This window comes from Aegilops tauschii, chromosome 7, assembly GCF_002575655.3.
Source record: "Aegilops tauschii subsp. strangulata cultivar AL8/78 chromosome 7, Aet v6.0, whole genome shotgun sequence".
Taxonomy (NCBI): domain Eukaryota; kingdom Viridiplantae; phylum Streptophyta; class Magnoliopsida; order Poales; family Poaceae; genus Aegilops; species Aegilops tauschii.
In genome coordinates this window covers 109,204,573-109,274,464 of record NC_053041.3, presented here as the reverse complement: position 1 = coordinate 109,274,464, position 69,892 = coordinate 109,204,573, and the positions used below count along the sequence as shown (strand labels likewise).

The following is a 69,892-nucleotide window of genomic DNA, read 5'->3' as shown; positions in this document are numbered from 1 at the left end:
GCCAGCCGCAGCATCAGAATTAGAAGTAGCAACCGGCAGGATGAGCCCCTGGTTCCCTCGGATTGCCGCGTCGAACATGCTGCCGTTAGCATGCACCAGAGCCGGCGATGGAGTAGACATCCCCACTCGGTGCTCGAGCACATGGCCCTCCTAGCCGTGCTTAGCACCAATGGAAGAGCCCCCCCCCCCCCCCCCGCCTCCTTTCCCTGGCCCGCCTGGCCAGAGAGAGCAGAGGGCCTCGGAAGAGTTTGCTGGTCCTCCTGACCAGAACCAGCGCCTGGGTGGAGCGGCGTTGGAGCCCCATACACCCGGCCCTCCTGGCCGAGCGTGACGCCCTCCTGGGTTGGCCCACCAAACGCCACAGCGGCAAGCGCCGTTGTCGTCGTAGTGAGCATATCCGTGACCGTGAGGTTAGCCACGGCTTTGGTCACCTTGACCACACTCTTTTCCGCAGCTCTAGAGTAGTTGTTGCTGTTGGAGCCGGTGAACAAAAGTGTTCTTTTACTTGCCCCTGTTCCCTTCCAATATGCCTCTACACTAAGATTCTTTGGAAAAGAAACAACCCTTTTATCCTTAGGTATACTACAATAGCGCTCTAAGGTATGTCCTATAATCCCACAGCACTCACAGTACAAAGGAAGTTTCTCATATCTAACATCATACTTAACACTCTCATAACTACCCAAAGGAGTGAATTCTACTCTTGTCTTAAGAGGTTCATGCAGAGGGATTTCCATCCTTATACGCAGATATTTCTCTACAATTAAGTGATCTCTATGGGAAACAGCAATCACATCCCCAATTTGTTCTCTTAAAGTCCAGCCCATGCGCTCAGTTTTGAGTTCAAAATCTAGATCACGAACCTGCACCCATATTGGCATTACGCCAAGGTCAACCTCTGCTGGGTTTCCCTTGCCGTCGAACTCGGCGAAGATGACTCCATCACGCTTATGGTGCCATGGCTGGGCCTTCAAAATGAACCGCCGGTCCTCCTCGGCGGAAAAGTTCAGGACGAACCTCCCGTCCTTGCTGGCCACATAACTATTAACTAACATGTGCTACATGCTTATAATTTCTTATATTCCAACATGTTAAACCCGTTGCGATTTTTCCTACTGCTTGACCAATTAAACTTTTTTGTTTCAGGTTGGTTGGTGGCCCTACGGACTTCTGCAAGTTATTAGGACTAATAGTATTGCATTGGTATGTTCTTGGCTATTGGCGCCGGACTTCTGCAAGTTATTAGGTAGTGTACTGGAGCTATGTGCTCAACGACTGATTTATAAAGGTGTAGGTTTTCCATCACTGTTAATGATGTGTCTATTTTGTAACTGTGTGTTGGAGTGAGGCATTATTTCAAGTGACTGAATCAGATTGATGCTTTACTTAAATCTATTCTAGGCAAAGGTTTCAATTACTGGAATGTGCTATGTGAAGTGTAGGTGTTCTTGAACTGGGCAATGATTTTGGTCATTGATTTGGGCAATGGTTGTAGCTATTCTACTGTACGTTTGTGTTCTACTTAAATTTGCAAGGAACTGGGCATACTTCAATATTTTGGGCAGAATTCTGTTGGACATGGTTCTAATTATACTAGCACATGATTTACAAATTTCTGTCTTAGTTCAGTTTTTGTTGTGGTCTGTCGAATGGAGCTAGCTGTGACATGGGGCCCATACCTGATAAGCACAGCCGCAGCCAACACAAATACATGGGGACATGTGACGAGGAAGTTAGTTGTAATACTTGTAAACATTAGGGGGTTGTGTGTAGAATAGCATTGCTTGGAGTGGGTGTTTTTCTGCAAAACTGCATGCAGCAGTTATGGATGAATCTAGTCCATACATATAAAATCCAACAGCCTGTGCTAAAGTTTCCATGCTTTCACTGAATATGGGGTTTTCACCTGATATTGTCTCTATCCTATTTGGCGGGGGTCATCCTCCTTTTCTAAAAAATGCACTATATTTGGCTGTATAAGCGCCAAATAGGATAGAGACAATATCAAGTGAAAACCCCATATTCAGTGAAAGCATGGAAACTTTAGCACAGGCTGTTGGATCTTGTATGTATGGACTAGATTCATCCATACAGCCACTTTATTAATTATTCTCACAAGACCTTACAAAGTCATACAACAGTAAGACTAAAACCGCCGTCTAAGCAACAAAAGTCGCTACACCTATCCAGTTGATGAAGCGGCGCAGATAGCCTGGGCCTAATACCAAACAGACATCGCAGCCAAGCCTAACATCTAAGACCTGAGACCCCAACCTAGCCACTTGCCGGGTCTGGGGCACACACTGGTCCGACGTGCTCTCAAAGGCCGCCGCCGCCAACTGCCACCGCTCCATCTTCAGAACTGTATTGATGCATCAACCTTGCTCGGTCTAGCTATCGTCGACGCCACCACGGCGTCCAACGGCACCTCCTCCCTGCGCGCAAACAGCTGAGCACGTCGCGGTCGCCACTGATACACCTCAGCGCCATGCTGCCAAGTACCATCAGCCGACACAGCTTGAAGTCCTTGAAAGATTTGTCGTGCATAACACCTGCCGACCAGGCATGACAAAGCGTAGCACCTGTCGGTAAGGTATGACTTGACATCTCCATCGAAGCTCCGTGCAATACGGAGCCGCTCCACCTCCTGCCTCTGACTAGCAGCGCTGCTCCACAAACGATGCTCCCATGAGAGGAACAACACCACAGTGCCGCCATCGTCCGATCTGGAACACCAGATCCTAGGGTTTCCCCCGGACCAGCACGAGTGGGTCGACAGTAGTTACACGACGATGCCTTCATCAAGGTAACGGCGTAGAACGCCGCCATCGCCTGCCGTCGGCTCGGTTTTCACCGGCAACCATGTCTCCCCAACTCGCAGCCGGGACTAGATGATGGATCTCGAGATCCGATCACCAAGCTTCTGGCCGGCCACCGCCGACGAAGAAGATGACCACCACCACTGGCTACACCGGCCAGAACAGATCTGCCATGGGTGCCGCCAAGCAGTCCACCAGGCCCTCGACGGCGCCACCGATCTAAAGCCAGATGACATGTCGCCGAAGACCGTATCGCGCCGCCGCCCGATCCAGGCCAACCGCCGCCCGTGGCCTGAGGCAGGGCCGACCGCCGCCGCCGTCAAAGCCAACGCCGTCGCTTCTAGATCGGCCGCACCTCCACGCATGTTGGGGCCCCGCCACCCCTAAGACGCGGGAGGGAGGAAGAGCCCCCGCCACCGCCGTCGGCCTCCGGGCGCAAGCCGGCGGCGGTGGGAGGAGGGGAGGAGGATGGGCTAGGCCGGGCGGCGGCTAGGGTTGGGGAGCCCCCGAGTCGCCCGAGCGGGGGGGCGACGCGGGGGGGAGCGGGCACCATCCAGTTGCTTCTTCAAAAAATATAGTGCATGAATTGATAAAATCTCAAAGACAAGTATTGTGGGTAGTCTAGTCGTTTCAAACCTTGGTATGTGTGCAAGACAAAGTATTGCGCAGTTTTTGATTGAATGGGTTCTTTTTTCGTAGTTTGCCACTAGCATTTTGGACGTTTCTGATTATTTTACGGTAACAAATTTAATCTTTGCATCATGGTAGCGCTTGACCCTAGCTAGTCATGATATACTCAGGTTTCAAGTTTGTTTGCACATGAGGCCTAGTGTACTCTTCTAAAAAAAGGGGCCTAGTGTACCCGAAGGGATGAACGATGCATGTGGCAGACTGGTAGTTTCTTGTCCGCTTCTTCTTAATTTGAATGACCAGTTGCTAAACCGAGGTCAAGTCCTCTAAGTTCAAGAAGAGATATTTAGAGTTGAGCAAGCAGCCCAAGTGGAGGCTTAATCAAAGTGTTTTCTACGTCGATCGGGGCCTATACAAAGTTGGTAAGCCGTGCCTGTTAGCTCGATCGATATCAAAGCTCGAGGAAGACCTCAGTTAATCTGCAAAGACACAATCACACAGGTCAGTCAGTTACAATAGTGTGTCTGGCGACCTGGGGTAGGGTCATCATGGCAACACAGAAGCTAGCCATCGCCATGGCCATCTCCGCCGCGGGCCTGGCCGCCGTGCTCGCCCAGAACTCCCCGGAGGACTACGTCAGGCTCCACAACGCCGCTCGCGGGGCGGCCGGCGCAAGACCGGTGGCGTGGGACGACGAGGTGGCGCGGGAAGCGGGGAAGCGCACTGAGCGCGGCTGTGGGCTACGTAGCCCGGACGGCTCCGGCTACGACGACGGACCCCGCCACCACAGGTATGGCGAGAATCTGTTCCGTGGCCCGCCCGAGAAGGCGTGGAACGCGGGCGACGCGTTGGATGCGTGGACGGCACCGGCGGCGAGAGAGTACGTTCAGGTCGTGTGGCCGGAGTCGACAAAGATCGGCTGCGCCCGTGCCGTCTGCAACGACGGTCGCGGCGTCTTCATAAGTTGCAACTACGAGCCCGCTGGTAATGAACTAATCCGTGCAGAAATTGTCTACACATACTAGCTTTTCTTTTGTGTGGATGCATGTCGACGACAATCGTAAAGTGAGCCTCAGCAACACGTTGCTCATTTGAGTTTAGTCACTTTGCGTATCATTTGAAGACATATGCTTCCATGTAAACCAGTTTTTCTTTTGTGAAAATTTCATGTAAACTTGTTACTCCCTCGGACTAAAGTTGTACTAAAGCTGCAACAAAGTAATATGGATCGGGGAGAGTATAAAAAGTAAAGACAAAAAATGCAAAATGGCTTTTGGATAAAGGAAATTAACGTCTAGTTTTTTGTTTGTTTGAGAAAACCTCACCACTAGGGCAGAGGGTCCTGTAGTTCATTAATAAGAAGAACGCAGATGGTTCAGTTTATAAGAAAAACCAGATAAAAAACCCTAACATTCTTAATTAATCAGGAAAAACCAAATGAAAACCATAACATTAATGTCTAGCTTTAACAATACATGTTTTAGTAAGATTTTTTTGGAAACCCAGTTTTTGATAGTAATTCTGTTAGAGATAAAGTACGCACATACTCTTGTTTAGATGAGGAAACTGGTAAAACATGTTTGACCGATGCGTAAGAAATACGCTAAGCCTTTTCTATAGAAAAAAAAAATCTAATCGGCGTTTTTCCAGAAGCTCCATTGTTTCAATTTTAGAAAAACTAATTTTTATTTAAGTTTTTTTCAATTGCCATGGCAGCTTTATTTTTACTCAAATAATGATACAACATCCAAAATAAGGCTATTGTCAAATTTTTAGTTAGTTACAACCTTAAATGTGTTTAGGAAAACTGATTTTAAACTTTGTATCCAAATAACCCCATTGTATAGAAGAAATCACACCAATCCATGTGTTTAGGCTGTTGTGACAAAAAAAACATATGTAACTGTGTGTGTGTGTGTTGGGGAGGGGGGGGGGGGGGGGGGGGGGGTGGGAGGGGGTCAACTGATAGCCCCTGGTCTAGGGTAGGTTGTAACCAAAACAACTGGAAAATTATCTGATTAATCATTTGAAACGAAATTGACACACATGCATGTCCCACATGCCCATTCATTGTAATGTGATAGTTTGAGCAATGTATCAAGTCCTCAAAAAGGATCATAGCAGTATGAATTAAATGGCATAACTCATGCATAACATACCCTATTACTAACTTGTGGCCCATATCAGTTAGCTCATGATATCATTTTCAAGTTGCTCCACCCAGAAACTAAAGTATCCCACATGCACGTTGCAGACATTTCTCAGAATTTTCAAGTTCAAGAAGCACATAAAAAATAAATATTGTGAATCCAAGTCCAAATTTCACATGAGTTGTGCGTTTTCTTGGCATGTTGGCAATGTGGCAATTGTGCTAACCAATTCCCTTATTGCTCTTTTGATACAGTGAATGAGAACTTGAGAAGGGCGGTCCTTCCTGCCATGTGTAGGTTCAACATCAGCCGTTGCTTCAACTGTACCATATGCTAGCTATTGCTGAATGTGTATTTGTATCACCGGCGCCGGCCAATGTACACTGAGAACCTATAATTTTCTTGTGCTGGTCTGTTTTCACCATCAATCCTCTGATTGACATTTGTGCTACAAGAATAGCTAAAGGTTTGTTGCTTCAATTCACGCAAAAAGTGAAAGATCTTTGTTTTAAGTTAAGTTCATGCTCAAGTGGTTACCTGGATCGATTGATGTAATAGCCGTTAGAATAAAAATATGTGCAAAATTGTTTCTCCCCGTGCTTCTTCCTCTCCAGCTGTCACGGCCGGTCTTTCAATAAAATATTTATTGAGAGACCAATCCCTTTTACGGACCAGTAAAGAAGAATTCCTTCTCACTGACAGACAATATCTTGGTCACAAAAGACAAATATCAGGAGTACTGAATATAATACAAGTTGAGCGGAGACTGCTCAACAGTTTATTACATGCACGCCGATAAAACATAACGGCGGATATGGTGGCATTACTACTAACTCACGATAACAACGGTGGTGGAAATATCACAGCGGAGCGGGTGATATGACTCCTGAAGACTACAGCCCTTCGAGCGTCGGAGTGAAGCTCGAGGAGATTTATTGCGAGTGGCGGAAGCGTATATAATACAAGTGACCAAAATCCAAGATCGCACGGGGCTGACTGGGACTACTCTAGGCGTCGGACTCACTAGCAAACTCCTCATCCAAGAGATCGCCTTCGTCAACATCTGGCCAAAACAACAAGCCAGGTGAGTACTATGAAAGTACTCGCAAGACAGTTCGGACATAAGATATAACAAATGTAAGCATGATGCATATGCACAGGTCAACAAGTGCGCTCAGGCATAGAGATAAAACTGTACGGGGAATAAAAGAGAAGTCGGGCGGTAGTCCTCCCGAAATCCCAAAATAATATACTGGGTGCCAAACGAGGGTCTGAATGACTCCTCGAGAGGAAAATGCAAGAAATACAATGCCGCAGTCGGGCGTCAAGGCGACACCACATAAAGGGCTTATAACAGGAAATAAAATACAAACATGCCACAGTCGGACGTCTGAGCGACATCACATAAAGGGCTTATAACAGAAAATAAAAGACAAACATGCCACAGTCGGACGTCTGAGCGACATCACATAAAGGGCTTATAACAGAAAATAAAAGACAAACATGCCACAGTCGGACGTCTGAGCGACATCACATAAAGGGCTTATAACAGAAAATAAAAGACAAACATGCCACAGTCGGACATCTGAGCGACATCACAAAAAGGGCTTATAACAGAAAATAAAAGACAAACATGCCACAGTCGGACGTCTGAGCGACATCACATAAAGGGCTTATAACAGAAAATAAAAGACAAACATGCCACAGTCGGACGTCTGAGCGACATCACTTAAAGGGCTTATAACAGAAAATAAAAGACAAACATGCCACAGTCGGACGTCTGAGCGACATCACATAAAGGGCTTATACCATAACTCAATAATTCAATCGCTCGAAAATTATTACAAGTACGAGACAAAATATAAGGTTAGTCCATCCACAGGAATAACAATTAAATTTGGTTTACCACTTGAGTTTGTTCACCGGGGATAAATTTCTACGAGGATAGATATGGATATACTGACCACTCTACTAGATCATGGATACGATGATTTGGAAAGATTTTGACTCTGCAGAGTTTGTACCTTAACCACAGCCAACGGATTTCAGTAGTCACCGGGACAAGTTCCGTTTACGGTGTTTTGGAAGGAACACGTCTAACCAGTACACACCCATTCAACATTCCGAAGCCAGGGATCACCCTCGGCAACGTTCAAGAAAAATCTTGAGACGGGGAGGCTACAACCTCGCGTAGCATGGGATCAAATTTCTATACGCGCGCTCTAAGGGGTGCCCCCCTCTCGGTCCCAACCGGAAACACCCATGCCCCCTGACCGGATGACTGGCTTTAATCCAGGGCCATGGAACCATCATCCCGGCCCCTCTGTTTGGTGTGTACACGGAAAGAGGTTACCAACTTACTAAACCGCATTCTGACAGAAAACATGTGGTAGCACGAAAGGGGAAAGAACGATAACGTGACTCCGTCCACGTTAACGTCGAAAATTAAACGGAAGACGTAAGGCTGGCATGCTACAACAGTACCACCTCACTGCCCTTCATGTCACCACATGACTAGGCCATCTCTCATCAGAGAATCTTAGAAACTTTAGAACACACGGGTAGTTGCCTCACATGCAACGAGATACCCACCGATGCTCATATGCCATGCACAACCTTTCACGCAACCATGCAAAACACCTATCATATCAAAGGTTCAAACATGCTTGCCTGGTTCGGAGAAGTCGGAGTCTAGCTCGGCGAAGTTCGCGGCTCCGTCACCTCTCCCGGAACCTACGGTATAGAGAAAATGCATACTAACATGAAAATCAACGCGTGCACAAAAGTTGTTCCAAGCTTTTTTCAAATAAATCCCATAAAAAACTAGACAAAATTTTAAGACTGTCAGAAAAAGAATCACTCAAAAATCACTTTTTATTAAAAAGTTATAAGGGTTTCTGTCCAGGGACTCATCTGTAATGAAACAGAAAAGTTTCAGGGGTTTAACTGAGAAAACAGAAAACGGTTCGAATAGAAACGCGCAAGCCCACAGAGAAAACGTACTCTGCCCGAAGGCGCCAACAGAAAACGGTTCGCGGGGAAAGAAAGAGAGGCTGGCGTGGGGGGTCCACATGTCAGGTTTGAAAGACCTCGCCGGCGCCCGAAGGCTGCGGTGGTCGCCGGCGTCGAACCACGGCGAGTCAGGGCGATCGGAGTGTACCAAGAGTATCAGCGTGTCCTTCCGCGTCGGTGGGTGGTGGACTTGGGCGTCGGAGAGCACCACGTCGACGACGACACTTTCTCCGGCGGACGGCGGCTCGGGCGATGGTGGGGAACTCCGGTGGCGTGCTGCAAACTTTGAATTGAAGCGCGGGTCAGAAGGAGGGATGCACTAGAGAGCTTCTGGCAAGAGATGGGAGGTAGAGGTGCACGTACGGGAGTGAATCGAGCTGGATCCCGTGGCGGGTCGCGGCGGCCGGAGTTGAGGAAGGCGACTTCCTCGGGGCTCTCCCAGTGGCTAGGCAGGGTCTTGGTGGGGTGTAGAGGTGGTGTGAGTACTAGCTGGAGCTCGGGGCCTCTATTTATAGGCGGCTCGAGGGGGTGGCCGTGAACGGGGTTGCTCCGGCGAGCAATTACAGCGAGGCAGCGGCTTGGCAAGGAGTTTAGGTGGCCAGGCAGCATCAGTGAGGTGTACTGGTGTCGTTCCCCCGCTAATCCCGGCCGGTCTTGGCGTAACGGCGCCGGTCCACGGTGGGGTGGCCGCACGGGCACAACGGCGGCAGAGAGCGCGCTCCGCGCCCAGCGGTTCGCGACGAAGATGGCAGCGCGCACTGGGGAGTGGAAGACCACGCGGCGCTCTCCGGTGGCTTGGGCGGCGCTGGGTGGCGCCGTCTGCGCTGCGCCTCTCTCTGGCGGCCGCAAAGCCACCGCTGGTGTCGGTCACGGGGCGGCGCACCTCCTCCAGCTCGTCGCCGACGCCCGCAAGCATCCAGGCGCTCGTGCGGTGCAGAGGACAAGGGGGAGGGGACAGGGAACACGGCGACACCGGGCACTAGCGAGATCGGCAACAGACACTGAAGAAAACGACAGTGATCCAGCCACTGTTAACTGAATTTGACTGAACCTGAAATTGACAGTGCTCTGAAGGTGTTCGATGAAATGATTTGGTGTGAAGAAAATTTTTCCTGCAGCTGGGGCTTGGTGAGGTGACCACTCAATGCACCCAGAGGCTGCCTGATTTTACTCAGAATTTTTGGAGAATAATTTGAATGAATTTCATCAAATTTGACAAATCTGGTCCAAACTTACAGCAAGTATAGTTTGAAAATTTTGAACTGAAGACCAGTGGATCTTCATGGATCTTGGTTGAGGGTTTAAAGGACTAGGAGGGGAAAAAGGTTTGGGAGTAAAAATCAAAGTAGAAAGTGTGGTTCCTTTGTAAACCTCCAAGGGTCAAGATATGAGGCAGAAATTGTTTTTAATAATAAATAAGTGGAAAATAAATATATGGAGAGGTCCAACTTGCTGGATTTGAAGTAGATCATGATCCAAGGGTGAGGAGAGGTCTATGGGAGTGGATTTGCACTAGGTCATGGCAAGAGAGGTTTGTTGAAAGTGGCAAAGAATCATTTCAAAGGCCATAGTGCATTTTTCAAAGAAATTTTCAAAAGCCACTTTTCCCAAGTGAAAAGCATTTTGGTTTGAGTCCAAATCACAGAAAGAACCTCCAAGACCAAAAATCAAGTCTTGGGTGAATCCAAATAAAATCCTTGCCCAAAAGAATATTTTGAAGGGGAGGGTTCTTTTCAAAAAAAAATTAAAATACTCCCCCCCTCAAGTCCAATAAATTTTTTGAAAAAGGCCAAATAAAATTTTGGGTGTCACAACACCTACCCCCTTAGGAAAAATCTCGTCCTCGAGATTTCAGCTGATCCTCGAATAGATATGGATATTCTGCCTGGAGAAAATCTTCCCTTTCCCATGTAGCTTCATCCTCAGTGTGGTTGCTCCACTGAACCCTGAAAAATTTTGTTGTCTTCTGACGGGTCCTCCTTTCAGACTCTTCCAAAATCTTTACTGGCCTCTCTCTGTAGGTGAGGTCTGGTTGTATATCAATGCTTTCATGAGGTACATGCTTCTCCGGGTTACTTACACATTTTCTCAATTGTGAGACATGGAACACGTCATGGACGTCTGACAGCTCCTTGGGTAGATCTAGTTGGTAGGCTACCGTGCCTCTTCGTGCAATTATACAGAATGGTCCAATAAATCTTGGAGCTAGCTTCCCCTTAATTTTGAACCGTTGCAGGCCCCTCATAGGAGATACTCGTAGGTATACGGAATCACCGGGTTCAAAGCTAACCTCGCGTGTTTTTGATCGTAGTAGCTCTTTTGTCGGCTCTGTGCTGTCTTGAGTCGGTCCCTGATCTGTTTACCTTTCTCCTCGGCCTCCTTAAGCATGTCTGGGCCGAAGATACGACCGTCGCCTGTTTCTGACCAATTCAGTGGGGTACGACACCTCCGTCCGTACAGTGCTTCAAAAGGTGCCATCTGTAAGCTGGCTTGGTAACTGTTGTTGTAAGCAAACTCGGCATACGGCAAACTCTCTTCCCAACTGGATCCATATGTGAGTACACAGGCTCTCAGCATATCCTCTAGGATTTGGTTCACACGTTCCGTTTGTCCATCAGTCTGAGGGTGGTACGCTGTACTGAAAGCTAGTTGTGTGCCTAGAGCTTGTTGCAGTTGATCCCAAAATTTAGAGACAAATTGAGTGCCTCGGTCGGATATTATAGTCCTTGGGACTCCATGCAAACAAACTATACGAGAGAGATAGAGCTTTGCTAGCCTTTGAGTGGAGTAGGTTGTCTTCACAGGAATGAAATGGGCTACCTTGGTTAGCCTATCTGTGATGACCCAAATGGCATCATTTCCGTGTTGCGATCTAGGTAGTCCGACAATGAAGTCCATCCCAATCTCATCCCACTTCCATTCAGGTATCCTGTTTGGCTGGAGTAGCCCTACTGGCTTTTGATGTTCGGCCTTGATGCGTTGACATGAATCGCAACAAGCAATGAATGCGGCTATATCTCTTTTCATACCGTGCCACCAAAATCTTTCCTGAAGGTCTTTGTACATTTTGGTCCCTCCAGGGTGGATCGAGTATGGAGCGGTGTGGCTTTCGGTTAGGATTTGTTGCTTGAGTTCCCCAATGTTAGGTACGCAAAGTCTGTCTCCGTACCATAATATCCCTTCGTTGTCTGTGACGAACTCTGAAGCCTTACCAAGGTTCATTTTCCTTTTTATACCTTCGATGCTGGGATGTCCCTGTTGAGCCTTCTTAATTTGTTCCATAAGGGTGGGATGTATCTCCAGATTTGATAAGGTGCCTTCAGCGGCTAACACCATGTTGAGTCTAGTGAACTCTTGCTGAAACTCAGGCCTCAGATGTTTTGTACTGTCGTCATCCGGGCTAGGGTTCCGACTAAGGGCATCAGCCACTACATTTGCCTTCCCTGGATGATAGTGAATGCCGACATCATAGTCCTTGACCAATTCCAACCAGCGTCGTTGGCGTAAATTTATTTCTGGCTGTGTGAAAATATATTTGAGGCTCTTATGGTCCATATATATTTCACAACGATTTTCCAACAGAAAGTGCCTCCACTCCTTGAGTGCATGTATGACTCTTGCGAGCTCCAAGTCATGTGTTGGGTAATTTTCCTCATGTTTCCACAGTTGCCTGGAGGCATATGCGACAACTTTGCCATCCTGCATCAGCACACATCCGAGACCCTTCCGGGATGCGTCACAATATACTTCGAAACTCTTGTGTATGTCTGGCACGGTTAATACCGGTGCGGTTGTTAGCTTCCTCTTGAGTTCTTGGAAGCTTTTCTCGCATGCTTCCGTCCATACAAACTTCTTATCTTTCTTGAGCAACTGGGTTATTGGTTTTGCCACAGTGGAGAATCCTTTAATAAATCTCCGGTAATATCCAGCCATTCCTAGGAAACTCCGAACGTCGGTCACGTTGGCTGGTGGCTTCCAGTCAAGTATGGCTTTGACCTTTTCTGGGTCTACGGCTATGCCTTCTTGGTTCAATATATGGCCCAGGAAACCAACTTGTCTTAGCCAAAATTCGCACTTGCTAAATTTGGCGTACAATTGGTGTTTCCTTAATTCTCCCAAAACGATTCTGAGGTGCTCAGCATGCTCCTCTGGTGTTCTTGAATATACCAGAATGTCGTCAATGAACACCACAACAAATTTGTCCATAAACTTCATAAACACTTTGTTCATGAGGTGGACGAAATAAGCGGGGGCGTTTGTCAATCCAAAAGGCATCACTGTGAACTCATATAATCCGTATCGGGAGGTGAATGCTGTTTTAGGGATATCTTCTGTCCGTACTTTCAATTGATGATATCCTGATCTCAAATCAATTTTTGAGAACACCTTGGCTTGCGCGAGTTGGTCAAACAAATCATTTATCCGTGGCATCGGATATTTGTTTTTGATGGTAACCATATTGAGAGCTCGATAGTCTATACACAATCTTAGTGTCCCATCCTTTTTCTTGGCGGATAAAACTGGCGAACCCCAAGGTGAGGAGCTGGCTCGAATAAATCCTTTGTCCAATAATTCCTTTATCTGCTTCTTTAACTCTACCAATTCTGAGGGTGCCATCCTGTAAGGTTTCTTAAGGTTTCTTATAGATGGGAGTGGTGCCGGGTGCTAGTTCAATGCTGAACTCAATCTCTCGGTCTGGTGGCATGCCTGGTAGTTCTTCAGGAAATACGTCTGGAAACTCGCATACCACTGGAACCTTTCTCAATTCCGAAATGTCCATTTTGTTCAAATTTGGTTGCTGTGACCGTGGTCTTTCCTGAGCTGTAACCTTTATTGTCTTGCCGTGATGATGAGTGAGGATCACAGTCCGATTGAAACAGTCAATAAATCCTTTGTTGGTGGTCAACCAGTCCATCCCTAAAATGACATCCAGTCCTTTATTTTCCAACACGATGAGGTTTGCTTGGAACGGTAGTCCTTCGAACTCAATGATCACTCCTTGGCAGTGACTCTGAGCGATTTGTTTATTTCCGGGGGACTTGATGATCATAGATTTTTCCAAGGGAAGTATCGGAAAACCATGTTGCAAAACAAAATTCTTCGAAACGAACGAATGGGAAGCTCCAGAATCAAACAAAATCGTGGCAGGTACTATGTTGACAGGGAACGTACCGAGCACGATGTCTGGGGCATTCTGCGCTTCTTCCTTGGTCACATGGTTCAGGTGACCCTTCCTGTGGTTGTTGTTGGGATTGAAATTGTTGCGCTTGGGGGCTGGATTATTCCCACCATTGTTTGGCTTGGGGGCCGAGTTCCTTGGTTTTGGACATTGTTTGGCATAGTGTCCTTCTTCACCACAAGCATAGCATGTGACCCCTGGACGGTACGTGAACTCCTTGTCTCTGGCATGAAACTGTCTGGCGGGCCTTGGATCAGCAGTCGGGAGTTTCCTTGCTTCTGTCCTTGGAACCTCAATCCTGCTTCTGTTGTTGCGAGCAAGAGTCGTCTTGTCCCTCTTTCGCTTACGGATATCTTCCATACTACGGCGCTCATTCTCCAAGGTAATGGCCTTGTCAACCAGAGTTTTAAAATCCGGGAAGGTGTGTACAACCAGTTGGCATCTTAGTGTCGGTGCCAGGCCGTCCAGGAATTTTTCCATCTTTTTGTCCTCTGTCATGTGCTCGTCGTAGGCATAACGAGATAGCTGGGTAAACTGGCAGTTGTATTCTGTCACTGACATGCCTCTTTGCTTGAGGTCATCAAATTCTCTTTTCTTGATTTTTATGATGCTCCTGGGGATGTGCGCCCCACGAAAGCCTTCCTTGAACTTTTCCCAGGTGATGTTGTCTTCACTGGGATGCATGTGTAGGAAGTTTTCCCACCATGCAGCTGCTGCTCCAGTAAGGTAGTGTGGTGCATAAAGCACCTTCTCATGATCTGAACACTGAGCAATAATTAGTTTTCTTTCGATGTCACGAAGCCAATCATCGGCTTCAAGTGGCCTATCGGTGTGAGCAAACGTTGAAGGGCGAGTCTTCTGTAACTCAGATAACTTGGAGTGTGGCTGGTACGGCTCCCGGTGGTTTCCCATATTGATGACGTGGTTCATCATCTCTTGGTGTTGCTGTTGGCTTTGTTCAAACAGGCGGCATACTTGAGATAAGGCGGCCTCACTGTCTTGTTGACTAGACTGTCCCTGAGTGAAGTTGTTGCTGGTCTGAGTCCCAAATACTTCTTCTGGCTGATTGGGCATGGAACGAGTCCATGGACGAGACATTTTCCACTCTGGGGTATTATTTGCGAAAATCATGAGAAGGACTGCGAGGTGCAAGTAAAATCTTGCAAAGACAAAAATTTAAAAGATCTCAAGATTTTCAAGAAAACAGAAACAACTCTGCATGGAGGAGAGACGCTTAACACAAATCTTACACGCGAAACGCAAACCTACGATACAACACTCAGGATGTGTGTACACATTCCTGACATGTTATTAGCACACTCTCGGGGGTGCAGCGAGCACAACTACTACAAACTAGCGTACAGATAAAACACATCATACAGGTAGACACAACGCGCGACTACACGACGCTCTCAATCGGAGATGGTGACGATGTCCTTTCCCTTGCCGAGAGCAAGGCTCAGCGGTGCAGGAGATTCCACCTCCTCCTCCTCTCTAGTAGGCTCCTGGCGCGAAGCACTGCGCTGCGGTGTTGGTGCGGGGGCGACCGGTGGCAGTGTGGGTGTGGCAGGCGGTGCAGCCCTGACTTGAGTAGGAGCGATGACTCGGTCGAACTCCTCAGTGGTAGGCAGACGGCGAGCAGTGGCTAAAATGGCCGGTGCATAAGAGGCTGAAGATGAGACGAATGTCAGAGGCGGTGCTGTGTGAAGAAGTTCCTTCCTGCAGGTAGGACCGCCCCGAACTAAGTCCATCCTGGCAGCCACAAGATCGTCCACGAGGTTGTCGAAAGACTCCTCCAGAGCCTTGAGATACTCCACAACCATCTCGATGGCTTCATCTCGCTCTCCCCGATGGCAGGCAAAAGCATAGTGACCGGTATATGGCACATGGCATGGGAGGTAGCGGTAGCGACGAGTCTTCATCATAGGAAGGATGTCCCGAAGACGAGCTATCGCCTCACGGGCCGCCATCTGCATGGCATGCCTCTCCGTAGGCATGGCCCTTCCCACAAAACGGAAGTGGCGTGATGCAGAACGTCCTCCCTTGAATTGCACCACAGCTTGGTGCATAGAAACGTCGTCACTGAGCTTGTGCTGGTAAAGTGTGAACTCCGGGCGAGTCGCTGGCCCGATCGCGAGCTTGGTGATGGAAACGAGGAGCTTGACAAACCCCTCGGGCACGTTCGTGAACACTCGAGTCTCGCAGATGCTGCCAGCCATCTACAAAAGTAGGCAAAAATTCTGAGTAGTCAAGTCATAAATTTTATGATGACCAACAGAAAATAGCTACAATTGCAAAGTGCTGAAAAAGTACAAAAGATGCTAATAACCGATTAGCGATCGCACCTAGTGGCTTCCTACAGTCAGCCTGGCTCTGATACCAAGCTTGTCACGACCGGTCTTTCAATAAAATATTTATTGAGAGACCAATCCCTTTTACGGACCAGTAAAGAAGAATTCCTTCTCACTGACAGACAATATCTTGGTCACAGAAGACAAATACCAGGAGTACTGAATATAATACAGGTTGAGCGGAGACTGCTCAACAGTTTATTACATGCACGCCGATAAAACATAACGGCGGATATGGTGGCATTACTACTAACTCACGATAACAACGGTGGTGGAAATATCACAGCGGAGCGGGTGATATGACTCCTGAAGACTACAGCCCTTCGAGCGTCGGAGTGAAGCTCGAGGAGATTTATTGCGAGTGGCGGAAGCGTATATAATACAAGTGACCAAAATCCAAGATCGCACGGGGCTGACTGGGACTCCTCTAGGAGTCGGACTCACTAGCAAACTCCTCATCCAAGAGATCGCCTTTGTCAACATCTGGCCAAAACAACAAGCCAGGTGAGTACTATGAAAGTACTCGCAAGGCAGTTCGGACATAAGATATAATAAATGTAAGCATGATGCATATGCACAGGCCAACAAGTGCGCTCAGGCATAGAGATAAAACTGTACGGGGAATAAAAGAGAAGTCGGGCGGTAGTCCTCCCGAAATCCCAAAATAATATACTGGGTGCCAAACGAGGGTCTGAATGACTCCTCGAGAGGAAAATGCAAGAAATACAATGCCGCAGTCGGGCGTCAAGGCGACACCACATAAAGGGCTTATAACAGAAAATAAAAGACAAACATGCCACAGTCGGACGTCTGAGCGACATCACATAAAGGGCTTATAACAGAAAATAAAAGACAAACATGCCACAGTCGGACGTCTGAGCGACATCACAAAAAGGGCTTATAACAGAAAATAAAAGACAAACATGCCACAGTCGGACGTCTGAGCGACATCACATAAAGGGCTTATAACAGAAAATAAAAGACAAACATGCCACAGTCGGACGTCTGAGCGATATCACTTAAAGGGCTTATAACAGAAAATAAAAGACAAACATGCCACAGTCGGACGTCTGAGCGACATCACATAAAGGGCTTATACCATAACTCAATAATTCAATCGCTTGAAAATTATTACAAGTACGAGACAAAATATAAGGTTAGTCCATCCACAGGAATAACAATTAAATTTGGTTTACCACTTGAGTTTGTTCACCGGGGATAAATTTCCACGAGGATAGATATGGATATACTGACCACTCTACTAGATCATGGATACGATGATTTGGAAAGATTTGACTCTGCAGAGTTTGTACCTTAACCACAGCCAACGGATTTCAGTAGTCACCGGGACTAGTTCCGTTTACGGTGTTTTGGAAGGAACACGTCTAACCAGTACACACCCATTCAACATTCCGAAGCCAGGGATCACCCTCGGCAACGTTCAAGAAAAATCTTGAGACGGGGAGGCTACAACCTCGCGTAGCATGGGATCAAATTTCTATACGCGCGCTCTAAGGGGTGCCCCCCTCTCGGTCCCAACCGGAAACACCCATGCCCCCTGACCGGATGACTGGCTTTAATCCAGGGCCATGGAACCATCATCCCGGCCCCTCTGTTTGGTGTGTACACGGAAAGAGGTTACCAACTTACTAAACCGCATTCTGACAGAAAACATGTGGTAGCACGAAAGGGGAAAGAACGATAACGTGACTCCGTCCACGTTGACGTCGGAAATTAAACGGAAGATGTAAGGCTGGCATGCTACAACAGTACCACCTCACTGCCCTTCATGTCACCACATGACTAGGCCATCTCTCATCAGAGAATCTTAGCAACTTTGGAACACACGGGTAGTTTCCTCACATGCAACGAGATACCCACCGATGCTCATATGCCATGCACAACCTTTCACGCAACCATGCAAAACACCTATCATATCAAAGGTTCAAACATGCTTGCCTGGTTCGGAGAAGTCGGAGTCTAGCTCGGCGAAGTTCACGGCTCCGTCACCTCTCCCGGAACCTACGGTATAGAGAAAATGCATACTAACGTGAAAATCAACGCGTGCACAAAAGTTGTTTCAAATTTTTTTCAAATAAATCCCATAAAAAACTAGACAAAATTTTAAGACTGTCAGAAAAAGAATCACTCAAAAATCACTTTTTATTAAAAAGTTATAAGGGTTTCTGTCCAGGGACTCATTTGTAATGAAACAGAAAAGTTCCAGGGGTTTAACTGAGAAAACAGAAAACGGTTCGAATAGAAACGCGCAAGCCCACAGAGAAAACGTACTCTGCCCGAAGGCGCCAACAGAAAACGGTTCGCGGGGAAAGAAAGAGAGGCTGACGTGGCGGGTCCACATGTCAGGTTTGAAAGACCTCGCCGGCGCCCGAAGGCTGCGGTGGTCGCCGGCGTCGAACCACGGCGAGTCAGGGCGATCGGAGTGTACCAAGAGTATCAGCGTGTCCTTCCGCGTCGGTGGGTGGTGGACTTGGGCGTCGGAGAGCACCACGTCGACGGCGACACTTTCTCCGGCGGACGGCGGCTCGGGCGATGGTGGGGAACTCTGGTGACGTGCTGCAAACTTCGAATTGAAGCGCGGGTCAGAAGGAGGGATGCACTAGAGAGCTTCTGGCAAGAGAAGGGAGGTAGAGGTGCACGTACGGGAGTGAATCGAGCTGGATCCCGTGGCGGGTTGCGGCGGCCGGAGTTGAGGAAGGCGACTTCCTCGGGGCTCTCCCAGTGGCTAGGCAGGGTCTTGGTGGGGTGTAGAGGTGGTGTGAGTACTAGCTGGAGCTCGGGGCCTCTATTTATAGGCGGCTCGAGGGGGTGGCCGTGAACGGGGTTGCTCCGGCGAGCAATTACGGCGAGGCAGCGGCTTGGCAAGGAGTTTAGGTGGCCAGGCAGCATCAGTGAGGTGTACTGGTGTCGTTCCCCCGCTAATCCCGGCCGGTCTTGGCGTAACGGCGCCGGTCCACGGTGGGGTGGCCGCACGGGCACAACGGCGGCAGAGAGCGCGCTCCGCGCCCAGCGGTTCGCGACGAAGATGGCAGCGCGCACTGGGGAGTGGAAGACCACGCGGCGCTCTCCAGTGGCTTGGGCGGCGCTGGGTGGCGCCGTCTGCGCTGCGCCTCTCTCTGGTGGCCGCAAAGCCGCCGCTGGCGTCGGTCACGGGGCGGCGCACCTCCTCCAGCTCGTCGCCGACGCCCGCAAGCATCCAGGCGCTCGTGCGGTGCAGAGGACAAGGGGGAGGGGACAGGGAACACGGCGACACCGGGCACTAGCGAGATCGGCAACAGACACTGAAGAAAACGACAGTGATCCAGCCACTGTTAACTGAATTTGACTGAACCTGAAATTGACAGTGCTCTGAAGGTGTTCGATGAAATGATTTGGTGTGAAGAAAATTTTTCCTGCAGCTGGGGCTTGGTGAGGTGACCACTCAATGCACCCAGAGGCTGCCTGATTTTACTCAGAATTTTTGGAGAAGAATTTGAATGAATTTCATCAAATTTGACAAATCTGGTCCAAACTTGCAGCAAGTATAGTTTGAAAATTTTGAACTGAAGACCAGTGGATCTTCATGGATCTTGGTTGAGGGTTTAAAGGACTAGGAGGGGAAAAAGGTTTGGGAGTAAAAATCAAAGTAGAAAGTGTGGTTCCTTTGTAAACCTCCAAGGGTCAAGATATGAGGCAGAAATTGTTTTTAATAATAAATAAGTGGAAAATAAATATATGGAGAGGTCCAACTTGCTGGATTTGAAGTAGATCATGATCCAAGGGTGAGGAGAGGTCTATGGGAGTGGATTTGCACTAGGTCATGGCAAGAGAGGTTTGTTGAAAGTGGCAAAGAATCATTTCAAAGGCCATAGTGCATTTTTCAAAGAAATTTTCAAAAGCCACTTTTCCCAAGTGAAAAGCATTTTGGTTTGAGTCCAAATCACAGAAAGAACCTCCAAGACCAAAAATCAAGTCTTGGGTGAATCCAAATAAAATCCTTGCCCAAAAGAATATTTTGAAGGGGAGGGTTCTTTTCAAAAAAAAATTAAAATACTCCCCCCCTCAAGTCCAATAAATTTTTTGAAAAAGGCCAAATAAAATTTTGGGTGTCACAACACCTACCCCCTTAGGAAAAATCTCGTCCTCGAGATTTCAGCTGATCCTCGAATAGATATGGATATTCTGCCTGGAGAAAATCTTCCCTTTCCCATGTAGCTTCATCCTCAGTGTGGTTGCTCCACTGAACCCTGAAAAATTTTGTTGTCTTCTGACGGGTCCTCCTTTCAGACTCTTCCAAAATCTTTACTGGCCTCTCTCTGTAGGTGAGGTCTGGTTGTATATCAATGCTTTCATGAGGTACATGCTTCTCCGGGTTACTTACACATTTTCTCAATTGTGAGACATGGAACACGTCATGGACGTCTGACAGCTCCTTGGGTAGATCTAGTTGGTAGGCTACCGTGCCTCTTCGTGCAATTATACAGAATGGTCCAATAAATCTTGGAGCTAGCTTCCCCTTAATTTTGAACCGTTGCAGGCCCCTCATAGGAGATACTCGTAGGTATACGGAATCACCGGGTTCAAAGCTAACCTCGCGTGTTTTTGATCGTAGTAGCTCTTTTGTCGGCTCTGTGCTGTCTTGAGTCGGTCCCTGATCTGTTTACCTTTCTCCTCGGCCTCCTTAAGCATGTCTGGGCCGAAGATACGACCGTCGCCTGTTTCTGACCAATTCAGTGGGGTACGACACCTCCGTCCGTACAGTGCTTCAAAAGGTGCCAATTTATCTGTTCAATAAGTATTTGAAAAATGTTGAAGAATTATTAAAAAAATGTTGATCATGCATATAAAAATGTTAATCAAGCATTTGAAAAAAAAATATTGAACAAGTATTTGAAACTGTTGAATAGGTATTTGAAAAATGTTGAAGAAGCATTTTCAGAAATGTTGATCATGTATATAAAAATGTTAATCAAGCATTTGCAACAAATGTTAAACAAGTATTTGAAAAAATGTTAAAAAAGTATTTGAAAAAATATTGATCATGTATGTAAAAATGTTGAACAAGTATTTGTAAAAATGCTGATCATGTATATAAAAATGTTCATCATGCATATAAAAATGTTGATCAATATAAATTTTTTGATCATGTATATTATACACACGTTAAACATTTTTTCAAATACTTGTTCAGTTTTTTTAAAATACTTGTGTAAAATTTTTTCAAACATTTTTATATACATGATCAACATTTTAACAAATACATGTTCAACATTTTTATATACATGATCAATATTTTTTCAAATACTTGTTCAACATTTTTTCAAATACTTGTTCAACATTTTTTGCAAATGCTTGATTAAAAATTTTATATACATGATCAACATTTTTGAAAATACTTCTTCAAGATTTTTCAAATACCTATTCAACAGTTTCAAATATTTTTTCAACATGTCTCAAAAAAACTATTTTTTCAACATTTTTCAAATACTTGTTCAATATTGTTTTTTCAAATGCTTGATTAACATTTTTATATGCATGATCAACATTTTTTTAAATACTTCTTCAACATTTTTCAAATACTTATTCAACAGATAAATGGGTGCATGCACCTGTCGGCCTAAAGGAAGCAGACTAGGCGCCAATCGGCTAGCAGTGGGCGCCCACTGGATCCAATCGGCCGGCAGTGGGCGGACTGGGGTCCAATCGGCCCGCAGTAGGTCGACTGGATCCAATCGGCCAGCAGTAGGCCGACTGGGTATTATTTTGAAAAATATTATGCCATAATATTTCTGAAATTTAATAAAAAAATTGTATTATTTTAACAAAATTAGCCAGTTCATACGGGCAGGTTTCCTTTTACCTGAATATCGCACTGACGCGCGGTGCTCGCGGAATTTCTCCTATAAAAAATGCCAATGAGAGTTAGCCCTTGGGTTAGTCTTAATTTTTTTTAGTATCGCACCGACGTTCTCTCAGGTCTCAGGAAGATCATTCATTCTATAAAAAAAATATTCACTCCGAACGAATGCTTATGAATTGCCATGTGAAAACAGGAATTTATCATAATATTGTATAAGGATTTGTCATATTCCAAACTAAAAAATGTCATACTGTAAAGATGTCTGAAAATTGTCTTGCTGCAGCAGAGTAATTACCACGTGTTTTCACATATTTACCATGATTGCAGCATAGAGAATTGACGGCCTAAAAAAAGAAAATGATGAAAACCGTCATGCTTAGGATTTGTCATGCTGTCTCAAGGGAATTGACATGCTATATCAATGGAAAAAGGTGGAAATTACCATGCTCTAAAAACAGAAATTGTCATCCCGAATGTGTTCGCTCGGATTGTCATCCTGAGAGAACCGTTTAACATCGTCAGCTCTCGGTTCGCTTGGAGGGGTGTATGGGAGCGAACGCTTTAGGATTCTCGTGCGGGATCCCACATGCCTGGGAGCATTTGAATGGCTAAAAGTCTGACATCGGATTGTCATATTTAGGTTTTTTTAATAGGAGACGGCCCACAAGAATATGGAACAATTTCATTAAGCTTTGTAATTTGTACAACTGCAAAAAGGACACCAAAGAAAGGCAAAGTACAACTTAGCCCATAAACTTAAAACAACTACCCTGGACATGAGAGGAAGTTTGCAATCTGATCCACAATCCACCGTCGTCGAGTTTCACCACCATGCCAGGAACGCCCCTCACTGGAGACAATACCACTTGGAAAGGGGATCTTATCGTTGCCGGGACAGAGAAGATATAGACGCCAGGATAGTCCAAATCATGATTCCATTTATACGATTCTATAACTTTTATTATCCAAACTAACCCATTCTACGTCATGCTTAGTTGAATCTATGTTTCTATAGTTTGATAGTTGAGATTCTATGATTTACAATCCTATCACCGGAGCTCTGATCTGATTCAGAGTCACGATTGAATAAGGGTTACCATGATTTCATGTTCGTGTGGATATAATTTGCATTCTGAATCTTAAAGAAAATTTAAGAGCGCAAAAATCCAGTATGACCAAATGTGCTTATTTATTTTAATTTTCATGCATGTTTAGTTCGTTATTTTATCTTAAAAATAGTATATGTTTGTGAAATTCATACTGATCTAATCTGAAAATATAAATATTTTCTAAAAAGATTAGATATTTATGGAATACATGCTGAATTTCTATTACACAAATAAAGCTACTAAATTTCTTTCATTTCCAATTTTAGATGTAAAATCTACTAATTATGCGGTTGCACGTCAATATAGATATTTTTGGAATACATGCTGAAATTATTTTATACTGAAAATGCTAATTTTCTATTATCTCTATTTTTTATATAAAATCTAATAATTAGTTGGTTGCACCTCAGCCAATTTGCCTAGTTGGCATGCGTGACGTCATCAACCTACATGTGTACTCATTCAAATTAGCTTGATGACCCCTTCAAAAAAAATTAGCTTGATGACATCATTGGTGGCGTCACTCATGTTTTCTAGCTGGTGTAAGCCGACCGTGCTGCTTTGCCTTTGTTCGGTCACAACATCTTATGGACGTTGCCACGTTCCTGTATCTTTTTTTTTTAGTACCCACGTCCCTGTATCTTTACTTCTTAAATCTCAGCCATGAAAATAAGAATGTAGCATAACTCAGTGTATGTGGAAGAATCGTATGCCATGATTTTAATAACAGATATAATATTTTTTACTAAATCTTAGTCGTTTAGATTTTTTTTTTCTTATGTCGAAGTCGATGACCTAAGCATCTGATTTCTCCTGGTTGAGATTTGTGCACGCCTTCATAGTATTGGATGAAGGTACTGTGTACGTCAGCAGGTCGTGGACCTGGTACTAGCCCTCTCCCCCGCAGCATCGACATTGGCGGCGTGCTGCTCAAGGCTCAAGCCACGGCTGCTCAGCCTCTAGCTCCGGGGACATTGGCCTCTCAGGTGTCTCGCCCTCGAGGGTTGAGGAAGGGGTTTGGGGTTGGGCCGTGTAATCCCACTTCGTCGGCTTAATTTGGTGACATGACTATGAGGATATGCACCAACGCAGCAGCACAAGGACAAGCGTCACGATTCACCAAGCAAACACAAATTTAAATTACTATAATATAATGTAAATAATGCCTTATAATTATATTAAGTATTTTTTGGTATATTTTGTGTTTGATGTTCTCAGGAAAAGAATGCATACATATTTTTGCTACCTAATAAGATTATCTTATTTCACCACCACCACGACGCAAACACACGGGGACATTCAGTAGAACGATAATCTTCATGCATCAAACCGGTGTGGATGGTAATTATAAAGGGCATTCTTCAAAAAAATAGTACAAAGTGCGTAGATATTAATATAAGGTAAGTATTGATATCATAGATAAAGCCAAAAGCCATTCTTTCAAGTACTCCCACCGTTTTTATTTACTCAGCATATTAGTTTTGGTCAAAGTTAAACTTTGCCAACGTTCATATACAAGATTATGAACATATACAATAACAAATCAATACCATTAGATTCATTATTGAATATACTTTCACATCATATAGATTTGCTATTTTAAACGGTCATATTTATTTCTATAAACTTGGTCAAATTTTATGAAGCTTGACTTCAATCCCAAGTCTAATATGCAGAGTAAATAAAAACAGAGAGAGTATAGAATAATTCCATCTGCATAACATACGTCTTTTTAGCAACATGCTTTATGAAAGGGGCAATGCAGACAAACAATGCTTGTAAATAGATAGAAAATACAAAATTCTTGGGCTAACTATTGATGAATTGCCACTACCGCATTACCAGCATGGATTTGCATCTTCATGGGGTTTATAAAGCTTTCATGGAATGGGGGTACAATAGATAGACAAACTTGAATGTTTCGGGAAGGTAAGGAATGTAAACTAAACGCACCTTTGGATTTCAACCATGCAAGGGAAATACACATGAGTATCAGGACACTACTTCCTAAAACTGGCAGTACAATCTTCACTGCAGTGCTCCTTCTCCTTTTACCTGTGCAGCGCACGTAAAAACAAAGTATTATACATAGCCAAGGCGTCTCCGAGTTGCACTGGGTCTTGTCTATCTAAAACAAAAAGAGAGTTAGTGCGGACGAGTATATATAAATATAAGGTATAAAGTGGTACCAGCTACTGCATCCAAGCCTGCAAGCCGCAGATAGAGCGTGTCGCTCACAGGGTCTGCGTGTAACTTCCCGGTGTCAACCAACTCACCGACCCACAACAAGCACCTTGGCATACCTCCGCTGGCCATGCCACTGCTCAGGTTGGCATACGCGTACGCCACGCATGAGCAGTTGCGGCGGCATGACGCCGCACACTCCTCCAACGACGTGTCTCCAACGAACACAAACTTGTCCGGTGGCTTCATCCCCGGCAAGGCCAAGAAACCATCACTGCAACGCAGTGCCTCTTTCCGTCGACACCCCTTTGAGAACTTGCCCTTGTTCCACTCCTCTGTGCTCGTCGGCTCAAAACCATCGAGGCACTTGCATGTCGGGATGGGCAACACTGTCTCGTCACAGTAACCATAAGGGCCGCAGTTGCCGTAGCGGTTGCATCCGTAGTGTGGCCACTGCCCAAAGATTACCCACGCAGAGGAGCTGTTGTTCCAGCCCTGGAACTGGAGCATGCCGGAGTAGGTCAACACGAGCCTGGTCCGCCAGGTAACGTCCGAGACGCTAAATATTGCGTAGGTCTCCTCATCATTATTGACGACACTGAGGTATATCATGATGGCGCTGCTGTTGGTCATCAGGTATTGGTACTCATTCTTCACCTGGTACCCCGTCCATGGGGCGGTGCGGTATACCGGGTGTGACCCCTCCCAGAGGAACATCTGGATAATGGTGGCTGGGTCGCAGCCGTAGGAGAAGCTCCCTGGTGAGGGGTCTCCAGAGCCTTTCCAGGATACCAGGCGCCCACCCGCACGTGTCCTGTACCTGATCCGCATCTTCATGCCAGGTAGGAACGTGTCAGTTGGGTGGTCGAAGCTCTGCCATACCGTGGTGCCGTTGGATGACCGGATGATGAGGTTACCGGTCTTCAAAAGCACCGCCTCTGATGAATAGGAGCTCGAGGCAGCGGCCACGCCAGTCGTCCAAACAACACGACTGCCATCACCATCAGAGAGAACAAGATTGGAGGTGTTGGTGAGGGAGAGCGTGGGCGCGGAGGAGGTAGTAGTGTTCCTGACCGGGGTTTCCCGGTTAGCGACCCACGGCACGGTAAGCTCGGAGATGCCGTTGTACCAGATGCCGAGGTACAGGTTGGACGGCGTTGAGCCAGAAGAGGGGAAGAAGCCAAATGCAAAGTCACCGCCATCCGAGACGATGGTGGTGCCGGGGGAGAGTGGCTTGCTGGAGACAAGCCTGTCGTCGGACGCGCACAGCGGCAGGAACAGAATGATCAGGACACCAACAGAATGAACAGAATGCTGCCAGAAGAATTGCAGTACAGGCACGAAATGTGATTCTGGTGGTCTTACAAGACTCCTTGGCCAGACAAGCAACATTACAATTATAGTAGGCTAGTCTCAGGGTTGACATTCCGGCTGTCTACGTCGGTCCACCTTCATTCTGTGCGTTTAGGATATACTCCCTCCGTCCGAAAATACTTGTCCTCGAAATGGTTGTATCTAGATTTATTTTAGTTATAGATACATCTATTTTATCCATTTCTAAGACAAGTATTTCCGGACGGAGGGAGTAATTCATTATGATTGACCTGATCTAAACGCAGATATTAAAAATCAAAGGATAATGTGTTTCCATTCTACTACCATTACGTGTACTTTGAACTGGGAAATAGCCTATCTCAACTACCATTACGTGTACTTTGAACTGGGAAATAGCCAGTCAGGAGCATGGAACTTTGGAGTTGGAAATATGATGTGTACCTTAAGAAATCACATCCAGCCCCTCCGTTACAGAAAGGTTGTAATCTAGAGAATAACAACTCACCTATCTACCCTCTAGAACTTAGGATCCATGCTCCCCTTCTGGGTTTTTTCAGTTAACTCAGCTCTCCTAGTTTTGAGTTCTACCGTTACCCTTACACAGAGTAACATGCAAAATCTGTTCTGCAGAGTGAGGAACTGGAGGTATCAGAACCGGCAGCCACGCTTTATCAAACTTCTCCAGCCATTGCCGGTTTTGTCCTGGCAGCTGCCATAACCTCCAGCAATGGCTAGAAAAAGGCTCGGTGAGAGGACTTTCGAGATTTCGGTTCACTTTTGCTGTTTATTTGCTTCAAGGCTCGTGCACTGACGATGTCCCAGCACCCTGGCTCAAGCGATTCTGATAGGAACCAGGAAATTTTACTGTATGGAGAACAATAGCCTTATAGGCGTTACTATACAGCCCAGGGCCTGGGGCAGAGAGACCCTATGTATACAATGTTTTTTGGTTTATTTGCAGATGGACTGACAACAATGTTGAGTATTAATAGCCGAATAGGCAGATCAGTAGTACCAAAATGAGGTACTCAACTAAACATTCTGACTGTACTCTCTTTTTAACCAATGGTGTTGACATGACAAGGAATCCAAAGTTTATATTTGTATTGTTTTCAGATTATATCAGGCATCAACATCAAATTTTTAAAAGGTGGAGTGATCTACTACCTCCGTTCCAAATTATAAGATGTTTTGGTTTCAATATGGACTACATACGGACTGAAATGAGTGAACAAACACACTAAAACGCGTCTATATACATACGATTCACAAAAAGTTAGAACATCTTATAATTCAGAACGGAGGGAGTACATCACTAAATGTGTGAGGACATGCCTAGTTTTGTTGGGACTCCTGTCAGTAATGTCCAGCTGGTGAAGGAGTTTATCACAAAAAATAGGCTGGTGAAGGAGTACTGGTACTAATAATATAGTTCAAAAAACAGGTCACTTGGGCAGTTGTAGTGTTTATAGATTAAATTAAAAAGTACCATGCTACCAACAATTGTAGGTTTTTATTTAGAAATCAAAATGGCTTTCTACAGATTCCGATATGCTGGACATACAAAGTGTTCTCGAGTTCTGTAATCCATGCAGGTAGAATCCTGGTGCGCCTCATAGCTTAATTGCGCAAAAAGAGTTGGTAAAATTAACAGTTACAGTCTTACAGATGGGTTTGTGTTTTTTTTTATAACTGTGCATACCTTGCGCATGCCATATCATAGTTGGAAGCATACATTGGTTTGGCATGTCCATTTATCAAAATTTAACTAACCTACTCAATGTGGTCTTGTTCATCGTAAAACTGAACGAGTATACCTTCAAGTAAGGCGTGAGGTGGAAGAAATCGCCGACGACGAACTCGATCAAATGCTCCACGCCGTAGATCCTGGCATTGTGCCTCACCAGCTCCACCTTCCGGGGATCGATCTCCACCACGACCACGTAGCAGCCCCTGCACGAGAACTAAACGCTGGTGTTAGCGGGGGAAAGCAGTGTCCTGGAAACGAGAAGTGGTCGGCCAGCAGCGCGTGCCTGGCGGCGAACTGGATGAGTTACAGCCGACCACGGCGAACGCGTCGACGACGAGACTGACGGGCGCGGCGCTGGCGTGCTGCACAGTGGCGATGGCCTCTGGAGTGCCAGTACCAGCCCTCCACGTCCATCACAAGTTCGTGAAAAAAGAAAAACTTCATGCACACTAACACTTGGTCATCCTCTATTATGAACATATTTCATGGGCACGAACAAGAATCATTCAGCAGAACAAAAACTTTATGGGTCAAACCCGTGTAGATGGGATCAAACAACTTCCCTCCACCACTAAGCTACAAACAACGACCACCGCGAACAAGCCTTTCTTTACACAATGTCCAACAAATATAGAAGTAATGAAGTATTTCATCGACCCTCTATACCAGTAAGAGTTAAAGTATTCACGGAATTCTGAATATTGTTTCTGAGTTGCTCCAACTCAGTGCTCTGTCCCACAAAGTATGCAGGCCGACTGGGAGTTGGGAGTGTAGTGCTTCCATTCTCTAGGGTGAACACAACCGATGACATGTGTGGTCTGTCTTTTGGGTTTTCTTGGACACACAAGAGTGCTACATGAATGCAAAGCAACACCTCATCTAGTAGGCATGTATCTATAATAGATGAGTCAGCCAATTCTGCTGCCTTCCCATCTTTCCACATATTCCACGACTGAAACAAACAAAAACATCTCGTGTTATAAAACTATTTTCCTTATTGAGAACTTTGGCGAAAGCATGTATATACTCACGTAGATTATGAGGCTTGGAAAGCCCATGGCGTGACTAGTGGAGCTTCTCTTCATACCAGTTACAATCTCCAGTAGTAACACGCCAAAACTGTAGATGTCGGATTTGATAGAGATGATGCCGTGCATTGCATACTCAGGGGCCATGTAGCCACTGCTTGATTATTGACATATGCAATAGTTACACAAATGGGAATTGAACATAATCAAGGGGTAATATGAGCTATTGGCTCAAACAGTTACTTACAATGTTCCGACGACGCGTTGGGTGTTCGCATTTTCCTGGTTATCACCGAAGATCCTTGCCATACCAAAATCTGCTATTTTAGGTTTCATCTCTGCATCTAGCAAAACGTTCCCTGCTTTGAGATCTCTGTGAATTATGGTCAGTCTTGAATCTTCATGAAGATAAAGAAGCCCCCTTGCGATACCTTTAATTATATTTAACCGTGTCCCCCAATCCAGCAAATGTTTTCTTGAATCATCTTAAGACAAAAGCAAATGTAAGAAAAATATGTTGAGTTGTTACATGAAAATTGGTGTGTTGCTAGAATATACCAAAAAGGGTGGCATCTAAGCTTTTATTGGGCAAATACTCATAGATCAATAACTTTTCATCTCCCTTGTCACAACATCCAAGAAGTCGAACCAAATTTTTGTGTTGCAATTTGGCAATAAGAATTACTTCATTCCTGAATTCATTTGTTCCTTGTTGAGAATCCCTACTTAGCCTTTTGACAGCAATTTCTTGACCACCTACTGTTCCCTGTATAATATTAAGCAATAACAATGATTTGCGTTCTTCATATGAATATATCAGTTAGGTTACTGATTAGACTGAATAAGAGGAAACTAGTGTTCAATAATTACCTTATAAACTTTGCCAAAGCCTCCATGTCCAATCATACATGTTTCGGAGAAATTGTGTGTTGCTAGGGCAATTTCCTCAAATCTTATAAATGGAAAGTCAAGATCACTTGAACCATCCGATGGCAACTTCTTGTGTTTTTCCTGGTTTCTGTCCTTGCCTGCTCGCCATACAATTGCATAATCATTAATCATTTATTCTCCGATAAGCATAATAGCAATTAAGAAGAGCTCTGTTTGACCCTAACTATTGGTGTTTGCCCATTATACCTTTGTAAACTGACAAAAACCAGAGCAGATAATACCCCCCCCCCTCCACAGAAACACACACTTGTCCTCGCTACTAGACCCCCCCCCCCCCCCCCCCACCCCACCCCACCCCAGAGTACAGCGCAGGAACCCTGATGATCGGCGTGGCTCACACTGGCTGGAGGGTGGACACAGACAATGTGGTTTGGTTTGGTCATGTATTATTTACCGATAAATTGCAAAAAAATACATTAACAGACACCATGATTAAACAACATAAGGGGTTATTTGGCCTGGATTTGCATCTTCACAGGCTTTACAAGATTTCATAGAACAAGGGTACAATAGAGAAACTTCAAATTTTCAGAAAGGTAGAATCGGCATTTCTCCAAGCAATGTATTCTAAACGCACCTTTGAATTTCAACCATGCAATGGAAATGCACATGAGTATCAGAGCAGCACCTCCTAAAACCGGCAACACAACTTTCATGGCATTGCTCCTTGTCCTTTTACCTGTGGACGCACAGAATGGCACAAAAATAAATTATCATATCTCATACACTGATGCATAGTGAGATAAAAGGGGGAGAGATTTGGTACCAGTTGCTGCATCTAAGCCTGCAAGCCGTAGATAGAGTGTGTCGCTGGCGGTGCTTGCGCCTAGCCTCCCGGTGTCAACCAACTCCCCGACCCACACCAAACACCTTGTCAGGTCTCTGTTTTCAATGCTGCTGCTCAGGTTGGCGTATGCGTACGCCATGCAGGAGCAGTTGCGACCACATGCCGCGGCGCACTCCCTCAACGACGTGTTTCCGACGATCACGAACCTATCCGGTGGCTTCATCCCCGACAAGGGCATGAAACCATCGCTGCAACGCAACGCCTCTTTCCGTTGGCACCCTTTCCAGAACTCGCCATTGTCCCACTCCTCCGTGCTCATCGGCTTGAAACCGTCAAAGCACTTGCACGTCGGAATAGGCAACACCGTCTCATCGCAATAGCCATTCGGGCCACAGTAGCCGTAGCGGTTGCATTCATGGGGTGGCCACTGCCCAAAAACTACCCACGTGGAAGAGCTACTGTTCCAGCTTTGGAACTGGAGCTTGCCGGAGTAGGTCAGCACGAACCTGGTGTGCCAGGCACCATCAGAGACGGTAAACATCGTGTAGCTCTCCTCATCGTTGTTGACGAAAGCCAGGTTTATGATGATAGCGCTGGTGTTTGTCAACAGGTACTCGTCTTCGCTCTTCACCCGGAACCCGGTCCACGGGGTGCTGCGGTACACCGGGCGTGACCCGTCCCAAAGGAACATCTGGATGGACGTGGCCGGATCGCAGCCGTAGGAGAAGCCCCCAGGCGAGGGGTCTCCAGCGTCTTTCCAGGACACCAGGCGCTCACCGGCGCGTGTCCTATACCTGATTTGCATCTTCATGCCGGGCAGGAACGTGTCGGTTGGGTGGTCGAAACTCTGCCACAACGTGGTGCCGTTGGGTGACCGAATGATGAGGTTACCGGTGTTCAGAAGCACCGCCTCTGTCGAAGAGGAGCTCGAGGCAGCGCCCACGTTGGTCATCCAAACAACTCGACGACCATCACTGTCAGAGAGAACAAGATTGGAGGCATTGGTGAGGGTGAGAGTCGGTGCAGAGGAGGTACCGTTTGTGAGTGGGGTTCCCCGGTTGGCAACCCACACCACAGAGGATGCTGCTGTACCAGATGCCAAGGTACAGGTTGGACGGCGTCGAGCCGGATGAGGAGAAGAAGCCCAAGGCGAAGTCACCGCCATCCGAGACGACGGTTGTGCCAGGGGAGAGCGGCTTGCTGGGGACAAGCCGGTCATCAGACGCACCCAACGGCAGGAGCAGAATGATTAGGAAGGAGGCGGAACAGGTGAGAGATGACCAATCCATTCGACGATGTTGCCAGAAGAATTGCAGTGCAGCCGCGGTATATGATTCTGGGAATGTACTCGTACAAGCAACAATAATGCAAAGACTTTGCAAATATAGTAGGATAGTTCCGAAGTTGACATTTCAGCTGTCTACTTCCATCTTCATTGCTGCCCTGGCCAGAAGCGTTAAACAATTGCTGTTTACTTTGAACTTTCTCTTCTTCATCTTGTCACAGGTTGGGAAAGAGCAAGTCAATGGCATGAAACTTCGAGGTGGAAATACCGTACCTTAAAAATCATATCCTCCAGGGAGTGGATGTCACATCCAGCTCCTCGGCTGGAGAAGGCTCAACAAGAGGACTTCTGAGATTTCAGTTTGCGACGAGACAATACGCGATCCGACAGGAAACAACACTGCGCCTAGACAATATGATCCGAAAGGAAACAACATGCTACCAATATGGGTTCCTTGGCTGGCAACAAGTTGGTGTGAAATGTCCAGACATAAACAGGTTTCTTCATGTATTACGGGCCACGTTTAATTCGTCAGTATAGATGTTCCCACTGGTGCCTCTTCTTCCATTTGTACTATATTTCCTATTCCTATTCCTATTCCTACTCCTATCCCTTTATTCCCATTTTTTATCTATCTGCATTTAAGGAAATTCATGCGTCCCCATATGGTCGCTATCCAACTAAAGATTTTGATTCCAGTGGGCACAGCTATGATCATGTCATAGCCACACATTATGAAACTTCTCCCGTCATTGCCGATTCAATGAGAGGACTTTTGAGATTTCAGTAGACATTTCCCATACCTGACTCCAGGGATTCGAATGGGAACCAGGAGATTTTCCAAACTGGATTTGGGGGTTAAACAATTAGAGTCGATCCCATGGAACCCAATTCGAGAAAGCCTAAACTAAACCCTTGTTATTAGAATGATGATCTCTTGGCTATGACCAACTCATATATTAATTGAAATGGTCAAAATTCAGTTCATATGTACATGGGTGTCACATCTGCAAGACTAATTCTTTCTGTACCAACTTAGGACTTGGGAGGAAAAAAACATAAGTAGCTTAGGAAGAACTTCGCCTCACTGGGTCCTTGCCCTCAACTTCGATATTGAACTGGATCATCGTGCCACATCTCCAAAGTAAGCGGTAATTCCTTTGAATCTGTGCTGTACGTAGCTCTCTTCACTCTATAGAAAACTTGAATATTAAGGTCTCGTCCTAGGATGATAGTTGTAAAATGCTCGGAGTCATGAGAAATGCGACCAAAAGGAGAGAAGAACAGTATCATACCTCAAAATCTAGGGGAGGAGAAGACAACCACGAAAGTTCCTCTACTTGGCTTATGTCCACATTCCGTGGCAAGAACATGATGATATTAGGAGCTATTTTCTGAGCAGCTTGAAATACTGCATGCCTGCGTGCAAAACCATATATCAATAATACAATTGTTTTACTGTATCGGAGTTAATTTTGTTCATTCTGATTTTGTCTGAATGTAACAATAAGGGGATGTTTGGATGAGGGGTATGTTTCTTCAAGACTCTGGTATTTAGTTTAGATCTGAACTAAATATGAAAACTATCTACAAAAATATCCTTCATCCAACACCCCTAAGTGCCACAAATGTACAAGAGTAATAATTCACCAGTCCAGTTTCACTTGGAATGTGCAAACCTCCATGACTAACAGCTACAAGGCTACAATTGTAGGCCAACGACTGCAAAGCAATACATCAGCATGCTCGCTTCCAAGAAGCATAAACTGTTTCAAACCTGTCTCTGTTTTTTATTCTACTTCATCGTCTGGTGTAAGGATAATTTGGAATATGGTGAGCAGCATACCCGTCCTTTGGCTTCAGCATATCGAGGGTGTACACTGGTGTTTGATTATATGATGGCCCTCCCCATGGTGGTGAAAGGAACACCAAATCTGCCTGGTATAGTAGCAGCAATCAACAAACCATATCATTAAATGGCTACTCAACAATATGAAAATTGTAACTGTCACTCAATCTCACTAGTTCATCTTGGATGGTATAGTTATCCCTCATGATGTTTTATGCCAATCTCATCATACTAAAGAGGATAGTATCATTTTGAAAATAGACTTCAAGAAAGCAATTGACAAGTTTAATTCGGAGTACCTTGACCAGTGTTGCTTGCTACAGGCGTGTTCAATTAAAATGGGTTGACAGGATAATGGGCATAGCGAAGGGCCAGGTCAATATTGTACTGTATGGTGAACAATATGTGTTACTATGCCGTCCAAGGCCTGAGACAGGAAGACCCTTTGTATACGATGCTTTTTGATTTATTTGCAGATGGACTGACAACAATGTAGAATAAAGCTAAAAGCAGTAATCTGTTCAAATAAATAACCAGACAAGCAGATAGTCCTAAATGGTGCACTTACCTAAATATTCTGGATGTACTATTCAGTTATTAGCCAATGGTGTTGACATGACAAGGAATCTAAAGTTTATCTTGTACCGTTTTTAGATTACATCTGGCCTCAACATCAAATTAAAATGAACAGTGAGGTGATTTACATCACAAAATGGATGAGGACATGCCTAGATTATTGGAATTAGAACTCCTACCAGCAATGTGCGGCTGGTGAAGAAGTACTGGTGGTGATAATGAAGTTCAAAAAAGAAGGGCACTTGAGCAGCACTTCTACAGACGTCAGTTGTAATGTTTATAACACTTATTGTAAAGTAGTGAAAATACATATACTAAATTGAACTAAGAAGTGCCTCACTACCAACAACTGTAGATTTAAAAAAAATCAAAATCGCTTTCTACAGATTCCAATATACTGGAGACACAAAGTTGGTTACTAACTGAGGTCCCTGAATTTTGCTCCACATAGTTCTCGACTTCTCACGAAATTGATGCAGGTTGAATCCTGGTGCGCCTGACGGCTTAATTTTGCAGAAAGATTGATAAATTTAACGGTTACAGACAGATTTGTGAATTTTGGAAGCATACACTGGTTTGGCTGGTTTCATATCATTTCAGGACTTCCCTCAGTAGGCAAGATCAAGGTATGTCCAGTTATCAAAAATTAACTAACCTAAATGTGGTCTTGTTCATAATAAAACTGAACAAGCATATGTACCTTCAGGTAAGGCGCGAGCAGGAAGAAATCGCCGACGACGAACTCGATCATGTCTTCCACGCCATAGATCCTGGCATTGTGCCTCGCCAGCTCCACCTTCCGGGGATCGATCTCCACCGCCACCACGTAGCAGCCCCTGCACGAGAACGAGACGCCGGTGTTAGCGGGGGAAAGCAGTGTCCTGGAAACGAGAAGGGGTCGGCCAGCGGGCGCGTGCCTGGCGGCGAACTGGATGGAGTTGCCGCCGACCCCGGCGAAGGCGTCGAGGACGAGGCCGGCGGGCGCGGCGCGGGCGGCCTGCGCGGCGGCGATGGCCTCCGGGGTGGCGGAGTACCAGCCCTCGGCGTCCATCCGCACGCCGCGGTCGTACAGGGAGAAGAGGCTGTGCCGGTGGGCCCAGTACTTGCCCGCAACGGCCACCGCGGCGGCATCAGCGGCATGCGCCTCCTCCTCCTCCGGGCGCTTCGGCTCCTGCGGCGTCTCGGCCTCGCGGGGCGGCGGCGGAGACGGGGCTGGAGGCGGGTCGCGCATTGCCGCCTCTTGGAGACCGGGACCGGTGGCGGCGAGGACGGGGAGACTGCGGTAAGGCCCCTGCGGCGGCGGCGGCGACGGTTGATTTTTCGGATGGTGGCGACCAGGCGGAGGAAGCGATGGGGCCCGCTCGGCAGGGGCCTCACGGCGCTGGCTCGCCGGCGAGCTACCTTCGGCGTGGCACTCGCCTTTGCCATCTCTCCGGTGGCCTTCTCGCGTGCTTGGCAGGTTAAGATCGCTCTTCCGACGGAACTCCTTCAGTTATTTCGCACGAACGAGATGCAGTAAACACACGAAATACAGACGGACAGTAAAAGAAAGGCGGATGAACTTCCCACTGTTCATCGAACTTTCGGCGCTAACTACATGGCTATCAGCAATACTACTTACTAGTAGATTCTTATGGAGAAACACATGCACTGTTTATCGAACGCACACAAACAATTTAATGCGGCGAAAATTGACAGTAGTACGAGCTCAACTGAGAGTGCAACGACAACATTACAGCACGGTCCCACACGAGTTCCACAAATGCGGCGAAAATTGAGAAATACAAGTTTTTTCACATCTTACAGCTTCGACGCACAACTTAAGACTTTTTCTTTTTTTCCTGAGATGGAAACTAAGATGCATTGCAACATATGGCTGAGTTCTTGGTTTACATGGCAACCGGTATGCAATTGGTGCGGCAATCGGCTCCAGAGATCAACAACAGGATTTTTTTTTTCGCTTTTCTTTTTTCTAAGTTTCTGCAGAAGATACACAGAGCTTCTTAGTTTCGCAAGATAACAATGCTCATCACTGGAAACAAGATGGCCACAACCGCAAACTTTCAGTATAGGGTGAGAAACAGAGGGAGTGAACTTACTATACATGTAGACAGGGCTGTTGCTCCCCAAGAGACGCAGGAATGCAATGCGAGTGCTGGGAAATTTGGCCACTGCAGGTATGAGATTTAGAGGTACTTGGACAGCCAAGGAAGATCTGGGGACTCCTTGAGTGCAAAGGTCACATCATCGCTACCAAACAACAAAACGGAAGGATTAGTACATGAGCTAAGAGGTTTAACCAGAGTGCAATGCAAGTACTAGCTTCCAACTGTCCTGTGGATCTAAGGTTTCGGTTCAGATGGGTTTTCACATTGGATGGAAATTGGGTATCAAATTTTATCTGTAAATCAAAAATTTATCTAATCCCAAAACTACCAGAACCTACTTCATTTCTTCATATATCTGGCCGGTGGCCATAGCTTATGCATTGGGCTCTTGGCCGATCCGCGTAGCAAACTCATACTTATTAAAAATGAAATAGCGGCCCGGAAGGATGTTGATCTTCAGACTGTTCTGTAATTCCTGTTTGAAAGGGCAATGTAGTTTTGCAAGCTAACCTTGGGTAGTTGAGCTGCAGCTTCTGCAACTTATGCTTGGTGCCTTCCTCGCAGAGAACGATCTTGCTCTCACCAAGCTTGCAACTGTAAGAGAAACTTAGAACAATTTGTGTCTAGACAACACTAAACTAGAACAGCATATTGCATAGATAATAGAGAAGGAAGCATTGGGGGCTAAGGGTTTTGCCTTTTTCAAATTGTAGATGAACCATAGGTAGGAAAATAATGAGACTGATAGAAAAACAGCAAAATCAAGATTGCCATTATAAATTACGAACCATGATTGTCTTTCTTCAATACCTAGATAAAGGGCCAAACTAAGCAAGGTAGAAAAACTGAAGTGCTTGAAAGAAACAGAGCACCAGTGTGATTTCCTAGTGCTCACATGACCTTTAGCACTTTTCTTTTGCATTGCACAATCAACCTATCATATATATTTCGCTTCCACGGAATTTGGTGGCATATTAGTAAAAGGAAACAAGAGTAGTTAGGTGGGGGAAAACACAAACATGCACCATACCAACCAGTGTGTGCCTACAACAACGATATCCCTGAAGCTCAAAGGAAGCGACATTTACAATCATGGCATGACTTCTCATGGAACAAGAAAATGACAACGGAACTACATTTGTAACAGTGCACCTAAGCAAAGGTAACAGCAGACTATCCACGTCATACATGATGGCACATGCACATGAACTCAAGGTAACCGTATGTAAAAGCAACTTTAGCACAGTTTCATGCAATGTGAATACCAAATACAGATTAAATCAGAATCACTTGCCAGATTTTCAGGAGAGTATCGTATCCGGGCAATAGTTCTCTGTTGACGTGGCACCAAGAGAAAACAGTCGCTGCCAGCTACAGGATAAAAAGATATTCCATGAGAATTCTTCATGAATTCTTCAAATGCACATATAGTGTAGGCACTCTTTCTAGTTTCCCGGTGGGAATAACTTCCATAAGAGCAAAGATTGTTAACAGATGGACATTAATTCGGTACCAAATGGACAGTAATGCCTAATACAGTGAAGGAACGCTCACACAATAAAAGTTCTGTAGCAAGCATGAGACAAAAAAATTAAAGCCTCTAATTCAGATGGAAACTCAACCAGAGAAGAGATTGGAAAAAACTATTGGTTATATGGAGGAATAGTTTAATGAGAGAATGAATAACTACTGAGTAATTATTCGCATGGTTTTTTGTTGCAGACCAATATACTGATCCAGAAAATAACCAGAACTTGGAAGTCATCAAAACAACACAAATTTACTGCATTCATGAAAGATAGAGCTAAGGCAAGCCAGTATCCTCATTTGAATACAGGTATAGTAGAGTAAACCAAGGTGAAATTTAAGGCCTGGATCGATTAGAATATTGGAAACCACATAATGGTAACAGTTCCAACTTAAGGTTATGGTAGCTAGCAGACACAAATTCGGGGAAAACTTGGTTGGTGGTAAGCAAGCTGAGTTGCCTAAAATAGGTTGACAAGGGACTCCGAATAATTTTTTATGCAGCGAATTAGGTTGGCTAAATTCATCAGAAAATTCGACCTAAGAAAAAGAGTGGATCAAATAAAAGCAGTTATAATGGTAAATTTTCTGCATGACTGCAATGCTAAAGACAAACACACGAATTAAAAAAAGTTGTGCTCACCTTATCAAACAATACTTCACCTAGGCCACTTCTGTATAATTCGTGGACCATAGCAGCCAGTATAACTTTTCCAAATTTTGGGCAATTCTTCATTACCTGTAGTGTAACTGTGCAAGTGAGGAGATGTTGGTAATGTAAGGTTGGACACGGCTAGTATTACTATTTGATCTGATTAAGGAAGTCAAGTACATGTGGTTACCGTAACTGAGCAAACTGTATACTACATAGCAATGCTAACACAAAGCATCCAGATAAGAAGCAATCATTATCTCCACTTACTTGAATATGTGGTGCCTGAAAGACTTCTTGAATAGCGTCTTCTATGTCAGCCATGCAAACAAAACCATTTCCTACAAGTATTGGACAAATGTTCATTGGGCTATATATAGGAGCTTAGCACAAACCCCAAGTACCCTTTAATGAATAGGTTATTTACAATTGTAGCAGAAATGTGGAGGGTTACCTGAATTTGCAGAAGAGGAAGTCTGTTCAACCTGTTGAAATTGTTTAACACGGTAGTCTGCAAACTCTGCTGCGCGTCTACAAATTTCTAAGGCCCGCCTAGCATCACCGGACATAGCAGCTACCTGCGGGAAAAAGTAATCTACTCAGATGAATGAACATGTATATTAAGGCTGCTTGTAATGGGAGTATCATAGGTAGTATCATGCATGCCAACAAGGCAGTTTTGATGAGGTGGCATAGAATTAAATGAAGGAAGAGAGGGTTGAGTATCATATCATGATACCGTATCATATTAAATGATGTGCTACTATGTGTCATGCATGTCAATAAATGAACTATTCTATGATACCAACATATGATACTATGCACTACGGATGTAGTATCATATACTAGTATGATACTAGTGTATGATACTCCCCACTACGACTAGCCTAACAGAACACTTGCATGGTTTGACCTTATTTCACAGAACAGAAAAGCTAATTAGCTGGGAGATATGGATAAACAATTGTTTATTTTAATTTAATCTTTTTGCTCCAAAAAATTAACCTCTTTCCTTGTGCTATGGAATGATGAAACTCAACGGTACAAGCAAATGTCATGCTGAATGCAGTAGCAATTGACAACTAATACTCAATGGCACCACACTGCATTGCTGAAACTCTGTTTATTCCACTGACTCCAGCTGTGTTGAACAGATTATGAGATGTTTCGTATCAAACTACTCAAGAAGAGAAGAGTGCAAAAACGATGAAAGCATGATTCACTCTACTGGTTCATGGGACTCTGTCTTACTTAAGTATTTATTATGAAACAACATGGAGGGTCTGCACGCAGGTAGGAGAAATTAACCTTTAAGTGAAGGACCTGGTGTTTAAATACTTTCTGAGCAAAACTCAGATTAGATGACAGAAGAACAATCATGGACAAGAAGATACAAGTATATAACAGTAAATGTGTACACATGATACTGTGATCCAAAGTTCCAAACCTTTCTAGAAGCAAACTCAATAGCTTGATCTTCAAAGGCATTGATACCCTTAAGACGGCTTGTTATGATTTCCTGCAGTTGCCGATAATTATAGGGGCCAAAACACAGCCGTTGAATACCCATCCTACTTGAGATACGAGGCAATAGTTTTTCTGGAAGATCCATTGTGTTTGCTATACCTGCATTCAGTAACAACACACCAAAGAATAAATAATAGGCTAGAGTTCAAAATCAAAAACCAAGAAAGAGTTTATAGGTACCTATAATAACTAGGTTTGAATTTGGCTTGGTGGGCCAATCAAGAATGTTATACAGCACCTGATAGAAAGATTAATCCAAATGTCAATGAACATGAATATATATCATAGAGCAATCAGAAGGCCAAATGATGGCAATATTGGGCATTTTCTCAAAAATAAACTATAAATTTGTACAACTATTTAATTAAGTTCAGTTAGATTAATTACCGACTGATTTCTTGTCAAAAGAAGATCAAGCTCGTCGATGAGCAAAACAATTGGCTGGTTTGCTTGCTTTCCAATCTTCTTGCCATCTGAAAAGTGCTCTGTCAAATAATGAAGAGCTTTTTTCCATCCCACCCTATGCCCACTCAACTGTTCATATATAACCTGCATATTCAATGAAGTGGACCTGTTATAAGTCTATGTTGACTGATAAGGGTATATGCTATGCTTGAGTAGGAATTTGCCATTTCTTAACCAACTTGGAAGTTTGTATACCTTGTAGATATTCTCTGGAGAAGCTAATTTGAGACCATTGATTTCTATAAAACAATAGGGCCTCAGAGCTCCAGAATCAAATTCAGATCTCAACCTCCTCATGACTGCAAGTACACTCATAGTCTGCCAGTCAAAAAAGCAGGTGCAGAAAATGCAGTTTAGCATTCAGACACAGCAGAAGAAATCAAACCACCACGACGGCCATGAAATAAGGTTGGTTACCTTGCCAGTACCAGGCACACCATGAATATAAAGGCAGCGTCCTAGACAATGGTCATTGCAAATTGCATCCTTCACAAATGTAGAGATCTCCTCCATTTCTCTGGCACAAGATTTCTACTCAGTAACAGTTTGCATAAGAAGCTGATGAAACATGCAACAAACATGAATAGACATACTTATCCCTGCAAGGCAATGACTTGGGAAGAGTAGCCAATAACAGGGTAGCCTTCGCCTTCTCCAGAGCAGTCTTTTGATGACACCGAACATGCTCTGGTATTTTTCGGATCCCAATCTTCTGCAGGCCATATATCCTCCCTTTCCATGAATTCTACAAACAAACAGGCCTTTCAGTAAAGCGATGCAAAACTATAGAGGGAAAGGGAGGAAGAGTTAGTACAGCAGCCAAAATTTTCTCATTAGATTGGTTCTTTCTGGCTGAGCAACGTGCAGCCGGTTCATCCTCCTCATCGTATTCTGAATCTTCATCGGTATCACTGTTATAATCATTAGCAGCATTGTAAGGCTCGTCACTGGGATCTTCTTTTGTCTACATAATAGAGCAAGGACAAGATTATTCACTATACCACAATGATGATTCAGATTCCTATGAAGAGAGCTTCACAGCTTTGATTGAAGTTTCAGAAGATGTACCTCAGGTTCATCATCAATATCTGCCAGACGCTTAAAATTATGCCAATGTACATCATACTCGTATTCGCAATAAAATACATCATCTCCGTCATTAGTGGCATCCCTATACTCTTTGGGGCTCATGACAAAACAATGTCTAACGATACTTTCCATCTGTAAAAGCCACAAGAAGAAAGCAAGTACAGTCAATAAACATGGAATTTTTTTAGGAACCAAACATATACAGGGAAAACACTAATCACCTCAATGTCTCCAAGAGCATTGGTACGATATAGCTCTCTCCGCAAATTATGTGGCTGCCTTCCTGCTGCGGTCTCTTCAGGAATAGTGTACCACCTCACCTTTGCCCAGAATGCTCCATCTGGTTCCCTCCGTAAACTGTTACATGTTATTGCTATTCAGTAAGTATCATTCTAACAACAAGCATGTCTCACAACATGTTCCTGCCTTCTTCTACCATCCCAAAACATCATTGTAGATTGAACTCTTGTTTTGTTGGAAAGAGGGTTCAAACCCATAACAAAACAATGTCTTGCACCTAACTCGAATGAAAACTCCACATCTAAAGTTAAGTTTATGCACCATTGCCTAGCACTTGGAAGGGATGTTCTACAGTTCCTATTCTCAGCAAATATACCATTCAGATACACTATTCCACATCCATTTCTCAGAAAACACATCAGTAGCCACCAGCCCATCACTACAGCAAACCGCCAACACGCTTCCAATTTTGCAATTTTTTCCAAATGTGACCAACTACAGCTAATTATCACACGAATAAGGAAACCAATTCACAAAAGTTTCGCCACACAAACCTCAAAAAAATTCGAGCAACACTGACCTCTCAATGCGTGCAGCCCATAAATCGCTGTCGAGAAGCTTCTCTTTGGCAGTCCTCTTGATCTTCTTCCCGACGGGCGGCTTGGGCCTGTCCATCGCCCTCCCCTCGCGCTCGGCCTCGCAGTAGGGGCACGCCCAGTCCCCCTCGGGCACGCGGCGCAGCGGCGGGCGCACGCAGCGCAGGTGGAAGCCGCCGAGGCAGGCGTCGCACTCCACCATGACCCCGCCGCCGGCGCGGAAGCAGACGCGGCAGTCCTCGGGCTCCTCCGGGTCCTCGGCGTCCGACTCGGCCCCCTCCAGCCGCTTGACGTACACGTCGTCCCCGGCGGCGAACTCCCCGCCGTCGTACACCACCTTGCGGTAGAAGGCCCGCTTCGCCGGCGCCCGCCGCTGCCGCTTGCGCTTGGGCTCGGCCCGGGCCGGGGTCTTGGGCGACGGCGACGGCGCCGCCCGCTTCCGCTTGAGGGTGGGCGCGGGCGCGGGCTTGGGCTTGGCGGGCGTCTCGAAGAGGGCGGCCTCGGAGAGGTCCTTGGTGGGGGTGTCGAGGAGGCGGCGCGACCTGCGGACGGCGGAGGGCGTCGCCGGGGACGCGGGCGGCGCGTAGGGCACGGGCTTGGACTTGCGCCTGGGCGTGGGCGTGGGCGCCGGCTTGGACGGGGTGGAGAAGTCCATCTGGGTGGCGGCGGCGGCGGCGGCCTTGGACGGGGAGGGTCCGGGCTTGGATTTGGATTTGGATTTGGTGGGGGTGGCGGAGAGATCCATTTCGCCGGAGGGGAGGGGAGGGGAGGCGGGGCAACGGTAACACTGGTTATTTGTAGGAGTAGATTTGAAACGGGGGGAGGGGGTTAGGGTTTGGCGGTGTTGGGGGGGGATGAGATCGACCTGATCAGGTCTCTGTCTGTCAGAGGTGCCGCGGTGGTGAAGGGACCCGTGTAAAGCAGAAACATTCGGTTCGGTCGATCATGAGTCGTGGGGGTGGAGGAGGGGCGCCGCCGTGCCTGGAACCTGGATCTGGGAGGCACCGAGGCTCGCGCTCGCGCAGATGATCGGCGGCCGGTGAGAAGGCGAGGAAAGAGATGGCGAAGGTGCCAGGCGCCGGCGGCCGGCGGGAGTAGGCGTCGGGGTGCGGGAGAAGATGCGGTGGGGGCGGCGGCTGAGGGCACCCCAAAAACATCACCGAATCAAAAAAGTTGGTGTCTTGGGGTCATCCGGCGAAATCCGATGAAATCTGACGAAATAAAGAGGGCATCTTCCCAGTCACACCCCACCCCAAGCAAAAGTTTGTTAGGAGAATGATTAAGTGGGCCAAGAAAAAGGACATGTGGTGAGACACGATTCGCCGAAACTTCCGCCGGCGCCCCCAAGAGACCCCAGCGCGCCGGGTTTCGCCTGGGTTTGCCGGCGCTATTTTGACGTCCTGAGGGCGTTGGGGGCGTGGCTGGGCCGTTTTTGGGCGAAAAGTGCCGTCCGAGCCTAAAATCAAGCCTAAAAAGGTGTCCTGGGGAGGCTAGTGGAGATGCTCTGAGTGGGGTGGAGAAAGATCGAGTCAGGGCAGTTGCGTTGCGTGGAATTTTTTAAAATGTTTTTATAACAAATTCTGAAAATATATGCCCTAATAATTTGGAAAAAAAATCAAAACTATGACCTTGTCAGCCTCGCTCAGGCCGAAGAGCCTGTCTTCGGTCACGCTTAGGACGGGAGGGGAGGGGAAGGGAGGCAGGGCAACCGTAACACCGTATGTATTTGTAGATTATTAGATTTGAAACAGGGGGGACGCGATGGGCGGGGTTAGGGTTCCGCGGTTCACCTCCTGTCCTGCGGTCCTTCATGTCTCGATTTTTCATGTTAGGTGGTTGTTTGGGCCTGCGGGGGAGATTTTTGCTGACCTCCTTATTTGCTTCGGGTAATTCGGGTACCGTGGGTATAAACCCGAATTTCCCAAACAAATATCGGGTTTCGGGATTTGCTACCTGATAAAGTGTTCCGGTTTCTCGGGTTCGGGTTCGCTGCCGGCAGCAAGTGTATACTATGTCGACGGCCTCCCGCCGCACCGGATGTCTACTATGCTGACGGCTTCCCGCAGTCGTCGCCATCGGCGGTCTTCTGATCCATGACCATCGGGTGCGTCTCCAGCTTCTCATGCACCTGTGCGCCGACAAGCTCCACTGGCCCCCATGCCCCACTATCCGCAACCATTTGAGTGTTGGATCTCTATTATTCTGTCGACCAAGGTTGACGGCCATGCCGCAACATGGTTCAAAGCTTGCGCCTTCGTCCACATCTTCTGCCCAGGTCTCACTCCTCAACCCTCATGCACTTATTCTCATCCCCCCCCCACCCCCCGCGATTCTTGCTCATTTCCTTTATTTTGGTTATTGAATAGACCGTGGGGGTTGTGGGCTTGTGGGGTAGTGCAACACGGTTTTGTATGATGTCGAACCTGATCCGGATCTTGGATGTGGAACTGGATAAGAAAATATTGGGAGATGGATTTGTTTCAGCTGATGAGATTCTATAACCTTTCATCTAAAATAGCTGAATAAGTGATAATAACGCACAAACTAGCGAGATGCTAATTTGTGCGTGTTGACGGCCCGATCTTTCACGGCAACGCTTGATCAGTAATCCTTTTCCTTGTTCCTTCTCGCAGCCTCGAATATGAATCTATACCCGTGCACGGTCTATACATGAAAATCACAGAAAAAACTCATGATATGGTCGCTCGAAACCTGTGCGTTTTCTGACTTATTTTCATAGCTCACGAATAAACATTCCTGCAAAAAAATTAACTCACGAATAAAAAAACCTAAAACCAATCGTACATGCAGGAGTTATATAGCCGACCCTTGCACAAGTACTGATAAACTAGGCAAATTTGACAAATTTGACCTATAGACGAAATCAAATCACAAAATGAACTATCCGTGAAACTATTTCACGCGGTTGACCTTTTTTTGTGACGCCCGACACGAAGGCGCCACACTACACTGTGCAACGCCTCACAGATAGGCGCTACACGGCCAGCGTCGCACCGTGCGATCAGAAAATTACTAAGTCAGTGTGCAGCGCCTGAGAGCTAGGCGCCACACTATACAGTGTAGCGCCTAGCTCCTAGGCGTTGCACTAGTGCAGCGCCTAGCTCCCAGGCGTTGCACTAGTGCAGCGCCTGAGAGCTAGGCGCCACGGGTCAGCCGCGTGAAATAGTTTCACGGACAGTTCATTCTGTGATTTGATTTCGTCTATAGGTCAAAATTTTCAAATTTGCCGATAAACTAACCTGGAAAAACTCTTACAACAACAATCTCACGGTTATAATTCTCGTGGATTTTTTTACCAGCGATTTAGCTGGTTGTTTTGGTTAATGGAATAGAGAAGTATTCCGGGTTTTTTTTAAGAAGTTGCCTCAATTCCATGGATTAAAATAAGACCCTGGTAAGTGTCACACATGTGGCACGAACACATGGCAATTTCGAAAATATTTTTTATGGCAAGTTTAGTGATGCGACCATGGCAACTTTAATTATGTAGCATAGCAACTTTCTTTTTGGATGGCAAGTTTCGGGTTTTTTTTTGCTTTTTTTGGGATGACAACTTAAAAAAGTCACGACCAGATTGCTTCATGTCACCCGTGTGACACTTATCATTTAGGTTAAAATATTAATTAACTAATCCAGAAAGAAAAGGCTCGTCCTAAAATCTGGTGGCACCTTGTCACATGCATGATTCTTGCTTCCTCCTTTTTTTTACATTCATTAGTTGATACGATCTTGCGAGTGCAGTCTGATTTAAAACTTGATGTTGTAGAGCTCGTCGAAAACGAACCCTCACCTTCGAATCCTTGAAGTCTGTACCTTGTCCTCTCTAATCCCGATGGTTTTTCACCTTGCGGTCACATCCTAACAGGGATTCCCTATTTAGCATCGGGAAAGGCCGGGATCGGTGCGTTAGACAGCACATGTGTGGGGTCCACTCGTCGATAAGAGAAAGAAAGAGGATTCAAAATTCATGTTGAAGTGCGGAATGTGCGCACCAACCCAGCTAACGAGCTTTCATCTCAAGTGAACAGAGATACTCTTCTATAGGAAACACACACAAGAAAAGGCATCGCTCGCGCGGTGGCGTCCATGTCCACGGGTGTTGGGGGGATGAATCCCGAGCAGGCAACGAAATCCGGATCCTTCTCAAAAACGTTGGGGTCAGCATCGCCCCTCAATCCGGCTCGCACTTGGCCGGGTTCCTCAACCCAGCCAAGTCCCTCAACTCGGACGGACTCTTTGACCCAACCAAGGTGGCAACCCGGCCCTACCGGCTAGCGCAAGTCGGCCGAACCCGGCGAACCAAGACTTTTCCAGCAAGCCAGCTCTCCCGTGGCGTGTTCCTCAACTCGGCCACGGGTCAGCTCCAGTCCCATCTAAGGCGTATGATGGGACGGGTCTCCACCAAAGGGATGAGCATGGCAACAGTTCCCCACCCAACTCCTCTGACCGGCAAAGGCGTGGCAATAGTGCCCCACCTGCCCCGCTAACCGAGGCCGGCGTGGCTACAACGCACCCATCGTCACTGTTGACGCCAGCAGACGGCGACCTGGCGGTGCACCACTTTATCGGACTCGACCCGGCCACTCCATGACGATCGACAAGACAGAGAACAGTGCCTCCTGGCACATGGGGCCCGCGCCCAGAGAACCCCGCGAGCCCTGACACCCGGCAGGTCCCAGCGCCGGCTTCCCGGTCGCTGACAACCCGGCCCCATGATGACCCACAAGTGTAGGGGATCTATCTTAGTCCTTTCGATAAGTAAGAGTGTCGAACCCAACGAGGAGCAGAAGGAAATGACAAGCGGTTTTCGGTAAGATATTCTCTGCAAGCACTGAAATTATCGGTAACAGATAGTTTTGTGATAAGGTAATTTGTAACGAGTAACAGGTAATGATAGTAAATAAGGTGCAGCAAGATGGCCCAATCCTTTTTGTAGCAAAGCATAAGTCTGGACAAACTTTTATATGAAGGAAAACGCTCCCGAGGACACATGGGAATTATCGTCAAGCTAGTTTTTATCACGCTCATATGATTCGCGTTCATTACTTTGATAATTTGATATGTGGGTGGACCGGTGCTTGGGTACTGCCCTTTCTTGGACAAGCATCCCACTTATGATTAACTCCTATTGCAAGCATCCGCAACTACAAAAGAAGTATTAAGGTAAACCTAACCATAGCATGAAACATATGGATCCAAATCAGCCCCTTACAAAGCAACTCATAAACTAGGGTTTAAGCTTCTGTCACTCTAGCAACTCATCATCTACTTATTACTTCCCAATGCCTTCCTCTAGGCCCAAACAATGGTGAAGTGTCATGTTGTCGACGTTCACATAACACCACTAGAGGAAAGACAACATACATCTCATCAAAATATCAAACGAATACCAAATTCACATGACTACTTATAGCAAGACTTCTCCCATGTTCTCAGGAACAAACGTAACTACTCACAAATCATATTCATGTTCATAATCAGAGGGATATTAATATGCATAAAGGATCTGAACATATGATCTTCCACCAAATAAACCAACTAGCATCAACTACAAGGAGTAATCAACACTACTAGCAACCCACAGATACCAAACTGAGGTTTTGAGACAAAGATTAGATACAAGAGATGAACTAGGGTTTTAGAGGAGATGGTGCTGGTGAAGATGTTGATGGAGATTGACCCCCTCCCGCTGAGAGGATCGATGGTGATGACGATGGCGATGATTTCCCCCTCCCGGAGGGATGTTTCCCCGGCAGAACAGCTCCGCCGGAGCCCTAGATTGGTTCCGCCAAGGTTCCGCCTCGTGGCGGCGGTGTTTCGTCCCGAAGGCTCCCTCCTGATTTTTTCCAGTGTAAAAGACTTCATATAGCAGAAGATGGGCACCGGAGGCCTGCCAGGGGGCCCACGAGGCAGGGGCGCGCCCCCCACCCTTGTGGATGGTGGGTGGCCCCCCTCTGGTTAATTCTTTTGCCAGTATTTTTTATTAATTCCAAAAACTGCCTCCGCGAAGTTTCAGGACTTTTGGAGCTGTGCAGAATAGGTCTCTAATATTTGCTCCTTTTCCAGCCCAGAATTCCAGCTGTCGGCATTCTCCCTCTTCATGTAAACCTTGTAAAATAAGAGAGAATGGGCATAAGTATTGTGACATAACGTATAATAACAACCCATAATGCAATAAATATCGATATAAAAGCATGATGCAAAATGGACGTATCACCCCACGGCTTTGTGTCTTTACCATTGTACCCCTGGGGGGTTGACCTATAAAACCCCAGGAGCCCTCATGCATGCGGGCGATTAGATCAGTAGAACACACACATATACGCAAGGAGAAGGAGCAGCCTAAGCCCTGACCTGCTTTCCTTCTTCCTCCAAACAGCTCTAGGAGCAACTCTGTACTGTTTCACATAAACCACACTCGGTAGGACTAGGGGTGTTATCTCTCCGGAGAGCCCCGAATCTGGGTATGTCTTGCGTCCCTCGCTCGCTCATGCCGACCTCGCCTCTGGAGCCCACCGGTGCCCTCGAGCCTCCTCCTCTGTTTAGCCATCCTTTGGCATCTGTCGTGCGCCCACCACGACAGTTGGCGCCCACCTTGGGGCAACTCGAGGTCCTGGCCGGAGACATGTTCCAAACGGGGCTCCTCTCCGACTCCGACGAGTCCGTCACGCTAGCGAACAACGTCATCGATGCGCTCGCTGCCACCTTCGCCGCGTTGCGCATCTCCGATGCGCCCGCGCCTGATGAGTACCCCAGCGGGGTGCTTGACATCTCCGATTCCCACATTTCCCTCGGCGGCAGCGCTTCCTCCGGGGCGATGGACCTCTGCATTCGAGTGGAGGTATTCGCCACTGACACCGGCGCCTCTTCTTCGTCCAACGCTGGAAGGAAGGCCGCCGAGGCCAGGGCCGCAGCGGATCGCACCAATGCGCCCAACCCGCTGCGCGCCACGATGCAGAGCCTCCGCGTTCCCATCGCCACTGACATCGACGCCACGAACGCCGCCGAGACTCAGGCTCGGCTCGAGGAAGACCGCCAGCGCCTGCTGGACTTGTCTGAGACGCTCGCTGCCACACAGTGTCACCTGGACTCCGCTTAGCAGGAGCGCGACGTCGCTTACGGCTTCACGCCTGCCACCGCCGAGCCGAGTCGGGTCGCCGATGTGCGGGCCCGGGGTGGCGCCATCGGCCGCGCTCTTGGCGCAATCCCTCCCGTCTATGAGACCCCCGTGAAGAATATGTGTGCCGCCCAGGCGGCCGCAGTTGGCCTGAACCAGTTGCAAGGCGAGGAGCTGAAGGACCGCCTGCAGCGGGTGAACGACCTCCTCGACACGGCCAACACGCAGCAGGACCGCCTCAACCAGCTCGTCAAGCCTGCGGGATCCTTCTCGATCCACACCGATGACCCCGAGAAAACACGGCGTCCTCACCACCCGGCGAAGCTCATTCCGGCCGTACCCAGACCTGGCGCAACCGCGCTCCGGCGATTGCCGACGGCTTGGCCGACGAGCCGGCCCAGAAGATCGGCGCCGACGCAATCCTCCCCCGCAACCCGGCTGTCGTCCGGTTTCAGCCGACCCGGCCCCCCACGGTGTGGTCGCTAGCCGGCTAGGCCCACGCGCCATCAACGACACCGACGCTCACCACCGCCTCGACCAGCTCGCCCTCTCCCTGGAGCTGGAGGAGAACAATGTCGTCGGGCCGGCTTGCTTCGACCCGCGCATCCGGGATGAGCCCTACCACCCCTAAGTACAACGGCACCGTCAAGCCGGAGGACTGGCTCATTGACTACACCACCGCCATCAGCATAGCAGGCGGCAATCGCTGCCTCGCCATGCGATACGCCCTGCTCATGCTCCAGGGCTCGACCCGCACATGGTTGAACAGCCTGCCGGCTGGCAGCATCAACGCGTGGGTCGACTTCGAGCAGGCCTTCGTACGCTACTTCACCGGCACCTACAAGTGGCCCGGCCGCCCTAGCCAGCTCGCCATGTGCGTGCAGGGGCCGACGGAGACCGGCCGCGAGTACCTCGCACACTGGACCGAGCTCCGGAACAGCTGCGAGGGCGTCCACGAGGTCCAAGCCATCCAGTACTTCGTCAGCGGTTGCCGGGATGGCACCCTCCTCAAGCACAAGCTCCTGCGCTCCGAGCCGGCCACCATGGCCGCACTCACGGTGACGGCGGACAAGTACGCCAACGCCGACTCCGCCATGAAGATCCAGGTGGCGCTGGACGAAGCCGGCAAGGCGAAGCCGGTTCCCCCTCCCAAGCCGGCCGGCGAGAACAGCCGCCAGCAGAACAACCAGCGGAACAACAAGCGCAAGGCCGACCAGCCGGCTCAGTGCTACGACAACCGCCTCATCGCGGATGCCGAACAGGCACTCGTGGCCGAGCCGGCCGCCAAACGCCGGCAAACCGGCAAGATGGCGTGGCAGCCCGCCATGAGCTTCGAGGAGATGCTCGACGCTCCCTGCAAGCACCACAGCAGCGTGAGGTCGTCCACGCACACACTCCGGCAATGCGCCATCACCAAGCGCATCATGAGGGGCGACATCCCGCCTCCTCCGGCTCCGGCTCCAGGAGCGGGGCTGCCGGCTCCGCCTCCTCCACCCCCGCCCCCGGCTAACGGCGCCATGCGCGATGACGTCTACCCCGACCAGAATGTGACCTACGTCGTCTTCACCAGCCTTGGCGACGACAAATGTAGCGAGCGCCTGCTCCGGCAGAAGGTGAACACCGTCATCCTGGCCAAGCCGGAGTACTTGCATTGGTCGGAGCACCCAGTCACCTGGACCCGGGAAGACCACCTGGCTGTCATGCCGAACCCGGGTGGCTACACCCTCGTCCTCGACCCCACCATTGTCGCGCCCCGGCGCACATGCAAGTTCTCCCGGGTCCTCATAGATGGCGGCAGCAGCATCAACATCCTCTACCGCGACACCATGACCAAGCTCGGCCTCGAGGCCAAAGACTTGGAGCCGACCCGGACGATCTTCCACGGCAGCGTGCCCGGCCTCTCCTGCTCCCCCATCGGCCGGATCCGGCTCGACGTCCTGTTCGGCTCCAACGACCATTTCCGACGCGAGCCGCTCTGGTTCGAGGTGGTGGACCTTTCCAGCGCGTATCATGCGCTGCTGGGCCGGCGACACTCGCCAAGTTCATGGCGGTCCCCCATTACGCCCACCTGAAATGAAGCTGTCAGGTCCGAAGGGCCTCATCACCATCACCGGCGACTACCGCAAGTCCCTGGAGTGTGCCCAAGCTGGCGCGAAACTTGCCGAGTCACTGGTCATAGCCGAGGAGCGGCGCCAGCTCGACCGGATCATCGCGCTAGCCAACGAGACGCCGGCCGTGCCGGCTTCGACTAAGGAGCCGGCCAATGAGGCCTCGTTCCAGCCCTCCAAGGAGACCAAGAAGGTCAAGCTGAACCCAGAAGACCCCAGCCGCAACAAGTACGTCGTCGTGGGCACTCGCCTCGAAAGCAAATAGGAAGGCGAGCTCGTCGACTTCCTTCGTGAGAATCAGGATATCTTCGCATGGACCCTAATGGACATGTCGGGTATTCCGAGGAAATATGCCGAGCACAAACTCCACGTCCTCAAGGACGCCAAGCCTGTCCGTCAACCCCTACGTCGCTTTTCCGAAGAGAAGAGAAGAACCATCGGTGAAGAAGTCGCCAAGCTCCTGGCGGCCGGCTTCATCATGCATGGAAGCGTTCCACCCCGAGTGGCTGGCCAACCCAGTCCTCGTCCTGAAGAAGAACAAGACCTGGCGCATATGTATAGACTACACCAGCCTGAACAAGGCCTGCCCTAAGGATCCGTTCGCCCTCCCGCGGATCGATCAAGTCATCGACTCCACCGCCGGCTGTGAGCTCCTGTCCTTCCTGCATGCTTACTCCGGCTATCACCAGATAAAGCTGGCCCCGGCCGACACCCTGATGACGTCCTTCATCATGCCCTTCGGGGCGTATTGCTACATCACCATGTCGTTCGGCTTGAAGAATGTCGGTGCCAACTTCCAACGCTGCATGCAGAAATGCCTGCTACCGCAACTCGGCCGCAACATCCACGTCTACATGGACGACATCGTGGTGAAGACCAAGCATTACCTCCCGCTCCTCGATGACCTAAAGGAAACTTTTGTCAATCTGCGCGAGTACTGGGTCAAGCTCAACCCAGAGAAGTGCGTTTTTGGCGTGCCGGCCGGAAAGCTACTCAGCTTCCTTATCTCGGAACGCAGCATTGAGGCGAACCCGGAGAAGATCAAGGCCATCGAGCGCATGCGCAATCCGGCCTAGCTGCGTGATGTCCAGAAATTCACTGGCTGTTTGGCCTCGGTCAACCGGTTTCTCAGCCGGCTGGGCGAGAGCGCCTTGCCCCTGTATCAGCGGATGAAGAAGACGACTCCGTTCGAGTGGAACGACCAGGCGGATGAGGCCTTCTGGGATCAAAAGCGCATGCTCTCCATCGCACCAGTCCTGGCCGCACTGACCGAGAAGGAGCCGCTGTTGCTCTACATTGCCGCCACCTCGCGGTCGGTCAGCATGGTGATGCTGGTCGAGCGACCAGAGAAGGGCAAGGTCCAGTCTGTCCAGCGCCCAGTCTACTACCTGAGCGAGGTGCTTTCCGCCTCCAAGCAGAACTACCCGCACTACCAGAAGATGTGTTACGGCGTGTATTTTACCGCCAAGAAGTTGAAGCAGTATTTCCAAGAGCATGTTGTCACAGTAGTCAGCATGGCCCCCATCAGCGAGATCATGGGTTGCCGGGATGCCTCTGGCTGGGTCGCCAAATGGCCGATCGAGTTAGCCGGCCACACAATCCTCTACGAGCCCCGCACCACGATAAAGTCCCAAGCTCTGGCTGACTTCCTCGTCGACTGGACCGAGACCCAGTACCTGCCGCCGCCAGATTCAACACACAGGCGCATGCACTTCGACGGCTCCAAGATGCGCTCCGGCTTGGGAGCCGACATCGTGGTGTCTTCCCCAAAGGGCGACCGGCTTCGATACGCGCTCCAGATCCACTTTGCCACCTCCAACAATGTTGCCGAGTACGAAGCCCTTGTGCATGGCCTCCGGCTTGCCAAGGAATTCAGCGTCCGGCGGATCCTGTGCTACGGCGACTCGGATCTGGTGGTGCAGCAGTGCTCCGGCGAGTGGGACGCTCGCGACACCAACATATCCAACTACCGCTTCCTCGTCAGCAGTTGTCCGGCTTCTTTGACGGCTGCGAGTTCCTCCACGTCTCACGAGCAGAAAACGAAGCGGGGGTGCCCGGAAGCCCTTCCGGTGACCCGATAAGTACCCGGTACCCCTGAAACACTTCTGGTGTCTAAATACTATCGTCCTATATATGAATCTTTACCTCTCGACCATGTCGAGAGTCCTCGTCATGTCCGTGATCTCATCCGGGACTCCGAACAACATCCGGTCACCAAATCACATAACTCATATAATAAAATATCGTAATCGAACGTTAAGCGTGCGGACCCTACGGGTTCGAGAACTATGTAGACATGACCGAGACACCTCTCCGGTCAATAACCAATAGCGGAACCTGGAAGCCCATATTGGCTCCTACATATTCTATGAAGATCTTTATTGGTCGAACCGTTATGACAACATACGTTATTCACTTTGTCTATCGGTATGTTACTTGCCCGAGATTTGATCGTCGGTATCTTCATACCTTGTTTAATCTCGTTACCGGCAAGTCTCTTTACTCATTCCATAATACGTCATCCTGCAACTAACTCATTAGTCACTTTGCTTGCAAGTCTTCTTATGTTGTGTATTACCGAGAGGGCCCAGAGATACCTCTCCGATACTCGGAGTGACAAATCCTAATCTCGATCTATGCCAACTCAACAAACACCTTCGGAGATACCTGTAGAGTATCTTTATAATCACCCAGTTACGTTGTGACGTTTGATAGCACACAAGGTATTCCTTCGGTATCCGGGAGTTGCATAATCTCGTAGTCGAAGGAATTGTATTTGACATGAAGAGAGCAATAGCAATAAAACTGAACGATCATAATGCTAAGCTAATGTGTGGGTCTTGTACATCACATCATTCTCCTAACGATGTGATCCCGTTATCAAATGACAACTCATATCCATGGTTAGGAAACCTTAATCATCTTTGATCAACGAGCTAGTCAAGTAGAGGCTCACTAGGGACACATTGTTTGTTTATATATTCACACATGTATTTAGGTTTCCGATCAATATAATTCTAGAATGAATAATAAACCTTTATCATAAATAAGGAAATATAAAATAACAACTTTATTATTGCCTCTGGGCATATTTCCTTCATTAATATACTTTGAACTTCTGTGTTATTTTAATTTGAACTTCATTTTTTTAGTAATTTTTTTAAATAAGCATCAAATTTGATTGTTTTTTCAATTTGAACTTGGTTGATTCCTTCATAACAACAAATATCTGAGTGTTTTAAAAATGGTTAAATCCTAGATTTTTTTAATAAACATCGAACCACCTCGTTGTTTTAGTATGAACTTCCAGTTTTTTTTAAAATAGGGAAAATCTTTTAAAACTTTTTTAGTTGTTCCTTTATTTTAATTTGAACCTCTTCATTTTATTCTTTAGTAGAGAGAAATAATGTCAGTTTATTACAAACTTTGAACTTCTCTGTTATTTTAATTTGAAATTCTTAGTTTATTCTTAGAAAAAAAATATGTTTTCAATAAGAATCAAACATTTTTCTTAATTTTGAACTTCATAATTTTATTTTTCCTAGAAACAAAAAGAATTATTAGGTGTTCCGAATACATCAAACTAATTCCATTACTTTAATTTGATTTTATTTCTTTGGTAACAAGGAAAATCTTAGTTTTTATAAATTTCAAACTACTCTATTTTTGTAATTTGCACTTCTTGGTTTATTTCTCTTAGTTACGAAAAAATTCTGGTTTTGTAATAAATATTGAACTAGCAACTCGTTTTGATAAACTTTTTGAAGTGCTCTATTTTTCATTTGACCTTCTTGGTTTGTAATAAACAGTGAACTTCTCCATTTTTTTAATTTGAACTTCTAGTTTTTATTAGAAACGGGAAAACCCGTTTTTATAAAAAAAATGAACTGCTATGTTTTTTAATTTAATCTTCTTCTTCCATCATAAACATTTGAACTTTTGTGTCATTTAAATCTCAACTGTTGCGTTTTTCTATAAATGGGAAAAATCCCTTTCTTTCTGAATTTTGAACTGCTCTGTTTTTTTAATTTGAGCTTCTTGCTTTATTCTTTGGTAATGGGGGAGAATCCTAGATTTTATTAAACATCGAATCGCGCTGCTATTTGAATCTAAACTTCTAGGGTTTTTTAGAAACGAGAAAAATTCCTTTTTGTAAACCTTTTGAACTATCATATTTTTTAAATTTGACCTTTTAGTGTTTGTAATAAATGTTGAACTTCTCTGTTTTAAATGTTAACCTCTATATTTTTTCTAGATGGGGAACCACTTTTTCTATAAATTTTGAACCTTTTCTAGATAATCATTTAACTTCTCGGTTATTATTTAGTACTGGAGGAAATCCTTGTGTTGTAGTAAACATCGAACTGCCCCATTATTTAAATTTGAACTTCTAGGTTTTTTTAGAAATGAGGAAAATCATGAAAAACAACATCAATAGTTTTGTGCTCTTATTCGCTCACGGTTTCTCTACATAAAAATCGAAATCAAAGGAATTTTTCGACGATAGAGAAACAATATTCAGATTTTACAAAGAGCATGTCATGCGCACATGCAATGTGTAGACTAGTCTTTGCTTTGTTTTTTCATTTTATTCGAAACTTTTAGTGTTTTTTACAAACAGAGAAATTCCAATTTTTACAAACATTGAACCGCTCAGTTATTTTAATTTGAATTTCTTGGTTTTATTTTTTTAGAAACGAGAAAGTTCTGAATTTTTTATAAACATTTAACTTTTCTGTTATTTCAATTTGAACTTCTTGGTTTTACTTTGTAAAACTGAAAATTTCCTTTTTCTTTACAAACGAGTAATGAAGTTCCTTTTTTATTTAATTTTGCATATGAACTTTTGCAATTTTTAAGTGAACTTAAGTAATTTCCAAGATTTAACATCTGTCAAGCCAACAATTTTTTATATTGTATACTGTATTACTTTGACGACTAAATCTACACTAGTACAAGTTTGTGCGTACTGTTTATTGTAAGCATATAGCGAACCGTGCAAGACAGACGACTCTGCTACAGTTTTCCTCTATTCCTCTGCTAAACTGAAGAGAAATTGATGAGTGTGGCGTTTCGGTGCCCAGGCTTATCTGCACTCGCCCAGGAAAAAGATCACAAAAAATTCAAACAAAATTCAAAAAATTCTAATTTTTTTCAATGATCAAAAATTTATCACGTGAGGTCCGCTCCAAATTTTAGATCATTTGGACATCTGAGCAGCTCTCAGCAAAAACGAAAAATCTGGTCAAAACAGTGCATGAACAACAAACATTTTTACACACCCCGAATTTGTCTTTTTTGTCGAGAGCTGCTCAGATGTCCAAATGATTTGAAAATTGGAGCGGACATCATGCATCAAATTATCTACCACACAAAAAAACTTGAATTTTTTTGAATTTTTCTAGTATTTGTTTTGTTTTTTTCGTTAGGGCGGGTGTCAGGACCGGTTTTTCGGGATATTAATTTTCCAGAAAATGGCCCTTGTGCTCACCAGCCCCAGGATTACTGTTAGCTGATGAGGCACCAACTTGATACAGAAATTCCAAGCAAAGTACAAAATATATAGTACAAGACCATTGTGGCCTACGAGTACAACACTTGGTTTCTAGTGGTTGATGGCGGAAGCGGTTTGTGGTTCATCTGCGTCTATGGGACCCCATTTCCCACAAAAACAGCTGACCAGGATAACTCCTATCTTCGCGAGGCTGCTATCATCATTGCGTGGGTTCCGGGGCTGTCATCGCAATGCTATCTCCATGCGAGAAATCTGGCCAAGACAATAGCCAGGGACAAGCCAGTGAGTACTTTTGAATGTACTCGCAAACATTTTGAACACGGGTATAATATAATAGTGGGTAATCATGCTCCGAAAGATTCTACGATCATAACGTCTGTCACGAAATAAACGAAATTCATGATCCACGCATGCAGGTAAAATATGAACATGCAATACGGGAGTAGAAATAGAATGCACTGATCGAGTGTCTGAAATGACTCCTCGAAAGGATAATAAGATAAGTCGTGCCTCAGTCGGGCGTCTGAGCGACACCACATAAAGGGCTTATAAAGAATAAATAAATGACAAACATGCCGCAGTCGGGCGTCTGAGCGACACCACATAAAGGGCTTATAAGGAATAAATAAATAACAAGCATGCCACAGTCGGGCGTCTGAGCGACACCACATAAAGGGCTTATAAGGAATAAATAAATAACAAGCATGCCACAGTCGGGCGTCTGAGCGACACCACATAAAGGGCTTATAAAGGATAAATAAATAACAAGCATGCCACAGTCGGGCGTCTGAGCGACACCACATAAAGGGCTTATAAAGGATAAATAAATAACAAGCATGCCACAGTCGGGCGTCTGAGCGACGCCACATAAAGGGCTTATAAATAATAATCGCAGTGAGTATCCAGGAGGTAGAACCGTCCCAGGGATACTCAATAATTCAAATAATGTAAATGGTTAGTCCACAATAATAATAATCATAATCCTCATGTGTCATAGGCTAAAATCAATGTTCTAGTCTAGCCGTTTCTCCATCCGAAGACCGTCACTATGCTCTAGTTTAGCCGTTTCTCCATCCGAAAACCGTCACTAGACCCATCTCAGACTGTAGTCCTTACCCATGGACATGACTATCCGAATAGATATAACCTCTACAGAGGGTGTACTCTTTACCCACGAGTAACGGATTTATTTAGTCCATCGGGACTAATTCCGCCTACGGTCTTTTACTTGAAAACACACCTGTCCTGCACACACCAGCTCAACTCACCGGCGTCTGGAATCACCCACGACACCTGCCAAGCAAAACTCTAAGTGGGGAGGCTACAACCTCGACGTAGCATGGGATCAAATTTATATCGCGTGCTCTAAGGGGTGCCCCCCTCTCGGTCCCAACCGGAAACACCCATGCCCCCAGACCAGGTGGCATGCCTACCGGAGGCCTCCGGTATCTTCCACCATGGCCTCTCTGTACGGTGTGTGCTAGGACGGGGTTGACAACTTACTGAACCGTACCCTACCTGTGGCAGGGACAAGTGGTGGTACGAAACGAGTATGGGGGTTACTGAACAAGACTCGACCTACGGCCGACTCAGGAGGTCCAAGTATTCTCCGTATGAGTAGCATGACAAATATATTTCCATTAACAGATAAACTCACCACTCATCAAGGCTCACCATGCCATACCGGACATACTCGTCTTGACGAGGAACTAGGGACAAGCTCGTGTCTACCCAAGACCACGACTTTCCCGGCTTCCTTCCGGTATGCATGAGAAGCTTAAGAGGATGATTACCATCACCAGCATATCCATTTCTAACAGCAAAGCATCTCCAACATGCACTTATGCGCATAACTTTATCATCACATAAAAATAACGTATGCTCCAAGTCAAGGGGTGTCGTAACCGTATCAAAACACCACACAAAAATATCATGCCAGAGTTCAGAATGCTTGCCTTCAAGAGTATGCAAGGGGGTGCACTTTTTGAAAGTTTTCTTCTCTCTCCAATTCCTATTTTGAAAAAAATATTCAAATAACAAATATTTCAAAAATAGTACAAAAAGTTGTCCCAAATATTTTTGAAATAAATCTTAAAATAAACTAGATGAAATTTGAGAGAGGTAGGAAAAAGAATCAACTCATTTGGAGTTTTATTTTAAAAGATATAGCCAGTCAAAGTTTTGTTTTTGATAAAGCCAGAAAAAGAAAACGTTTCGGGGGAGAATACGCTTTCGAAGCAGAGGAGACGTACTCGGGACTTTGTGCTTCCACTAAAGCCAGCGTGGGGGGCGCGTGGGTCACTGACAGTGGGTCCAGGGGACCCACTGGTCAGGTTTGACTAGTCTCTCCTCCCTCCTCTTCCTCTGCCCGAACGGAGGCGGGACTCCGGCGATCGCCGTCGACGAACGGCGGCTCCTCGAGGGCACCTGAGGGCAGGGATGGACCCGCCAGACGGGGCGGTCCTCTCGGTGGTTGTTGGGTCGTCGGGGGTGGAAGGAGTCGCCGGCGGCGAGCTCCGCGGCGGAGGAGGTTTCGGGTGGTATTGGGGTTCTGGGCTGCGGTGGTTCTTGGTCGAGGCTGAGGCGCTGGGCAGCTCTGCAAGACCATGGGGAGACGGGTGGTAGTGTTGGATAGACGGGGGAGGGTCTGGTTGTGACGCATTGCACTGGATTGTGGCGGCGACCAAACTGGCCGGAGACAGGGAAGGAAGCTTCCCGACGTCGATTGCTGGGTGTTGGGGGCACTAGGGGGATAGAACGAGGTTGCCCGAGTGCTAGGTTGAGCTCGGGGTCTCCTTATATAGGCGCTCGAGGTCGGTCCCGCGGCGGCCGTGGATAAGAACGCCGGCGACCGTCGCTCTGTAGCCGCAGGGCGACGTGGCGGCGACGAGCGCGTGCCGACGGGCTCCAGGATAAGCTCGAGCTGCTCCAAGGGGCAGCTGGCGCGCGCGGGTGGCTTGGGCGGCGCTGTCCGTGGCAGGAGCTCACTGCCGACGCCGGCGTGCCGCCAAGGGAGCCCTGACGGCGGCGCTGTAGGGCGCCAGGGGTGGCTTGGAGGGTTCTGGCGAGTGGGCGAGGGCAGGGCGTGGCTCTGCAGGCGAGCAAGGGCCAGGGGCGGGACGCGGCGAGGGCGGCAGCGCGACGCGGCGGCTCGGTGCGCGCGCGTGCAAAACGTGCGCTCTGGGCGCGCCCAGAGCGCGCACGCCAGCTGTTCGGCCAAATGCCAATGCGCGCCACATGGCTTGGGTGAGGCTGGCAGTTAGCAGACCTAGGTTAGGAGTAGTTAGGATCTTAGTGGACAAGGTTGCTGGGTCATTCGATCAAGTACACAGTGCAAACTAAAACTCATGTCAAAACTGACTGTGCACACCAAGTGTTCGACAGAATGCTAAGTGCATCTAGGCAACTCTTGGAGTGGCCAAAAACTACAGATCAGGGTCTCCCTGGATGTAGGTGATGATGGCAAGATCATTTGGGCAAAACCAAAAACTTGCTAGTGCAAGTTTTGCAAAACTTCAGTTTTGGACAGAAGGAAAAAGGTCTCATTGCATGCACTTAAAATCCTCCAATGGGTCCACTCTCCTGAACTTAAGGGTTTTGTAGGGAGGGCTACAAGCAGGAAAAATCTCATGGGCACTAGAGCAAAATAAAATAGGGTTGCAGTACAAATCACCAAACTGGACCAGAATGAAAAAGAGGTTGATTCACTCAAAATTTTTAAAGAACATCACTGGGTTTTAGTATAAAGCTGAATTATATGCATCTACTGACATCTCCAAACACTTGGAAGAATTTTTAAAGAAATATTTATATAGGTTGCAGTGCAAAAATACCTACTGGACCAGATTTGAAAAGTTTATGTAGAGCTCAAAATCTCCAATAACCAAAAGATATTTTTGCATAAAAGTGATGTGGAAACATCACATGACATCCCCAAATTTTGGTGAAATTTTTAAATGCATTAATCAAATGGTTGCAGTGCAACAGAGACTCCAAATTCATGGGAAATCATTTTAAAAGAATAAAGCTCAGGGAAAAGCAATCTTGCAATTAAATCCACTGATAAAGAATGTTTTTATAGAGAGAGTATACAAGTCCAACAATACTTTTGGAAAGTTTCCACTTGAGGTAAAAACCCACCATATCAAAAGGTAAATCTGGACAAATGGAAAAGTTTAATTTCCTGGCAAAATTTTAATTAATAAAATAAGGTCAAAATTTTGGGGTGTCACAGCGGGTGCAGCTGAGCCTGGGCTCAGAAGTGGATTACCAGAAATTGATCCACAACATAGAATTTTATATATCCTCTTTATAACAGAACTCCATTTCATCTAACCAACACAGATGGCTCACCAAAAAAATTGTGTGAATATACTGGTAGTCTGGTACTACATGGATGTCACGGTTAATGATGGGAAGTGAGTAATCAGACATCAAGTAGTACTAGTAGTTCATTGATCGATCAAAGTAAAGCAGGTTTTCCAGCTCAAAAAAGGACTAACAAGTCCAGTTGTACAGACGGAACAAACAAGATAGCACAAATAGACCGTTTTACACCTCTTGGAGCAACTCCAATGGGGCGATCCATTTTGCCCGATTGCGTTCGTTTGGGTCGGCGCGGACACAAGTGGTGGCCCAATGCGCCGACCCAAACCCAAATCTCATCCGCCTAGTGTCTGCGCCGACCCATTTCCGGCCCAAAATTGCGCCTGCAATGTGTCGGCGCGGACGCGCCGCATGTCTCCTCGGCGTCTGTTGCGTCCCTACTTGTAGGCCACCCAACTACCATCCGTCGTCTTAATTATGACGACCACCGACAGCGGGTCTACTAGTCAGCCAGTGGAACCATCCTTTTTTAACCACGCGTGCGGCGGGGGCCGACCTCATCCACTTCCGTCCACATCTGGCCCCCACTACTCCGATGCCAGCGCATTTCCGCCCAGGTCGCCGGAGCCTGCACATCCCGGTGCACCAAGCACGGTGGCACTAGGAGTACAGGCAGCCGCTACCCTACCCCGATGTCACGTTGTCGCACCACTAGCACCTGGATCCGCACCGGATCCCGGTGCCGGCGGTTCCCGGTGCCGGCGGTTCCGCGGACCCAGCGGGCGCACGACGAGGAGGTGCGCACGCGCCGCGCGCAGCTCACGCCGGAGCAGCGGCAGATGCCTGAGTACGCCGCCTACTCTCCCAACTGGGAGGTTTGGTTTGTCCTCGAACACGAGGAGCAACGGCGTGTAGGCGTTGACACCGTCCCGCCACCGTTTCCACCGCCGCCCCCGCGGGTAGAGCCGGAGGCGCAGTACCAAGCCGCCCTCGAGGAGGCCCTGCAGCACGCGCTGGAGGCTAGCCGTCTCGAGGAGGACGCACACTGGGATGGGCTGGAGCAAGCCCTTGCCCTGTCGGCGGCGGGGGACTCCGTCCACACCCCGCTCTTCGTCTCGCCTCCGCCATCACCGCCGCCGGTCGAGCCCAAGCCGGAGCCGGAGTCGACGTAGAAGCGCTCCCCGCCTCCACCCACTTGGCCGGAGGAGGCCTACACTTGGACGGGCCAGTACCGCGAGTGGGTGAGCGCGCGTCCTGTCCACTTCGCTGCGACGCCGGCGCAGGAGGCAACCCACCTTGAGCGCTGGAAGGCGCACTAGCTCTGCCAGGAGCAGGCCGACGGCGAGCGATAGATGCCCTATGAGGAGATGCTGCAATGCGACGCGGAGGCGCTCCGGCTTGAGGAGGAGGAGGAGGAGCGCGTGCAGCGTGCCGCAATGTCGCCGCCCCAGCAGACACCGGAGGAGGCTGCCCTGGCAGCGTACCAGGCGGCGTTCGGGTGGGATGGCCCTGCTCCCGTCTTCATCGACCTTACCGACAGTGATAGCAATGGCGACGTCGACGTTAAGGGCAAGGGCAAGGCCGACGACGTCTAGGGGCAGCGTGCGGGGCGGCGCAGACTTTTTTTATGTTTTAATTAATGTTTAATTAGGTTTAAGTGGACTTTTGTCGGCGGTTGACCGGCCACTTATGTTTAATTATGTTTATTTTCTGCGAGCTGTTTTTTTTCATGCCGGTACACTTGGGTCAGCCTCCCGTTGAGCGGTCAAGCTGACCCATTTGAGAATGCGGACGTGCACATCTGCCTGGCCAACCCAAACGAACAAAAAGCAAACAAAGCGCGCACGTCCGTTTGGGCTGCCCCGTTGGAGTTGCTCTTGTGATGCGCAATAAAGTCTGATGACGACAATGAAGATGGACAAGCTCGCTGGGAGTGGTAGGCGATGTAGACAACACACTGAGATTAAGAGATGGCGATGAACTCACGGTCGTAGTTAACGCAGCAAGCAGAGAGCAAAGCAGCACATCAGTTCCCCTAAAGAAAATTTGAATAAGAAGTTTTGAAGAAAAAAATGGTGTGCATGTTGTTGGGAAACCGACCCACATCATGGGAGCTGGAGGCTACGTGCAAAGCGCACGGGATAGCCCCTCCCGGTTCCACATTTTACGTTATATGGGTACTTATCTCTTGACCCCCTACCCCTATATAAAGAGACGATGAGCAATCATTGTAACAGTTGATCATTGATTAATAAAGATCGTCTCCTCCATACTTCCCTATGTTCATCTACTTTTGCATGTTTGATTACTTCGGCTACGACGCTCGCTCTCGCTCCACCAACTCTCCATCAAGCCTGCGTCAAGCCTGCATCAAGCAGGCTTTCGTCATTCACGCGGAGGTATAAGATCCGATCTCCCTTCTTGCAAAAATGGATTCCTCATGTCATCACGATTCTGTTTTTGCGATTAGTTTATTTTTCGGATTCAATCTACCTATGGTGTGGAATTCTCTCCCAAGAACCGGCTGACGAGTACGTCGCCGACCAATGTCGATGTTCTTGGATCATGAGAGATTTGTTGACTGCACTATAGGGAGTCGGTACAGATCGTGACCCAGATGGTCACGGTACCTCCGCAACGCACCTGTTGTGCCACGCGCCGTCGACGTTCCCGATGAACACGATGAAGTTTTTGAGATCCCGATGCCGACGTCCAGATGACGCCGTACCAAGCATCCACTGCGTCGCCATGGACCACCTGGCCATACCCGTGCCCGCTGCACGCTCGCGCCGCCACGTGCTCTGCTGGCCACGGCTCCGCTGGTCGCCGCCCGGCTGCAGGTGGCCGCCGCGTGCGCGCGTGGTAACCGCGCCCGGCGTGCGTGCTGGCCTGGCACTGGTCGCCGCGCGACGTAGCCGTAGTTGGCGTCTCCATGCATTGTAGCCGCCGTCACTGATGGCCGCGCCCTGCTGGCCGCCGTCACCGCGTGCCGTGACCGCCGCGTGCCATGGCCGTTGCCGCCGCCTCGGACTATGGCCGCCGCTGATACGTCTCCAACGTATCTATAATTTTTTATTGTTCCATGCTATTATATTATCTGTTTTGGATGTTTAATGGGCTTTAATATGCTCTTTTATATTATTTTTGGGACTAACCTATTAACCGAAGGCCCAGTGCCAGTTTCTGTTTTTTTGCCTATTTAAGTGTTTTGCAGAAAAGGAATACCAAACGGAATCCAAACGAAATGAAACCTTCACGATGATCTTTCTTGGAACAAACGCAATCCAGAAGACTTGGGGTTGAAGTCTGGAACTCCGCGAGGCGGCCACGAGGCAGGAGGGCGCGCCCGGGGGGTAGGCGCGCCCCCACCCTCGTGGGCCCCACGGAGCTCCACCGACATACTTCTTTCGCCTATATATACTCTTATACCCTAAAAACATCAAGGGGAGCCGCGAAACCACTTTTCCGGCGATCTGCCGGAGGGGGAATCGATCACGAAGGGCTTCTACATCAACACCATAGCCTCTTCAATGATTTGTGAGCAGTTTACCACAGACCTTCGGGTCCATAGTTATTAGCTAGATGGCTTCTTCTCTCTCTTTGGTTCTCAATACAAAGTTCTCCTCGATGTTCTTGGAGATCTATTCGATGTAATACTCTTTTGCGGTGTGTTTGCCGAGATCTGATGAATTGTGGATTTATGATCAATTTTATCTATGAATAATATTTGGTTCTTCTCTAAATTCTTATATGCATGATTTGATATCTTTGCAAGTCTCTTCGAATTATCAGTTTAGTTTGGCCTACTAGATTGATATTTCTTGCAATGGGAGAAGTGCTTAGCTTTGGGTTCAATCTTGCGGTGTCCTTTCCCAGTGACAGTAGGGGCAGCAAGGCACACATTGTATTGTTGCCATCGAGGATAAAAAGATGGGGTTTATATCATATTGCTTGAGTTTATCCCTCTACATCATGTCATCTTGCTTAATGCGTTACTCTGTTCTTATGAAATTAATACTCTAGATGCATGCTAGATAGCGGTCGATGTGTGGAGTAATAGTAGTAGATGCAGAATCGTTTCGGTCTACTTGACACGGACGTGATGCCTATATTCATGATCCTGCCTAGATATTCTCATAACTATGCGCTTTTCTATCAATTGCTCGGCAGTAATTTGTTCACCCACCGTAATATATGCTATCTTGAGAGAAGCCACTAGTGAAACCTATGCCCCCCGGGTCTCTTTCTTATTATATTGCATCTCTTTTATTTACATCACATCTCGTTTTACTATTTTGCAATCTTTACTTTCCAATCTATACAACAAAAATACCAAAAATATTTATCTTATTATCTTTATTAGATCTCACTTTTGCGAGTGACCGTGAAGGGATTGACAACCGCTTTATTGTGTTGGTTGCAAGGTTCTTGATTGTTTGTGCAGGTACTAGGTGACTTGCGTGTTATCTCCTACTGGATTGATACCTTGGTTCTCAAAAACTGAGGGAAATAATTACGCTACTTTGCTGCATCACCCTTTCCTCTTTAAAGGAAAACCAACGCATGCTCAAGAGGTAGCATCCGCCGCCACCTGCCCACTTGGGAGCAAGAACCATATCGTCGCCCCGACATGTGGGCAGTGTGGGCCGGCCTGGCACCAGCTGCTAGCCCGAGATGCGCCCCGGCCCATGAGGCGTTCTCTTCTTCACTAAAAAAAGATGAGAGAGAGGTGCGGCTGCTGGCAAATCGGGCCGACGGCCCATTCTAGGCCCGCTGCCTAAACGGGCCAAGCCGGACTACACGCGCGCGCGGTTTTTGCATTCTAGTCCCTGCAATTTTCTGTTTTTACGCGTATTTTATTCCTGCTGTAATATTTCGGAAAAAAGATGAGAGAGAGGTGCGGCTGCTGGCAAATCGGGCCGATGGCCCATTCTAGGTCTGCTGCCTAGCCGGGCCAAGCCGGACTACACGCGCGCGCGGTGTTTTGCATTCTAGTCCCTGCAATTTTCTGTTTTTATGTGTATTTTATTCCTGCTGTAATATTTCACGTAGAAGCCCCTGGAATTGTCTGTTTTCGCTGAAAACACGCATTTGGGCGTTAAAATGTCTCGGGAATTCAATTTTTTGGCTAGTTCTCACGTACTAAATGCGCTTAACATGCTATCTTTTGTAAACATGTTTCTATTGTATGATTTTACTATTGTAGATTAATTGTTTAGCACTCTTAATCATTAAGTAAGTCATATAAGAACATGTTTTAAATAATGGAACGTCATTTTTATTGAATAAGTTTACCAACATCGCATTTGTGCAAAAGATTACCTACTGTAATCTCATGATTTTTGCATAAATCACAGATGGTCGGAATTGTCAACAAGGAGTTTGTTGAGTTGGCCCAGACAGGGCTGAACTACCTGTCATGGTCCTCAGACTGTGAGATCTTTCTCCAGGGCAAAAGCCTCCTGAGGGCGATCGGTAAGGGGACCCAGCTGGACCCCACTGGTCCCAAGTTCGAAAGTAAGAATGCGTAGGCTCTGCATTTTCTCCGTCATCACCTGTCACCTACTCTGAAAGATGAGTATATGGTTGAGCGTAGTGCTTCTGGCCTTTGGACCGCTCTTCAGCAGCGGTTTGAGCGGCTGAAGTACACTGTGAAGCCACGTGCAGAGGCAGAGTGGATACGTCTGAGGTTTGCGGACTTCAAGACGGTTGGGGAATACAATTCGGCTCTGCACCGGATTTGTACGACTCTTCGGTTGTGTGGTACTGAGATTACCGACACCCAGAAGATTGAGAAAACCCTATCCACTTTCCACCCTGACGCGGTCCAGTCCTCACGGAACTACCGCCAGGGCAACTACACGAGGTATTCAGAGTTGATTGACGTCCTCAAGGTGGCGGAGGCGCAGGACGAGGTTCTGAAAAAGAACTTTGTCGCGCAACCACTTGGGGGGAGTTCTCGCCAGGAGGTGAACGCTCTCAAAGTCCGCAAGCCTCAACAGAAGAAGAGGGGACGCAAGGGCAAGAAGAAGGGCCCTCAATCCTCCACCCAGGCTAAGCAGCAAAAGCCGGGCAAGGGAGGGCAGAGGCCTCAGGACTGCTTCCGGTGTGGCTCTGTGGAGCATTTCTCCCGCTAGTGTCGCGCACCACAGGAGGTCGTTGATGCATACAAGGCTCGGAAGACGCGTGAAACGCACCTCACCTTGGTTCAGGAGGGAGCAACACCAGCGCCCGTGGCGGCACCCGTGATGATCTCTACGCCCCCTGCTGCGCCCATAGAGGCGACCCCCGTGGTGCCCATCGCGGCGGCTTTGGTGGTCTCTAATGACACCCATGTTGCCATGGAGGTTGACCACATGGTCGCCTCGACGGTGCCGCAACTAGATGTCTGTACATGCTAGGCTCGTCAAGTCAACCTAAGTGTTTCGCATGTGTAAAACTGGCTTACACCCGTTGTATGCGTGGTGCTTCAAAACAACGAACCTTCGCAACGGTGCACAGTTAGGGGGAACACATCTCTTGAAATTTTAGTGAGGGATCATCTTATTTATGCTACCGTCGTTCTAAGCAAATAAGATGTAAACATGAGAAACATCACATGCAAATCATAAAGTGACATGATATGGCCAATATCATCTTGCGCCTTTGATCTCCATCTTCGAGGCGCGGCATGATCACCTTCGTCACCGGCATGACACCATGATCTCCATCATCGTGTCTTCAAGAAGTTGTCTCGCCAACTATTACTTCTACTACTATGGCTAACGATTAGCAATAAAGTAAAGTAATTACATGGCGTTTTTCATTGACACACAGGTCATACAATAAATTAAGACAACTCCTATGGCTCCTGCTGGTTTTCATACTCATCGACATGCAAGTCATGATTCCAATTACAAGAACATGATCAATCTCATACATCACATATATATAATTCATCACATCCTTTTGGCCATATCACATCACATAGCATACCCTGCAAAAACAAGTTAGATGTCCTCTAATTGTTGTTGCATGTTTTACGTGGCTGCTATGGGTTTCTAGCAAGAACGTTTCTTACCTACGCAAAAGCCACAACGGTGATATGCCAATTGCTATTTACCCTTCATAAGGACCCTCTTCATCGAATCCGATCCGACTAAAGTGGGAGAGACAGACACCCGCTAGCCACCTTATGCATCAAGTGCATGTCAGTCGGTGGAACCTGTCTCACGTAAGTGTACGTGTAAGGTCGGTCCGGGCCGCTTCATCCCACAATGCCGCCGAATCAAGATAAGACTAGTAACGGCAAGCAAATTGAACAAATCATCGCCCACAACTACTTTGTGTTCTACTCGTGCATAGAATCTACGCATAGACCTAGCTCATGATGCCACTGTTGGGGAACGTAGCAATAATTCAAAAAAATTCTACGTGTCACCAAGATCAATCTAGGAGATGCTAGCAACGAGAGAGAGGGAGTGCATATTCATACCCTTGAATATCGCTAAGTGGAAGCGTTGCAAGAACGCGGTTGATGGAGTCGTACTCGCGGCGATTCAAATCGCGGAAGATCCGATCTAGCGCCGAACGGACGGCGCCTCCGCGTTCAACACATGTACAGCCCGGGGACGTCTCCTCCTTGATCCAGCAAGGGGAGAGGAGAAGTTGAGGAAGAACTCCAGCAGCACGGCGGCGTGGTGGCAATGGAGCTCGTGGTTCTCCGGCAGAGCTTCGCTAAGCACTACGGAGGAGGAGGAGGAGGTG

The 69,892-nt window shown here is 47.2% G+C and overlaps 6 protein-coding genes and 1 non-coding gene across 7 annotated transcripts; 3 read left to right on the top strand and 4 right to left on the bottom strand.

The window, feature by feature from the left end:
• The first annotated feature begins 3,960 nt into the window (after positions 1-3,960).
• LOC109753336 (pathogenesis-related protein 1-like) lies at positions 3,961-4,474 on the top strand. Its single transcript, XM_020312239.2, has one exon. The coding sequence runs from the start codon at positions 3,998-4,000 to the stop codon at positions 4,472-4,474; it is 477 nt and encodes a 158-aa protein (XP_020167828.1). The 5' UTR covers positions 3,961-3,997.
• A 20,379-nt stretch (positions 4,475-24,853) lies between these two features.
• LOC109753362 (G-type lectin S-receptor-like serine/threonine-protein kinase At1g11300) lies at positions 24,854-32,718 on the bottom strand. The gene is made up of 12 exons (XM_073502884.1): positions 32,181-32,718; positions 31,125-32,119; positions 30,936-31,037; positions 30,278-30,435; positions 29,966-30,173; positions 29,655-29,892; positions 29,411-29,561; positions 29,046-29,331; positions 28,777-28,846; positions 28,403-28,582; positions 25,414-26,666; positions 24,854-25,165 (listed from the first exon to the last, which is right to left on the bottom strand). Exons 1-12 carry the CDS (start codon positions 32,432-32,434, stop codon positions 24,924-24,926), a joined length of 4,137 nt encoding a protein of 1,378 aa, XP_073358985.1. The 5' UTR covers positions 32,435-32,718; the 3' UTR covers positions 24,854-24,923.
• Positions 32,719-33,345: 627 nt separating this feature from the next.
• LOC109753332 (uncharacterized) lies at positions 33,346-36,427 on the bottom strand. The gene is made up of 5 exons (XM_020312234.4): positions 35,773-36,427; positions 35,556-35,691; positions 34,277-34,368; positions 33,726-33,849; positions 33,346-33,622 (listed from the first exon to the last, which is right to left on the bottom strand). Exons 1-5 carry the CDS (start codon positions 36,084-36,086, stop codon positions 33,554-33,556), a joined length of 735 nt encoding a protein of 244 aa, XP_020167823.1. The 5' UTR covers positions 36,087-36,427; the 3' UTR covers positions 33,346-33,553.
• Positions 36,428-36,508: 81 nt separating this feature from the next.
• On the bottom strand, positions 36,509-43,929 carry LOC109753331 (origin of replication complex subunit 1). The gene is made up of 17 exons (XM_020312233.4): positions 43,044-43,929; positions 42,445-42,580; positions 42,203-42,355; positions 41,949-42,098; positions 41,728-41,879; positions 41,552-41,651; positions 41,330-41,452; positions 41,057-41,218; positions 40,850-40,907; positions 40,590-40,768; positions 39,597-39,720; positions 39,413-39,483; positions 39,134-39,229; positions 38,258-38,334; positions 37,474-37,557; positions 36,955-37,105; positions 36,509-36,835 (listed from the first exon to the last, which is right to left on the bottom strand). Exons 1-16 carry the CDS (start codon positions 43,802-43,804, stop codon positions 37,042-37,044), a joined length of 2,490 nt encoding a protein of 829 aa, XP_020167822.1. The 5' UTR covers positions 43,805-43,929; the 3' UTR covers positions 36,509-36,835; positions 36,955-37,041.
• Positions 42,218-42,295, bottom strand: LOC120970152 (small nucleolar RNA snoR28). The gene has a single exon (XR_005764895.1). It is a non-coding gene; the product is annotated as a small nucleolar RNA snoR28 (small nucleolar RNA).
• Positions 43,930-53,474: 9,545 nt separating the features above from the next.
• LOC141026897 (uncharacterized) lies at positions 53,475-54,386 on the top strand. Its single transcript, XM_073503774.1, has 2 exons — positions 53,475-53,702; positions 53,775-54,386. Exons 1-2 carry the CDS (start codon positions 53,475-53,477, stop codon positions 54,384-54,386), a joined length of 840 nt encoding a protein of 279 aa, XP_073359875.1.
• Positions 54,387-64,894: 10,508 nt separating this feature from the next.
• Positions 64,895-68,283, top strand: LOC109753339 (uncharacterized). Its single transcript, XM_020312241.1, has 3 exons — positions 64,895-65,008; positions 67,504-67,621; positions 67,721-68,283. The coding sequence occupies exons 1-3, from the start codon at positions 64,895-64,897 to the stop codon at positions 68,281-68,283; spliced, it is 795 nt and encodes a 264-aa protein (XP_020167830.1).
• The last annotated feature ends 1,609 nt before the right edge of the window (positions 68,284-69,892 follow it).

What these genes read in the sequence shown, in the direction of transcription:
- LOC141026897 (XM_073503774.1), top strand. Translation starts at nt 53,475, where the DNA reads ATGAAGAAGACGACTCCGTTCGAGTGGAACGACCAGGCGGATGAGGCC. An exon ending in CAGTCTACTACCTGAGCGAG is followed by an intron (nt 53,703 to 53,774) that starts GTGCTTTCCGCC and finishes TTTACCGCCAAG; the next exon opens with AAGTTGAAGCAGTATTTCCA.
- LOC109753331 (XM_020312233.4), bottom strand. Translation starts at nt 43,804, where the DNA reads ATGGATCTCTCCGCCACCCCCACCAAATCCAAATCCAAATCCAAGCCC. An exon ending in TTCAAACCTAGTTATTATAG is followed by an intron (nt 40,769 to 40,849) that starts GTACCTATAAAC and finishes TACTGAATGCAG; the next exon opens with GTATAGCAAACACAATGGAT. An exon ending in CTGCAGCTCAACTACCCAAG is followed by an intron (nt 37,106 to 37,473) that starts GTTAGCTTGCAA and finishes GTTGTTTGGTAG; the next exon opens with CGATGATGTGACCTTTGCAC.
- LOC109753332 (XM_020312234.4), bottom strand. Translation starts at nt 36,086, where the DNA reads ATGCGCGACCCGCCTCCAGCCCCGTCTCCGCCGCCGCCCCGCGAGGCC. An exon ending in TGCTCGCGCCTTACCTGAAG is followed by an intron (nt 34,369 to 35,555) that starts GTACATATGCTT and finishes CTACTATACCAG; the next exon opens with GCAGATTTGGTGTTCCTTTC. An exon ending in ATGCTGAAGCCAAAGGACGG is followed by an intron (nt 33,850 to 34,276) that starts GTATGCTGCTCA and finishes TTTTGCACGCAG; the next exon opens with GCATGCAGTATTTCAAGCTG.
- LOC109753362 (XM_073502884.1), bottom strand. Translation starts at nt 32,434, where the DNA reads ATGGATTGGTCATCTCTCACCTGTTCCGCCTCCTTCCTAATCATTCTG. An exon ending in AGGCTTAGATGCAGCAACTG is followed by an intron (nt 31,038 to 31,124) that starts GTACCAAATCTC and finishes GTGCGTCCACAG; the next exon opens with GTAAAAGGACAAGGAGCAAT. An exon ending in TGCATGGTTGAAATTCAAAG is followed by an intron (nt 30,436 to 30,935) that starts GTGCGTTTAGAA and finishes TATGGCGAGCAG; the next exon opens with GCAAGGACAGAAACCAGGAA.
- LOC109753336 (XM_020312239.2), top strand. Translation starts at nt 3,998, where the DNA reads ATGGCAACACAGAAGCTAGCCATCGCCATGGCCATCTCCGCCGCGGGC.
- LOC109753339 (XM_020312241.1), top strand. Translation starts at nt 64,895, where the DNA reads ATGGACCACCTGGCCATACCCGTGCCCGCTGCACGCTCGCGCCGCCAC. An exon ending in GGCCGCCGCGTGCGCGCGTG is followed by an intron (nt 65,009 to 67,503) that starts GTAACCGCGCCC and finishes CATAAATCACAG; the next exon opens with ATGGTCGGAATTGTCAACAA. An exon ending in AAGCCTCCTGAGGGCGATCG is followed by an intron (nt 67,622 to 67,720) that starts GTAAGGGGACCC and finishes CTACTCTGAAAG; the next exon opens with ATGAGTATATGGTTGAGCGT.